Source organism: Cololabis saira, chromosome 7, assembly GCF_033807715.1.
Source record: "Cololabis saira isolate AMF1-May2022 chromosome 7, fColSai1.1, whole genome shotgun sequence".
Taxonomy (NCBI): domain Eukaryota; kingdom Metazoa; phylum Chordata; class Actinopteri; order Beloniformes; family Belonidae; genus Cololabis; species Cololabis saira.
In genome coordinates this window covers 35106915-35179003 of record NC_084593.1, presented here as the reverse complement: position 1 = coordinate 35179003, position 72089 = coordinate 35106915, and the positions used below count along the sequence as shown (strand labels likewise).

Below are 72089 nucleotides of genomic sequence, written 5' to 3'. Positions count from 1 at the left end.
AGAAAATTATATTTGCTAATTATCAGAATCAGAATCAGAATCAGAATCAGCTTTATTGGCCGGGTTCGAACATTGTCCAACAAGGAATTTGACTCCGGTAATTTTGCTCTTTGGTATTAAAAATAAACAATAAACAAATAAACAATAAATAAATGTGGTATTTCTATGTACAGTATAAACATTTTAAAGGTGCAGCAGTTTGAGGTAGTGAGAAGGACAGTTCTGAATAAAAATAAGAATAAGTATAACCTATTTACAATTTTAACAGACAAATTATACAAAAAATACAAGAAAAGAATTATACAAAAGAAATACAAAAGTGAGAGGTGCAGCAGAGTGAGGCAGACATGATTATTCAAGAGGGTACTAGATGATTTTTTTTATTGCACGTGTTTGGTTACTCTGAGACTATAACTGCAAACCTAATCCCCAAAACGTTGGGATGCTGCGTATAATGTAAATAAAAACAGAATGCATGCATTGATGATAGATAGATAGATAGATAGATAGATAGATAGATAGATAGATAGATAGATAGATAGATAGATAGATAGATAGATAGATAGATAGATAGATAGATAGATAGATAGATAGATAGATAGATAGATAGATAGATAGATAGATAGATAGATAGATAGATAGATAGATAGATAGATAGATAGATAGATAGATAGATAGATAGATAGATAGATAGATAGATAGATTGTGAGTGGCATCAGTGCTGACTCTGAAACGGTGCCTGTTTCATATTTATAGATTCATCCCGGGGTGATAAATTTGGAACACGATGCACTAAAGTCAACTTTTATCACTCTTTATTTATGTGCTGTTTGCTTTCACATTCAGAACGGCAACTGTTACCCGAAGCATAAAAAGTCACACACACACACACACACACAGAGGAAACCCAGGGTTTTCCTGACGTGTCTTTCATTGTCCCGAACACAGCGTCAGACGCCGCAGTCTCCAGTGGCAGAGATGGAATTCTTGCATAAAGAGATAAGGACCGACTGTTGAATGTGTCGGAGCATGGGGCCCCCGAAGGTCCTGCAGAATCTGATGTCCATGCACTTTTTTTCTCCTGCACTCTGGACATTTTCTCAGCAGTATGATGTTACATATGAGGAAAAACGACATCTTCATCATCAAGCGCTCTTTTTTTTCTCCCTCTCGTTTGAGAACCAAATGGTATCTCACTTATGTTTGTGGGTACGACGAGGCAAAATGTCAAACACTCTCGACCCACAGCCTGCGAAATCGAGAATTGTCTAAATGAGAATAGACAGGAGCTGGTATTTTTAGATGACCTATACACATCGCTGGCTATTTTTGCTGGCAGCCTCTCTTTGGTACACTGACCTGCGACCTTTTAGGTTCTGACTGAATTTTAGGAAGGGGCAAAGAGCACAAAGTGTACCGAAGTACATCCCTGAAAGTGCAAGTGTTCCAGGGTGAGAGTTTGTAACCTGCAGTGGCTGCAGGCAAGCGGGGTCACAGCCCACCCATGGGGGAGGGAAGAAGGGGTCACAAAGGCTGGCGAGAATGCAGGATCCCAGATAGACCTTCGGGAACTCAAACACAAATCGCAGGAAAACATCAGCAGACATACTGCAGGGATAATTATTTTTCTAGGATTAATACAGCGGTTTGGAGACCCAGTGATTAGATCAAGCTGATTAAATGAAAAGAGCTTTGAATCTAAAATATCTTGAGGGAGCACGAGTAAGATTACAATACAGACAAAGGTGGTAACACAGATGACAATGGACAGACTTAATTGCAAAGACGTACCCCGGGAAGAGAGGGTTATAGGATCTCTGAAAAGACGGCCATTGTTCGTCATCTCCGGTAAAGCGACTTTGAGAGGAAGATGTGATCGCAGTCGATGAAAGTGGAGAGCAGTGATGCATGAGTGAAAAGCGCCTCATGTCAAATATAACTGGCCAACCCTGAAAAACAAGCTAGCAATGTCTGATTTGATTCCCTCCTGTTTGGCTCAGGTTACTTCCTGTCTGCTTTAAGCATGTTTGCTATAACAATGAAGCTCCCAATGATGGGATGTTTGTGCTTTACCTACAAGAGAGCCGAGTTTAATTAATGATCTTTCATTTCCTTTTTTAAGTGAAATGTGTCGATTCATTCAAAGCCCCTGAAGCACAATATTCCAAACAGCTGAAAGTTAGGGAATATGTTTTATCCACTTTCCGGCCAATTCCTCACATACTGCTCATGTTGGGGTTCAGCTGCAGCCGGCAATGACTTCCCTTAGCTTAGCATGAAGGCTGGAAACAGCTGCCTTTGCTTTGGCCCAAAGTAGGGAGGCTCTCTGGATATTGAATGTAAGCCTTCTAGTGGCTCCATGCGTCTACACTTTTGTAGATTTGCCTCCAAAGTGGTCCCCTTATGTCAAATTAACATTGTCTTTAGAAACGTCTACCAAGCTACCGAGTTCCCAATTACAGAATTTAAATAATGAGATACGATGCAGCAAAGACAGGAATCCAAGGTACATTTAATGCAAAAAATAAATAAATGCATATTAAAAGCCTTTATTGCAATGACTAAATGTGACCATCTGACAGGAGGTGAATGAGAAACCAGCAGCAATAAACAGTTTTAGATGAAAATAATTTAACTTTGGAACATTAAAGTGTATACAAGCCACTTCTTGAAGACCCCTAAATTAAATTAAGAACCTGTTAATAAACATCCTTTTTAGGCTCCTTGATTAACAGTCTTGTTCGGCCGTTTTGTGACATTTGAAAAGGACCATGTGCATCCTTTGTGCTGCACTTAAAACTAGTTATAGACAAATATGAGAGTGGCAGTTTCTCCTTTATTAGCACTTTTTGGGTGTGATTTGACTAAGAGTGTCAAACAGTGCCATGGTGTCAGTTTCTCCATGTGAACTCTGCTCGTCTCACAACACGTGCCACAAAAAACAGACATGGAATTGTGATGGCATACAATGTTTTGTTTTTTCTTCAGTTCCAACTTTTGGGGGATGTCGAGTTGTTTAATACAACATTTTTTACCATCAGAATTCTTTGTAGGTCTCTGTTTTATGTGGCATGTGTTCATTTGACTGATATAGTGACAGTGAATCATACATTTACTTGATTTGTACTTCATTACAAAGCTCAGAGAACTAAATCTCTGTACAAGCTTTGCATAAGGCTTCTCTCTTGGAGAGTAAACTTTCAAGTGGCATTTACGAATTTAGTTCTGTATTTTAAAGCTTAACAGGGGTTTCCTAAAGCAATCTGGAGATCTGGCTTCATCACTCTATTTATGAAGGCAGATTTGTGATGCAGAGCTGAGCAGTCAGAGGTTATGGGTGTCCACCTTTGCTCTTAACGGGCTGAAATCCCTCCAGACTCCTTGAATCATTTACTGATAATATGGATTATAGTGGGCAAAATATACAAATTCCTTCCTGTCTTTATCTGAAGAACATTGTTTTTTAAATGCTTCACTTATCTTTTTCAAGCATCTTTGTTTTTCATTTCCCCATCTTTTGCTCCTCAAAGCTCCTTTGATGATACTGATTGGGCTTCGGATGAGTCTGTTGGCCAGTTTTGATGATGTGGAACCCTAGAAATTTAGTCTTGGGAAAACTTTTTTTCTCAATTAGAGATGTTATTGTTTAAGTAGAACATCAAAGAAGGAGTAACTGGAAAATAAGATATTTAATCAAATCAATCATTCCTTTATATCTGCGGTTCCCATGGCTGCAGACTTGCTATTGATGTGGAGGAGGAAGACGTCTCACAGGGACACGCGTCACGCTACGTCCCGTTTCAGTCTGCTGTCCTGAGTTGTTGGCCCTGTGCTGAGATGTCTGCAGTGGCCCTTTTCCTGGCTTTTCCTTTGCCCATTGCTGCCGGTCTGGAAGCATGTCCAGCTGTCCCATCATTCTGTCAGCGCTGCTGTCTCCCTCAGCTCCAGATTAAAAACGCCAAAGGGGCCGCCAGGAAAAGTGACTCGCCCTCGTCTCTCAGGACTTATGTCAAAAATGTTTCAGTCCTCAGGTAATTTGCTACAGTCTGGGATCCTTTCACTATTTACTTCAAAGAACCTTGCAAAAAGGGGAAAAGAGAGAGAAATGAAAGGGAGGGAAAATGATATTTAGTTGTGGGTAGTGACAGATCTACATTCTTGAGTATTGACATGTGATCTGAGTGAGGAATCCTCCTCCACTGGGGATGCTGACTGAGTCTACAGCCGTCTCTGAATCTGGCTGATAAAAAGCACTGAGTCCGTGGGCTGCCCTCCAGAACTGAACTTAGTTAAACAAATTGACTCAACACCAAAAGAATGCACAGTTACTCCTACACAAATACACAGCATAATAGATAGCACACTAGTTAGAGTTCAAGGTTTGCAGAACCACTAACACACACTCTATGCAGCCCTCAGTGTGCGTGCGTGCGTGCGTGCGTGCGTGCGTGCGTGCGTATGTGCGTGCGTGCGTATGTGCGTGCGTGCGTATGTGCGTGCGTATGTGCGTGCGTGCGTGCGTGCGTGCGTGCGTGCGTGCGTGCGTGCGTGCGTGCGTGCGTGCGTGCGTGTGTTTGTGTGCGTGCGTCACATTTGACACATCGGAAGATTAAAAAGGGAAAAAATGCATTTGGAGGAATTTCTTTTTAATTAGGATGAGGAGTAGATGTTTATGACAAATAAGATGAGTTAATCAACATAATTATGAGCATATGCATCTATTTCAGTTGAATTATCTAAGACCTGAGTCAATATATTTCAGCCTATCCCTCTTTTTCCTCTAGATTGTTTCCGTGTTGCTTATTGATTGATGCTATCAGTTGATGATAGATTCAAAGCTGTCACAGACCAGCTAAATATTATGGACTTCGTGAACTTATTCTAATGCAACTTCATATCTCTCTTGAAAACTTTGATTTTTGCCAAAAAGCACTGCTAATAAAGGTCATCAAAAAACTCCAGAATGAGAAAAAAAAAAAAAAAAACGGTTAAGACAGCACAGAAGAACTTTTGCCATTATTAGCACGTTGGGTCTATTAGCGGTGAAGGTTAATACCCATAATACTACAGTTTTTGTTTGGTCACTTACTTACTTGGCCATAAATAAAAATAGAAAGACTGGGTAGTGATTCCCAACCCTGTTCCTTGAGGCACGTTCCCCCTGCATGTTTCCCCTCCTCAAACACACCTGATTGGATCACTGTCAGCTTGTCGTCAAGGTCTACACAAGTCTGTCAATGGCCCACTGATCAGAGCCAGGTACGTTGGAGCAGGACAAAGTCTAAAACATGCAGGACAATGTTCCCCGGTGGCTGGGATGGCTATAGGGCCCTGCCCTGCATCTTCTAGATGTATCCTGCTCCAACACATAATTCAAAAGAGCCGGGTCATTAACAGACTTGTGCAGACCGTGATGACGAGCTGCTTGTATGGGTAGTTATTTGAATTTGTTGTGCTGGAGCAGGGAAATATCATGCAGAGCGCTGGCCTGGAACTGGGTTGGGGAGCACCGGACTGTCTTTACACACAGCTGACAGATGCAGCTGAAACAATTAAGGAAGTAAGGATCCATGAGACACAGGTGGAGGAGCCACACCTCGAAATGGAGTTTGCCCAAACTGGCCATCTCTACTGGCCTTTTGCTGTCACTGCAACAGCTCTACGGAAATCTGAGAAATCAGTTCACTGGATGCAAAACAAGCATCAGGCATCATAATGTTTACTTTTCAAGATTTGCTGCATCTGTATCACGTAAAAATCTGTCTTGCCATCAATACCGTGTGTTTGTGACCACAATGTAAAGTTTTGGGACCAATCATATTCTGTAAGCTGTACTTGCTATAAACAATGGTGGTTGCTGTTTGTTGGGTGGCTCTGCTTGTCCCACTTCTTTGAGTGTTTCGGGTTTCATCACGAAGGTGGTTGATTGATGATCCACCCAGTCATTTGAAAGTGTTAAACAGATTAACAATGACACAACCAGTCAAAGCTCAGAAACCTTCTCCTGATCCAGTCAAGGTCAAAAAGACTGATTTTCACAACTCAAACTGTCTTCCCCACCCAAGAGGGGGAGAAAGTCTTCTGTAGTAAATCTTCCCAAGAACTACTGAACAAGACATGAATAGTTTTCTGAGCCTGGACAGTCAATATAATCACTTGTGCTGCTGAACGAGAAGCCAGCAAGGAACAACATGCATGCCGTGTGCTGTATATACTTACAAGCTGTACAAGTGTGCACGTGTGATGAAAGCAGCTGACACCAGTCCTGTCTCAGCAGTTGGATTTTTGAAATGCACCAACATGCAGGAATTCTCAGACTCCCAGTAGGCCATGACAAACCCCTGACATCTTTACAGCAGCACATCTTTGGATCGGGAATGCAGGCAGGTTAGAAAAAAGGAAAACAATGATTATAGGGTGTAACGGGATTAGCTCTAATCAGAGCTGTCCTGAGAACATTTTTAAACAGCAGGTCAATTCAAAATGTGCTGTATTTCCCTAAAAAAAATTATGAACCATGCCTTAGAAATTGACCAGACTTGTACAGAATGATCAAAACATGCAGTAGATAGTTGCTGAGGAGAATCAAGATCTCTGTGATGGGCCAACCCCATTATTTCTCCAACAAAGAACAATGGCCGTCTCAACAGCGCTCACACAGAAAAAAAGCTTCTTCAGTGCAAAGGGAACCAAACAGGGGAGAAGAAAATAAGAATGATTATCCAAAGACATGTGCTATCATGTGATAAATTATGCTTTTTCAGGCCAAATCCTTTGGCGGTTCCCTGCTGAAAATACTCAGAGCTATTGATGGAGATTCAATCAGTGAATAAAGAGTGAGCTGAACACTGAGTGACAAAAAGAGGGAGGAATGATGATCACGCATCTTGGACTTTGTGTTGATGGAAAACTCGATAACGTCCTCTTTTTAGCCAAATCACGGCCCTTGTTTCTCAAACGCATTGCATTGAGAGAGATTGCTGTGTCAGTGCTGCCCTCTGTTGAGCAGATGTTAAATCCTTAAAATAAATGTGTCCACTTCAACCACATCACTGACTAATCTTATCATTTCCATGATGAAAAAAACTCCCAAAAGATGCATTGCTACAAATAACACATATAATCTGGAAACAATCCCCTCTAATACTGTTCTCGGAGATGCATTGCTGAGACTCTTTTCCAGCAACAATTTGCATGTTAATCTCTAAAATTCAGCTTTAGATCAAAAAGTCAGACTGATCATGTATGGCTTGTGCACGTAGCTGTAAATGTCCTGCTACAATTTATTGTTATCATGCTGTGACGGAGCTCCATTAAACATCTGGTGGATTTTATCGGGATGACATCTAAAACAACTTTTAAATTGATCTTGTCTTGTTTTTCTAAAGACATCAAAAGAAATGTTTTACATTAATTGAAATATTCTGTCAGACGCTTTTCTTTCAACTTAAAAAGTTTCTAAATACAGAGGAACAATAACCTAATATAGAAACTCCCAAAAATAAGCCTTCAGTAGGTGTTAACGTAGATGGCATCATCTGCCAGTGTTAAATCATTTAATCACAGAAGAACGTTACCTTTTAAATATATTAAAGGTATTTCATGAACACGAACCCATTCTGTGTTGAGGTCCAAAATGTATTGCACCTCAACCACCTTTATTTATTTCAATGTGAAAAATCTCCATGGAAACCAGACTGTGACATGTTTTCAGTTTAAGAGAAATCAGTATGTTTTAGTTGTTTGAATGAGTTTACGGAGAAAATTACTTTGTCGGGTTTTATTGTTTGTTTTTTAGCAGATACATGTGTACAATTATATCTCACCGCATTTATTAGACTGGTCTTTGGTGTTTTGGTACTCGTCTGTTCGGAGGACGTTTGGCCATGTACAACGACTTCAACTCTGGGATGTTGGCGGGTTTCCTTGAGTGAACTGCACACTTCCATTCTTTCCACATACTTTCTGCTGAACTGAAGTCAAAACTTTGACTTAACATTTCCAAAATGTAAGGTTTACCTCAGTGTGCTGAAAACTGATGACAAATGCTTTTCTCCTGAGATTCTGCTTATGGAGCAATATCCCAACCTTTTCCTTTAGATTTCACCGTTCCATCAGTGATTGTGGGCCATCCTGGCTCAGATGGGCCAAAACCGAACACCGTACTATGATACTACCACCACTTTGATCAGATGTGAGCCTGGATGAAGTTCTTTTCCAAACATAACAAGTCCTAGTCCGATCCTGCCCACCCAAAACGCATTTTTTTATATATGTAGCTTTTATGTTTGTTTGTTGATTGAATCTCCTCACAACCTATTACATTATCTTTATTCAGTGTTTTATTCTGTGTTCTTGTTATGGTGTGGACTCAGTAAACATTAAATTATAGACAGGCTTGCAGTTGTTCAGGGGTTACATTCAATTGCAATTTGTGCTCAGAGATTAATGGACACTTTTCTCTTGGAGTGCTTTCAAGTGAGAATAACAAAGATCTTGATCTTGAATTGTTCCTTCTGACAGGGGGACTGCCAATGGAAATTAGCCTTTTGGCTACAATTGGGTGCATTTACATTTTTTTTAAATGTTCATTAATGTACATTGTCCCTCTATAACAAATAAAAATAAATGAAAAATGAAATGATCTCCAGATATGAAGGACATGTTATCACCTTTTGTAATGTCCTCGACTGAAAGCACCTGACTCTAATGTCAGGGTTATATACCCTCTCATTTGAAGTTAGAATCATATTTAAATGAAAGCACATACAGGACCATAAAGTAAAAGTTGGAACGAGATGGGAAAAGTACATTTGAAAATGTTAATAAAGTTGCACATCTTCATCTGGCCACTAGAGGCTGTCTATGAGTGAGTGAGTCTCTCCTTTGACTTCCGTGTTAGAATGTCCAGCTTTGCAGCAGAAATAAACATATTTACAGCGTGTTTAAAAAATGTTTTTTATCTCTACAGCTGGATTTTATATCCATGACATTTCCTTTAATTTATCACATCAGGTAGATTGTTATTAAGCAACAAAGTAATGTGTAACAAAGGAATTTGTAATTACAATTAGTGGCCGGCAGGGGTCATCAGTTTGCTTCAAGGGCATGTCCTCACCTAACTTATAAACATTGCTTCTGAGATATGAATAAAGACCTGACAGAGAGTATTTAGTTATATTTTAAAGATGATATATTTTGTGGTGTTGTCACACGATTCCTGAATAAGATGCCATATCTTTAAAAGAAAACAAAAAAATCCTTCTAGTCCCAAAATTGAAGTCACTCAGGCATCTGATCTGATTCTTTTAACATTAAAAATATGGTTAGAGCATGCCACAGACAGTTTAAAGATGTTACGCCCCTTTAAATGAAGGTTAAAAGCTCATTTGCAGCTGCCTTTGACTAAATTATTTAAACCCTTCTGAGCTAAATTTAAACACTGTTAATTTCAGTGCTACAGTGTAACTCTAGCTTAAGTCATTAAACTTTTTTATAGCAGTAATTAAATGCACTCTTGATCATGACATAACTAATGATAAACATATACAACTATACAGATCCAGATAGTTTTTTGCAGAATAATAATTTGTGTTCATGCCAGTCTGGGTGTCGGGTTCGGCACTACTGAGAAACAGCTAAGGTCAGGTTACAAATGACCTTCTCGGTTTCCCTGACATGACGCAAAAGAAACAACATCAGAATCCAGGGTGTCAAATTCAACTTTGGGTTCCGGTTTGTAGATTTAAATCATGTTTATTCTTTACAACATTTAATGATGCAATATTCCTATACTGTAGATACATGCTTTATACATTGCAACAACTAAATAAAAGTGCATCACTGCTTGTGCCAGTAAACCGTCACCATGATAGTAAGTTGAGTGTCCCTACTGAACTCTGCCCCGTGCTGACACCTCCCACCCCTAATCATGTCTCCTCCCCACCTTCTAATTATACAACAGGTTTCTCACCCATCTGTAGGTACATCGTATTTTAATCCTGTTAGTTTATTATATCCAGTCATATCTGTACATTATGTCTGACTCATTCATAGCCATATATCTATATATTTGAACTTGTCTACTGCACCTTATAACACAACCTGTAAAATATATCTATATTTATATCAATTCATTCTGTATATAATCATCTGTATATTGTAATCTGCAATTTATATTTATACATACCTATATTTGTATTTTCTCACCAATTTATATACTCTGTATACTGTAAATGTACAGCACTACTTACAACTACTTATTACATTCATATTACTCTGTATATACTGTTAATTTCAATCCAATCTAAAAAAAAAAAACAGAAAAAAACCTTTATTTGGTAATATTTAAAGTTCATCCTAAATTCAACATTGAATGTTTACCTTAAAAGATTGACATTAATGTTAATACCTTCAATGTTTAATTAAATGTTTAACATAATTGTGTCGTTACAGAAATATAAATTAAAAGTACCAGAAAGTAAATTCATCATGAGTGAGGTTCACACAAAAAACCAGACAAAGTTTCCTTCAATACATGACTTTTTTTAATTTACTCGAGAAATACAAAATATAGGCAATAATAATTATATATAAATATACACAGCACCCATGACCCTGACAGGATCAAGGTGGCTGTAGTGAATGGATGTATATACAGTACATACAGCAGCACATTTAAAGTGTTCCTCTTTGCAGTTGCACTTAAAGCCCACCAGGTGACTCTGCCGTCACATTGTCTGTCTCAGCGTCTCATCAAATCCAGGGCCTCCACCTGGCCGAGGAAGAGTTCGTTGCCACCTCCTCCCTGTCTGCCAGGTCTGAGTGTCGTCTCGACGTGGGAGGGGAGACGTGGAGGCCAAGAGGGCTGGTGTGAGGATGCGTGGGTGACAAACTTAGGAATGAGGTGTTGGAGGATGGAGGTGACAGGCTGGGGGGGAAGGAGAAGTGACAGGCAAAGGATGGGAAAGAAGGAGAGGTGGCATACGTGCTGAAAGAAGGAGAGAACCAGGGGGATGAAGGAGGGGTCACGTAGTCGTGGCGCGGTGTGGAGCAGGAGAGGGGCTGAAAGGGCGAATGTGACGGGAAAAGCAACCAGGGAGAATCTTCTCGACACTCAGATGTGCAAATGCCCTCCGGAGGCTGGGAATCCGACATCTCAGACACATTGCGATTGAAGTCTGGCCTCGACTGCCAGCTCTCCGTGTGATGCGTCAGCCTCTCGATCAGGTTTGTTCTCTGTGCCGGCGTTAACTTGTGGATGTAGCTGGTCAGCTGCGCCACACACTGCTGGAAACCTGCGCTCTCACTGCTGAGTAGAGGAGGAGCACTGGACTCAGCAAGGCCAAGTTTCCTCAGAGGTGCAGGTCGACAAGCAGGGCCTGCTACAAATAAAGACAAAAGCATGAGGGATAAAAACATGGGTGAAATGTCAATATAAGCTTTTATGCGTCAGATTTGGATTTTGAGGTATCAAGATAATAAACTCTTGCTTGACAAACCATTGCTCAAGGTCTTCATGTCTGTCCACTGCTTTATATATTCCACCGCCAGATCCAGAATCTCTGCTTTCTCTATCTTGGGACTCTGCAGTCGCTGGTCATGGGAACAGCCGAAAAGAAGGAGTATAATTCATTATTCTGTTTAAGACTTTTATATGTGCAGGTAGTGTTCAGATGGGACACTTCTGACAGGACTCACGGGATCAGACGTTGAATTCAGAAGCAAGCTTCGCAATTCAGCAAGACTTTTATTTATCCGGTCTCTCCTTTTCTTCTCCACGACCGGCTTCAAGATCTACAGAGAGTCGATTAACATAACAATCATCAGATTATTCATATTTCTAATTCTTTGTGACACAACATAACATGAATATATATAAAACTATAGATATAAACTATAAACACTGCTCAAAAAAAGAAACGGAGCACAAAAATAAGACATCCTAGATGTTAATGGATGAAATATTCTTATTAAATACTTTGGTTTTTACATTGCTGAATGTGCTGACAACAAAATAACAAACATGATCAATGGAAATCAAATTTAAGTCTGGATGTGGAGTCACACTCAAAAATTAAAGTGGAAAAACACACTCTAGGCTGATCCAACTATGATCAGTAGTGTGTGTGGCCTGCATGTATATATATATATATATATATATATATATATATATATATATATATATATATATATATATATATATATATATATACATATACACACACATTTTTTAAGAGAGAGAGGGAGAGAGAGAGACACACATTCTGCCTAATTTAACATGATAAATCATTGCTTCCAGAATTTTTGAATTTCCAGGTTACAGTTCAGCTTGTTAATAATTTTGTTCCCGAAAATGACCTGGTGGTGAATACACATCAAAGTATGTGACATCAGTTCCTTAAAAATGAATCAAACAAACTCTAAATCAAACTCTTACCCTTTTCCTAGTCTTGCCATCATCCAGAGTGGGGCTCTGCGGTTTCCTCGTCATGTTTCTGACTCCAGCTGTCTCAGCAGATGTTGGAAGTGCCTCGTGCTGCCTCGGCAGGCTTATATGGAGTCCGCGCGCAGGGCTCTGATTGGCTGACAGGTGTCAGTGACGACACTCATTAGTTCATGATGGAGACAAAATACATAAATAAATAAATAAATAAATAAATAAAAACAGAATGCAATGATAGATAGATAGATAGATAGATAGATAGATAGATAGATAGATAGATAGATAGATAGATAGATAGATAGATAGATAGATAGATAGATAGATAGATAGATAGATAGATAGATAGATAGATAGATAGATAGATAGATAGATAGATAGATAGATAGATAGATAGATAGATAGATAGATAGATAGATAGATAGATAGATAGATAGATAGATAGATAGATAATTATGACAATTATGTATCAAATGGAAATTACTGCGTGCAATTCTGTTTCTCTATCAAATTAAAAGGACATTTAAAGGACACACTAACATAAATCCCACTCTGGGGTCAGCATCATGTCTAATGGACTGCTAGTCCGTTTGGTTTCTTTTTCCCAGGGGATGCTGCGGTGAAGTGAGACCATGGGAAATCTTTGTCCACTTCGTGGCCCGTGGGAACAGAAATGAAGTGAGAAAGTGAGCAGCTCCGAGCGCTTTTTATGATGTGTGAAGCATCAGCTTTACATAAGAAACATAACCAAATGGGATCATGTCTAAACATTTTCAAACGAACTTTAGGCTCATGCACGTCCATGATTCAGTTATAAGCGTAAATACATTTTTAAAAAGCACAAAAACAAATGAAAAAATGATAAGGTCACCCAGGAGCGCAGGGAAGAGCATGCTTGTGCGTTGCAGTGATGAAGTGTGAGCATGGCCATCACACCTGAGTGTTAAGTGTGCTGACTTCGGGTCAGCTGGAAGTCTCGTGTTTGGACTTCACACACGCTCTCTTTAAAATCAACCCGGTTGTCCGTCTCACCTCGTGTTCCCACCATGTCAGGTCCAGACATTCAGGCCATTTTTGAAACTATTTACCAGTGTTGCTGATGCGCACACGCCGATATTGGAGGCGTAATGTCTAAATTAACAACAGAAGCATCTTAAACCAATGAGTTTCCATCCCTGCAGGGCCATAGTCGGGTTTATAGTCTGGGTCCACGTGGCTGCAGCGCTCAAAAATACACAAAGTGATTTAAGCTGGGGATTTCTTATCCGTGACAAATTGGATATTTCCTACATTCTGATAAATGGTTTCACTTTCCCTCCTCGGTCCCATGGAAACCAGCAGCGGTCTCTGGGCCCACTAATCGCCCTGCCTTTTCATTTCAAACGGAAGTTTTGTGCCTCTGAAAAGCCACTTAATCTCCGCGGGGTGTCTGTGATCGGATCATCCTGGTGTTATCCCCACACTTGAGCCTATTATAGGGATCAGGGAGGACATACATGCAAAAGCGCTCAGCTATACCCCAAACCTCCAAATGCCAGTTTTACTCTGAATCTTCTGAAAGAGGAAGAAAAATACAATGACAATAAGAAACAACATGGCTAAGGGAATCCATATTTTATTCACAGCATATACATGTTTGTAATGAATAAATGTTTCATCTTAAGTGGAAACATATCAGATATGTTTTACTTTGATGGTATTGAAAAGGTTGGGAGAGGTTTAGCAGCACCCCCTCTGCTTTAACAGTTATACCTCTGCACCGATAACATGATGCTTCATTTTGAATATTATTAGGTTTTCCTGCAACCCGTTGCATTCATTTTCATCAAACAACACGGACTGTACTAAAAAAAGTCATTGTGACATACCAAGTTACATACAAGTTTTCCTGAAGAATTGAAGCCTTTATTTTATTTATGTTGGGAGAAATTGGTGCCATCCAGCCTCAGTTCAAATATATCCATACATCCTTGAGATATCACTGCTGCATTTGAAACAGTAATGAGGACCTGAAGGAGCTATCAAGCACAAGGATGACGCTCAATGAGCTGATGCCCGGCTAATACACTGCAGGGTTTGAGTAATCTCATGAGATTTGTTGAGGCAAATAGCTCAGAGCAAAGTTGATCCGCTAGAACCCTCAGAAACCCTCCCCTCGGAGGTAAAGGGGAGCAGAACAGCCTGCAGAGGGTCAGCTGTTCCAGCTGCTGCCAGGGCAGGTACAGGCACCATGGTGCGTTCACTGGTTATAAAGCCTCGTCCTTCCTCAAGGCCAACTCCCACACTGTTTTTAAAATCAACAGTACAACAAAACATACTAGACACATTTGATGCAGGCTGTGATTTTTATTTTCTACAACAAATGTGAACAGTCTACACTGAAAAAAATTAATCTAAGTGCATGTAAATATAACATATTTAAATCTGTGATATTAACAATTAAAAATGAAGTTTGTTGCCTTACATGAATACATCTAGTTTTGAACTTAATCTGCATTTGTTCAAAAAACAAGACATTGTGCATTTTTTCCTTAACAAGCTGTATTTATGTAATCCCAGGCAATTTTTTCATTTACACACAAACAACAAGCAATGGTCTTGTATTTACCTTTCCCTTTAACAATTTTAATCTATTGGTCAGATTGACCAACGTTTAGATGAAACATGCTTTATTTGTTTAAGTAGAACACCACAGTAAAAAAAATATCTTGCTTGATCTACTTTAAAAAAATTAAGGCAACTTTTTTGCATGAGATTTTTATGTAGATCAAGAAAGACTAGTCTTTGTATAAACTACTTAATTTTTAGTATGTACAAAATTCATTTGCAAGTAAAGTCAACTTAATTTTGATAAATAAAGTAAACTTAACACAATTAAGTTGACTATACTTGCAAAATGTATTATTTACATACAAAAAATTAAGTAATTTATACAAAGACTAGTCTTTCTTGATCTACATAATAATCTCATGCAAAAAGTTGACTTATTTTTTTTAAGTAGATCAAGCCCAATATTTGTATCAGTGCAGGCACCATGGTGCGTTCACTTAGACAAAGCCTCGTCTTTCCTCAAGGCCAAATCCCAGACTGTTTTTTTTTTAAATCAACAATACAACAAAAAATACAAGACACATGTGATGCAGGCTGTGATTTTTTTTCTACAACAAATGTGAACAGTCTAGGTGGGGGTGGGGAGTCAGACCTGTTGTTAATGCAGAACCACCTGAGGGCCTAAAGATCATTGGAAACCCCCCACATAGATCCCTCTAGATCTTTTGATGATACCAGATCATTTAAAATGCCCCATGTTCAAAATCGTGCATGTTTTCTATTCTCCTTTGTGACTAAAATATATGTAGCGGATTTCCAAAGTCATTACATTCGAGTTTATCTAGATTTTACACTTGATCTAAACCTTTTCCAGACTGAGCGTGTGGACATGAGCAGTGTCCAGCTGGGTGTTTGAGTCTCCACCCATGAAGGTACGCGAGCTCATTAAGGTGAGTGAATGTGTGAATGAGCCTATTTCTGTGCAACACAAAGGAGAGCTGTCGACGGGAGAGTAACGAGTGGAAGAGAGCACTTAGGCCTCATCATTCGTGCTATTTTAACTCTCAGTTGGAAATGCTCTGACTTGAAAAAACAAATTACGAAATATGTGTTTTAAGCATTGAGCTTGTTTTGAACAGTCCAGAAAAGAAATGAACAGTCCAATAATGAATAAAATAACCCCTTTAAAAACGTCACTGTTTTTTGTTTCGTTTTTTCGATTTTTCTGGTTTATTTGTTTTTAACAAATATGTTCAAAACGAAAACTTTTTCTGTATCATTATTATTTTGGGAAACGTATTTCAAAATTTGAATTCAGCTATTTCTCAATTGGTTAAATAATTTTCATTCATGGTGTTACTTTCCATTTTACTTATTTTAAATCTCCATTTCTTTAGTCATCTTTTGTACTGTATGCAAAATGGGACTGGAATGATGGTCTCTGCACGCCACCAGTAAGATCCAGAGGCGTGGCTGTGAGCAGCAGGTCAACAAAGTGCAAAGAGGACGCAAACACGCTCACATTCATCTGGCCTGGACCCTGAAAAAACCCGCAGAGGCACGAGTCGAGTGAAGTGTAAATATGAAGTAAATATGAAGGCTTTAACTTCATCGGAAACTCCTAAACACAAGTTAGGAAGAAGGGTAAGCTGCATTTCTTTTTTTTTTCTTTTTTTGGAAGAAAATTATTTTAAATCTGCTGGAAGTTTGTCACCAATGTACTTTTCTTTCTATACCTCAAGATGTCAAAGCGTCTGATGGAGAGACGCAGACGGGAGCGCATTAACCACAGTTTGGAGACTCTGCGACTGCTAATGCTGGAAAACAGGCACAGTGAAGTAAGTGTGCCTGGGTTTCCATTATAGATCATTACTAGTCTTCCATTTTTATACGTGAAATAAGTAAATTTTTTGACTTTTTTTTTTCGGCAGAAACTGAACAATCCCAAGGTGGAGAAGGCAGAGATTCTGGAGAGCGTTGTGGAATTCCTTCAAGCGGAGAAGGAGATGGGCAAAGGTCAGGAGGGGCCAAAGAGGGCCCTGCAGGCCAGCAGCGGACAGACGCCGGCGTGCACACGCCAGAACAGCTATCAGGAAGGGATCAGGTCCTGCCTGCTCAAAGTGGGCTGCTTCATAGCCAACAAGAGCCGGGAGCTGGACGAGCCTGCAGGCGCCACCACATCGTCTTTTGCGCTCCCCGAGCCCCGGACGCGGCCTGCAGCCTCCCCGGGGCGCGTCCACCCCCCGCTGGGGTCCAGTCCTGCAGCCCACGCAGGTGCTCCGGCTCCTCAGCACGAACTCAGACGGCAGGCGGACCTCCACTGCGACACCAGGAAGCTGCTCTCCCCCGCAGCAGTCTCCGCGCACAGCAGCGATCCCGTGTGGAGGCCCTGGCCTCAGTGACGCTCAAGCCTCAATTATGGTCCGCGATAAATCGACGCAGAGCTTACGCCGTAGGGTACGGCGTAGGCTACGCGGCGACGCGTGTGTAACGCGGAACCATAAATCAGCCTTTAGTCTGCTTCTCGTTGCACGTTAGATGTTAAGATTGATTGATTGATTGATTTATTGATTGATTGAATACTTTATTACAGACTCAAAAGGTTCCATATAAAATACATAAAAAATTACAGGTAACACATTAAATACATGCAAACATCTGTTCCAATGGTTCCATAGTCCAGATGTGTACCTTGCATACATTAATTTGATGTTAGTGAGTCTGCGCAGTTATTAGACAATTTTCTGACTCATGGAGTCGACACATACATTTAAACATAGAATTCCTCAGCAGAGCATGGAAGGTGGGGGCACAAGAATTAACAAAGTGCTTGCACTTGTCCATCTTGGAAGCTTAAGGAGGATCCTGAAGCATCATTATATGCTACCTGCAACTTCTTTAGCTTGGCTTTGGTGGTATAATTACACCAAAGGTGAGCTGTGTAAATAGGTGTACAATAGGCTCTGAATAGATTTACTTTAACATCAGCTGTGCACATATGGAAGCTTACAGCACTGACACTGGATGTCATCATCATCACATAGATCCTCATTTATGATGTGACCCAAATACCGTACTCTCTTAACAACATCTAAGGGGCGGTCAGACAGTAAGAATGGGGGAAACTTTTGTTTCTGATCCTCCTTAGCTTTAACAATTAGAAGAACACTCTTCTTAGGGTTAAACACAATGTCATATTAAGAAACAGTGTAAATGTGTATTTTCGGAGAGAAAATAATACAGCCTTTTAATTGTAAAATAAAGGCTTTATATGACACCTCGTAAGGGGTTATTCTTCTTGAGATAAAATATCTTGTGTAATGCGCCTTTTGATTTTTGTATAATTATATTTTAAGGCAGATCTGTTTGATTTTTTTTTTACCTAATCTCTTTTTGGTTTGGATTTGTTGATTATTTTCATTTTGTTTTTCTTCGAATTGAGTCGTTATTTGCTGCATTACGTGACTTTCAATAAAAGCACAATTTCCTGTGTTTGGAGACTCATTGATTGGCGTATTTGCTGCGAAGAGAAGAGGACCATGCGAGGACAGTTAGCGCGTACTCCAGCCGGTCTGGACGACAGTTATGACTGCATTGAAATGCTGATCGGGAGTACTTTACCTCTCAGATCTTATGGGCAGTTTTTCAAATGTAGAACAGTCAACGATGGGAGCCATTCGCACGTGTTCAGAGTCCAGACTGGATCAGATGATCCAGCATCCAATCTACAAAACGTTTCCTGCAGGAATGTCCAAATGGTCTTAGTTACAGTCATGTGAGGCTCTCGGTTTTAAATATTTTTGATATATATATGGTCTACTGTAAATGTGAAGTGCAACGGTTTAAAGACGACAATAGAAATGACTCCTGATCAGCAGCATTAGGTCTGAACCAAAGCTGGAGTGAAATAAAACTCACAAATAATTAGTTTTTGATGTCACCTATTTGAAGTTCTGCTACTTCCAAGAGCAAGCCATACTTTTTTTTACTTCAGTGCATTTATGTAATCTTAGTCATTGGGTACTTCACAAATAAAGATATTCTTTCAGTGAATATTGATAAAGGGATGGTGTTATTAAAGACTGGTTCAACACCACAGAACCAAAACGTTTTTTGTTAAATAATCAAGGAAATGCATCAGACAAGACAAAGTGAGACAAAGTGTTGAAAGGGCACTAAGGGCACTAGCTATTTTGATAAAAAAAAAAGTGTTTAAATCATTAGCATGCAGAAATGTTTTGAACCCAAAAGTTTATTTTAACAAAGTCTGATAATTTAGGTGTTTGGGCACAGAAGAATTTATTTATCAAATCATAATTGTGGCTTTTCAGAGAGTAGTAGTTCATGTTGTCAATAACAAAAAGTGCAGCTCTATTGCTGTAAATACTGCTGCTGTTTAATATAGTCAAAATAATGGGTTATTATAAATAACAGCATGTCAGAGAGCCAAGAGCAACTCAGGTAGCCTTTAATTTTACTTTGATTGCTGGAAGGAGCTACTTTCACATTTGCACTTCTGATTCAGCAGCATCTTGATATGACAAGAGCATCATTTTAAATGGAAATCTAGCAACATTTCTCATGACCTGCTGGTGAAAGCTCTGTTTAGTGTTTTTTTCCCTCTCGTTTTTTCTAAGAAAATAAGAAGTAATAATTTTTGTTTAACTTTAGAAGACTCACTGTGTGTGTAACAGTTATCAGCCCCTTTTTAAATGTTCACTAAATCCCATACTTCATTGTTTTACAGTAAATCAAGTGTGCAAAAATTATGTTGGATTATTTTTCTTCATTTGGACAATGCCAGCAGGGGATATTCCAGTGGACATTTGCACTGAATAAAGTTCCAATTAGTCTGTTTTAGAACATCAAGCTATAACATGATATGGTTATTAATAATTTGAACTTTGCTCAGGTAGAATGACTGAAATGTTGGGTTTTGGTTTGGGACTATTCGTTAAGAATTGGAAATTATGTTTATGTGCATATATCACTGCAATGAAATGCAAATCATTCGTATCTAACTCCAAACATATTACAGGAAAAGCTTGTTCTCATATCTCATTCATCATATTGGCCGTTTGGTTGCTCTTGCGGATACGTGAATCCCTTCAAAGCATCGTGAAAACATCTTGAATCAAAGGAGGTATTAGTCGCACCGGGCTGCTCGCTGGACAGGCCGCTCCTTTGTGCGTCTCCAGGATTTAACCCCCTGAAGAAAAGCCCACACTGGGTTCAGTAAATCAATTTAAAGGGGAATCAGATCAGGGGTTTCATTAAAGCAGCGTGTGTCTAAATGCATTTTGAACAGGTCCAGCAGAGTAGTTGTATGAATGCGTAATAAGGCATAAAGGAACGAGTGCATGCATTTTAGGAGGATGAGAGGAGTGCGTTCAAAATGTAAAATCAAAGAGCAAAGAAAAAGTGGAAAAAATGCATTTTAGCCTCATTTTCAAATCTCACTTGATGCCTCAACTTCCCAAAGAAAAACAATAAAAAAAAACGTCCCCACCAAACCTCTGTCTTTAATAAAATGTTTGTTTTGGGGATTAAAATATGCGTCTGGCCTACCGATGTAACAAATAGATTGTTTTTTTTTTTTTATCTATTTTTTGTTTTTTTTTTATGTTTGAGCCAAATGGAGCAATGGTGCCACGTGTCGAGCCGCAAGTAAAAGTGGAGCTGGGAAAACACGCAACACCTCAGGGTGTTAATGGGCGCGCTGCCTGCACGCCCCAACAGCAATGTGTGAGGTCTGGTTTTAAAAAATAAAATCATCATTATTTCAGAATACCCCAGTGCGACATTAAAGCTGAGGTGCCCAGTTTCAACTCTCTGTAAATACATAATTCTTTAAGTGGACGGGTTTGAGGTCTTGAGCCTGTCGCTCCTTTTGATTATTCAAGCGTCCAAAAGCCCCCGCGGCGCGCACAGCGGGCCCAAACAAAGCTGCAGGGATGCGCTTTTTCACTGACAAAGACTGGACAACATCTGCTGCAGAGGCAGCCGGCCTGCCCAGGCAATTAAAGTAAAAGCTCATACGTGCAAGCGCACAATTGCTGCATATGGGCCTTCAGGAAGGAGTAGCCTGAAAAAACAGAAGTCAATTGCTGATGCAGATATTAACTTTATTGAGGTGAATGCATTTTTTTTCCTGTGGGGAAACATCAGTTATGAATCAATATAGGTCCAATCCAGAGACAGCGTTTGATTTCTCTCTTCTTGAATTTGAGGGCAGGTATCGGTGTGCAGAAAAGCTAAGCAGCTTTTTCAACATTCTCGGCCCTTTGGCCTCATGTCGCTCTGCTGTCAGGAATCGGGTGTGATTTTTGACAGTGCTCCCAAGTTGGACAAACAGATTATTGCTGTGGTAAAATCAAGCTTTTTCCACCTACGGGTCATTGCTAAGGTCAACCCTATCTCTTGTAAAATTCAAAGTGGGCTTTCAACTCGGAGTAGAGGATGACACACAGACAAGAATGTACTGCTGTTTTGGAGTTTATTGTTTCTTTAATGTTTTATATATATATATATATATATATATATATATATATATATATATATATATATATATATATATATATATATATATATATATATATATATATATATATATATATATATATATATACTGTACACACGCACGTATACAAACACATACGCACACACACACACACACACACACACACACACACATAATCACATACATACACGCATACACACACATAGATACACTGGCTTGTTCACCTGCATGCTTGCTCTGTAGTTTTTGGGGTTAGTTAGCGGTAGCTTAGCTTAGACTGTGTTCGGATCTCGAGATTTGGGTCAATTGCTGCTCGTGTTTTGGTTGGCTCCGTGTCGGTTTTGTGTTTCGTTTGTGGTTTTGTGTTGTGTTGCAGATTTCCAGTGCTTGACGTGTGCCTCCGTGTGTTCTTGCTTCCTGGATTGGCAGTGGATGATTCAGTCTGAACTAAACTTGTGGATGAGCATCAACATATAGAGTCCCGCTTCTGCTGAGGCTGACGGCATCCAGATGTGAAGAGAGACGTGTGAAGAGCATCATGTGACATCAAACTCCATGTTTGACGTGTCTGTCCTCAACACTTTTGGTAGTTTTACAATCAGATAAGTCAGCTGTGTTTAAAGATCACTTTAATGAGCTACATTTTATCTAAATAAACATTTTACTTTCTGACTATTTTCTCAACCCAACAGCCTTTGTGTTTCCAGGAATGTCGTTTGGTCTAAAATGTTCTGAAGTCTCCAGAAACAATCTGCTGGTTTTCATTCAGAGTTAAAGCGACACTACGTAACTTTTCCACCTTAATATCATATTTCCAGAGTCATTGTGATGGTACATCAACTTCCAACAGGTTTAATGACACCACCGTCATGATCTGAGGGGGTCTGTATCGCCTTCACTGGCACTATGTAACTTTGAGGAGCATGGTAGGAACCCTGCCACACTAAAAAACTACAAATCTTTACGGCTTTGACTGCTTTACGGCATACGTCACTTCCCCCTCCTTCCCGATTCGCAGTCGAGACGAAAATCGGCGGGGCGTGGAGCGCAGAGTAGGAGAAGCTGGTAACCCGTTGCTGTGTTGCGGCTGCAGCAGCTCCACACAACAGACATGGGAAAAAGATCGCTAATGGTTTAACTTTTCACCGCTTTCCTGCTCGGAGGCAGAACCACGCAGGCCAAGTATCTGATATAACAGAGTAAAAGAGTGAAAGAGTGTCGGCTCGCTTGGATCGCGGCTGTAATGACCAAACCTTCCACACAGTAAAGCCTGAATTTTGGTTCTGCGTTAAATCGTCGCAGACCTACGGCGTAGGGTACGTGGCGACGCGCAACGTACGGTGCGTGTCGCCGCGTACCCTACGCTGTAGGCTCTGCGTCGATTTAACGCAGAACCATAAATCAGCCTTAAACCACAAACACTCACACAGACCGGGGTCGGATCAAAACACAGGTTTTATTCCCCACTTCTCCAGCTAAACGCAGTGGCTGGCCAGCTCTCTGCGGTGCAATTAACCCCAATCTTCAGATAAAACTAGTTCGTTGAGGAAAAAATATTAACTCTTATTTGTAGCTGCAGAGGAAAAAAATAATCTCACGAGGAAAACAAAAATATTGCTCATGCCTCGAGCCTCTTCAACATAATATAGCAGTCAAAAAAAAAGAAAAGAGAAGCAAGAGGGATACAAAACATGTACTGTATGTTGTACTATTATACTAATTTATTGAAACACATGGCGAGTCAAACATTTACCAAAGCAGCTGCCAAACACTCCTAAACAAGGTAGCCGGAGACGGTGGTTCTGCAGAGCTGCGGCAGTAAATACTTCTAAAGAGTGCAGCTCCGACGAGGAGCTCCATTCTTCAGTAGGGATTTCATATGGATCCAGACTGTTAATAATCATTATTTTCTCCATATACCGCTCTCTGGCTTCCTTGTTTAAGGTATCCCTGTAAATTCCAGTTCCTTTCCAGCAGTTTAACATCTATTTTTTTGCGTTCCGTCTGTTCACTTGGTGAAACAGAAAAGCGTCCCGTCTTCTCTCAAAACAAATGCACGCGACGGGACAAGAGTTTTCCGGCAGTACGCGCTGGTGCTCATGGGAAACGTGTTCTTTCTGGTAAAGCACTACCGCTTTTTTCCAAAAGATGCCGCCAAACTCAGAAAAGCTGAAAGTTACGTTGTGCTGCTTTAAAGTTTGGTGTTTTCTTATTTCTTCAGTGTAAATTGTGAGCAAGAGAGCGCTGCTCTTTTCCAGTTTCTCTCTCTGAGAATCTGGTATTAATGATTAATGATTCCTTGTTCTTATTCTGGTGGTGATACTGAATGCTCCGTCGATGCGCCATCAACTTCATTCTGCATGTTTTTCAGAGAAAGTCCACGTTCATTAAAAGCCACGTGTCCACTTCTACCTTTCACTCAGCTGCACCACAGCGATCCAGCAAGACTTCATGGATGATGTCAGATTCTTCAAGAGGAAAGTAAGTTCTCATCGCTGCTGGTTTGAATCAAAACTCTCTCATCAAAAGTCCTTAAATAAAAACCACAGGTATAACTGTCAACAGTTGAACACTTGGTGGATTCTGACCTAAGAGACTCCAGTTTACAGTGTGGACTCTCCAGTCCAGGACACAGCTTCTTCAGTCCTGAATCCTGCAGGTTGTTGTTACTCAGGTCCAGTTCTGTCAGACTGGAGGACTGAGAGCTGAGGACTGAGGACAGATCTGCACAGATGTCCTCTGAGAGGTTAGGAAAAAAATAATGTAATTGAAACATTGATTATTTAATTCAACAAATGAATGAATCATAGAATTTTAATGATTAATTCAACTATTATTCAATAAGTGTTGTTGCATCACAGTCTTGATCAAAATGAAAGCTGCATTTCTCCTCTCTTCATGTAAAGTTTCCTGAGATGAATCATTTATGAGAATTGGTCCCACATGAACCTGAACTTAGTTACAGTGAATTTAACTGATTTCCTCCATGAACACATGTGATTGTAATTGAAACAGATGTGTCCGTGTTCGTCCTTACACAACTTTCTGGGAGGCTTTGACCACCGGCAGCAGCCTCCGTAGAACCTCCTCTGAAGCTGAGTATTCCTTCAGGTCAAACACCTCCAGATCTTCTGATGACAGTAAGATGAAGACCAGAGCCGACGACTGAGCAGGAGACAGTTCATCTGTGGAGAGACGTCCTAACCTCAGGGACCGTTGGATCCCCTCCACCGGAGAACCATCCTTCAGTTCATTCAGACAGTGTAACAGGTTGATGCTTTTCTCTGCAGACAGATCCTCACTGATCCTCTTCTCGATGTATTTAACCATTTCCTGATTATTCTGTGAACTTCTTTGTTTTGGTTTCGTAAGACCTCGTAGGAGAGTCAGATTGGTCTCCAGTGAGAAACCCAGGAGGAAGCGGAGGAACAAGTCCAGGTGTCCGTTTGGACTCTGTAAGGCCTTGTCCACAGCACTCTGATAGAGGTGAGTCTCTGCTCTTGTTTTAAACCACCTGAAGGTGTTTCTCTGTTCCTCCAGCAGGTTGACTCCAGAGTTGATGAAGGTCTGATGGACATGAAGAGCAGCCAGAAACTCCTGAACACTCAGATGGATGAAGCAGAAGACCTGGTCCTGGTACAGGCTGCTCTCCTCTCTAAAGATCTGGGTGAACACTCCTGAGTACACTGAGGCTTCTCTGATATCAATGCCACACTCTCTCAGGTCTGATTCATAGAAGATCAGGTTTCCTTTCTGCAACTGCTCAAAAGCCAGTTTTCCCAGAGACTCCGTCATTTTCCTGCTCTCTGGACTCCAGTGTGGATCCGTCTCAGCTCCTCCATCATACTTGACCTTCTTCAGTTTGGCCTGGACCACCATTTTCTCTGGTTTCAGTGAAGAAGTGATGGACAAGTTCCACCAAGCTGAACTTTCTCTCTTTCAGCACATTCAGCTCTCTGAAGGTGAATGGAAATATGAACTGGATGTCCTGGTTGGTTCTGCCTTCAGCCCAGTCCAGAGTGAACTTCTCTGTTAGGACTGTTTTCCCGATACCGGCCACTCCCTTTGTCATCACTGTTCTGATTGGTTCATCCTTTCCAGGAGGGAGTTTAAAGATGTCTTCCTGTCTGATGGTTGTTTCTGCTCTGTCTGGTTTCCTGGATGCTGCTTCAATCTGTCTGACTTCATGTTCATCGTTGACCTCTGCAGTCCCTCCCTCTGTGATGTAGAGCTCTGTGTAGATCTGCTTCAGAAGGGTTGGGTTTCCTGCTTTAATAATCCCCTCAAACACACACTGGTACTTCTTTTTCAGCTTAGACTTCAGCTGCTTTTGACAAACTGGAGCACAAACATCTGAATACACATGGACAAAATAAACCAATTAGTATTTTTTAAAAGTTCAACTTACTTGTCCTTAAGAATCAGGATGTGAACCGACACTGATCAACTCTAACGTTACGATGAGCTGTCCAAAATTGAGTAGAATCACTTTTACCACCAAAACACCTCTGAACATTCAGGATGTGGAAGTGACCAGAACATCTGGGGGTCCCGGAGTTTCTAGTACCAGGATGTTACAGTAGAGCAGGGATGAGAATCAGCACCTCCAAGACCGAGGCCATGGTTCTGCACCGGGAAAGGGTGGCGTGACTTCTCCGGGTGGGTGGAGAAGTCCTGCCACAGGTGGAGGAGTTCAAGTATCTCGGGATCTTATTCACGAGTGAGGGAACAATGGAGCGTGAGATTGACAGGCGGATCGGTGCAGCGTCCGCAGTTATGCGGTCGGTTTACTGGACCGTCGTGGTGAAGAGGGAGCTGAGTCGAAAGATGAAGCTCTCGATTTACCGGTCAATCTACGCACCTACCCTCACCTATGGTCATGAACTTTGGGTAGTGACTGAAAGGATAAGGTCGCAGATACAAGCGGCCGAGATGAGTTTCCTCCGCAGGGTGGCTGGACGCTCCCTTATGGCGCTTTTCCACTAGTACCTACTCAGCGCGCCCCGGCTCGGGACGGCTCGTCACGCCTCGTACCGCCTCTACCCGCTTTGTCCTCGTTTGTTTTTCCACACCCAGGTGAGAAGTGGGCGGGTTGGGGTGAAGCAGATGGATGGACATGTGCTTTCACTTTTGTGTTTTCATTTAGGCTCTATTATAGGAATTACACACATACTGAGAGTAAAACAGAGCGACTGTGGATCTGATCGTTCCTTATCGCCCGTCTACATCCCTTCTCTCGTCAGCCACCAGGTTTATGAACATCTGCACCTCAGAGTTGGATCACCAAACAGACGTTTGCGCTGTATAATAAAAATCGCCGCAAGCCGTGAGACGCTCTCACGCTGATTCCCGCTTCCTGATTCAAACGTCTGGCGGCTCCGCCCCCCGACCAATCGGTGGCGTGGAGGGTGGTGACGTCAGATATAGTGCCGGCTCAGCCCGGTTAGAACCTCGGCAGAATGGTTACAGAAAAAGTATCTGCTTGGCACGGCTCTACCCGCCTCGGCCCGCGTGGCGGGTAGAAGCGCGCTGAGTAGGTACTAGTGGAAAAGGGCCACTAGGCTGGCCTGGGAACATCTCGGACTCCCCTGGAAGAGCTGGAGGAAGAGCTGGAGGAAGAGCTGGAGGAAGAGCTGGAGGAAGTGTCTGGCGTGAAGGACGTGTGGGCATCTCTTGGGGCTGCTGCCCCCGCGACCCGGGAACGGATAAGCGGCGGAAAATGGATGGATGGACATGTGCTTTCACTTTTGTGTTTTCATTTAGGCTCTATTATAGGAATTACACACATAGGAATGTCCACAGCATTTCAGTATTGTGGCAGGGTGGAGGAGCAGCCACTCAGCTGATTGGGCACAGGTGTGCCCAATCAACCTCTCCACCCTGCCTGGCTTCATAAAGAGCGGCTGCACACCAGCAAGAGGTCTCTGCTGAAGGTTCTGCTGGTGTACGTGTGTCTGGGTGGAAGAATAAAGGAGTTCCTGCACTAAACCCTGTGGCCTCTGTCCTGTCGGGTGACCCCCGTAGCCCTAGCTCTTGCTACAAGTATCAACAAAGGTAGACTTATCAGATTCTGAACACATAATTGTAATTTTTATGTGGTTGACAGGTAGATATTCTACATTTATTGTAAACCTGTCTTAAAATGTAAGATACTGAACCTCAGTTGGGCTGGTGGGACAGCGGGTGGCGGAACATCTCCCTTATTTTTAAATCCAAAACTTGACTTAACAGGGTTAAAATCAAACTGACCAATAAAAAGTAATAACAGAATGACAGACTAAATGCATTAAACCTCTCATAATATTATTTAAACTAAATAATATAAACTTTGAACGTCCTATTTTAAATATTTCATTGACTAAATGAATCGCTATTTATTTATTAACTTTTAGTCATGCATTGTAACACTGTATTTTAATCATTAGAAAATCATGTGTCACTTATTTATTTATTTATTTATTTATTCATTCAAAATAAATTAACGTTTACTTTTATTAAGTTTACCATGTAACCTCTATTAGCAGGTAATACCCAAATTTACCACCGGACTACATAACATTTGCTAAACAAAATGATGTTATTGAAAAAATAATGTTTCAGTCAGGTTTCTGTACAAGCTCCAGCAGCTTGTTTTTACAGTCGAGGGTCTTCTCTCTCTCAGCCACACCCACACTCCTTAGCTCCACCACCTTCACGTTCTCATAGGACACGACATTGATAGAATAACATGAACATTGAAATTGAAGTTATTACATGATGTATATTTTTGCATGAATGCATTTTAATATAACTTAAAAGAACAATAAAATGATCACTATCCCAGTTTAATAATCACCTTTTTTTTCTCCCGTTTCCTGTTTAGACACTCATTACTGTCAAAAAAAGGCTAATTTTGGATGATATTACAAGAGTTATGGTGTCCACTTAATAATTATACAATCATGACTCCTGTATCATGTCCTGAAGGCAGCACTGTGTCCATATCTGAGAACCATTCATAATTGATCTGAAACTTTCATAAAAAATTGCTCTAGTCAAAGTGAAAAGAAAATATATATATATATATATATATATATATATATATATATATATATATATATATATTTTTTTTTTTTTTTTTTTGTAAGTCAGGGTCCCTTTCCAGGGCCCTTGGCAGCCTCTGCTTGGAGCAAATTTGATGAAAGATTATAGAAAAAAAACATTGTAAAGAAGATCCCTGCTGATTTTTATTTAATTTATTTACTCTATCTTTCGTCTCCATCATATTTATCTGTTTAAAGTAAGTCTATTCAGAACAAGCTTCATTGTCTTTACTGTCCATTGTCTAGTTGAAACCTGCTGATTTGTAAACTTTAGCATGTTGAGGTTAATTCCATTCGTGGTGTTAGGTTGCCATCTAGTGGCAGTTTCACGTTATTGCTAACTGAATTACTTTAGGTGGTAAACACATCTGTAGACTGTATGAGTTGTGTACAGTAATTAACAAACACCTTTATTTGAATATAAATATGAAGTACAATATCCCTACTCAGTAGGAAAACATCCCAGAGGAGGGTTTTCATCCTCTGCGGTCTGCGTGTCACCTGGAGCGGGTGAGACCTGCTCTGCTTTCGTTTCCAGTGTCCAGCGCGGGTGAGGAGGGGGGCTGCTGCTCAGGAACCAGGAACCAGGAACCGGGTCTGGCTCGACCCTGACTAGGTTCCCAGGACCCAGGTTCAAGCCCCTGGATTGCAACTAAGTTCAACCGCTTTGGCCCCTGAGCAAGGCCCCTGAGAATAGATTTCCCCATTGTGGGAGTAATAAAATAAATTATTATTATTTGACAGGCCAGGTCAGACTGTGTTCACATGGTTTATTTTGATTTACTAGTTTCCAGATTCATTGAACGCATCACCATCCTATAATAGTTTTCCATACAGGGATTTCTTTAACTTGTACACAAACTTCTGTTAGATTAGAACCTGTTAGATTTGCAGCTTCGGTATCCATGGCAGGTATGGCATTGTCAGCTTTGTTAGCCATAGGATGAATTACAGGGAGGAAACGGTCTCAAATGTGTTTATTTAACTTCTTCATAGCACTGGTAAAACACTTCAGTAGCCATGGCATGTCATGAAAAAGGGGGGAGGACTGCCGCTCTTTAACGTCATTCCCGTAAAGTGAACTGAATTAACGTAAAGTGTCAACATATAAAATAGAATCACGACAGTAATAACATCCCAGGAAGCTGGCTGTATGGTTTACAATACAATCTCATACAAAAAACAAACTGGTCGTAAACCATGTAATATGTGAGCATATCAGAAAGGAATTTTGTGACATATTTTTTTGTCTCTTGTTAAACCATTAAGTTACATAGTAAATCTTATGATTGCAATTGGTACATTTCATATACACAAAGCAAAATTCTCAAAAGCACTCTCAAATTTCAATGCTTTCCTTGGAGATTTTAATTTATATATAGACTCCCTTAAACTTATGTCAAACCAAAAGAGCGAACACACATTGTCATATTATAGAGACCCTTTTTCTGTCTTGCTTGATTGAGCTAAATTAATTTTAGAGATATTTTTATTTGATTCATTTATACATATATCATTTTATATTGTATACTGTATTGCACAAGTTTTTGTGTATAAATGTTTGGCTGAATGTCTGTCTATTCTAAATCTCTAAAATGCTCAATAAAAAAATAAAAAATAAAAAAAAGAATTCTCCTCAAGTCCAGCAGATGGCAGCAGAGCATCAGAAACGTTTCATAATCGGAAACGTTTATATTTCTTCCTTTTTCTTCCTTCGATGAAATTATTTAATCCAAGTTAGAGAAACTTGTGTGACATATTTTTTGTCTCTTGTATTTCTGACTTAGCCTGGATTAAATTGGCTTTTTAGAGTTAAAAATACAGTGAAATATCTATTCAGGCTTCAGTGAAAGCGGAAGCTTCCTGTCCGGCACTTTTATAATACATCCATGGTCCGGCATCTTCAGGTACAAAGACGTGTGCCTTTAGTAATAAAACGACTAGCCATGGCAAAAACCACACAAAATACGCGTCATCACATGTGGACAGTTGAAAAGACCGAAATACACTCCGTTGATTCCGACGGGGGATTAGCTCAGATGGTAGAGCGCTCGCTTAGCATGCGAGAGGTAGCGGGATCGATGCCCGCATCCTCCAAACATTCTTTATGAATTTTGCAGTAAGATTATTTCCAAATATTCTTCTTCCATCTGTTTATATCACAAGTTTCATATTTCATTATCTCTTATAAAGAAAAATAATCTAAATCGCCAGGGTTGCAGGGTTACAAACTACAAATAGTAACCGCAGCATTGTTGTTTATACTGCAGTCTTCAGAAGAAGAGGAAGCGCTTAAAAAAACACTTATAACAAAAATAAGACTTTACACAATATACTTTTGACATCTGCTGGACTTGAGGAGAAGTTAAAAACGGTCAGCAGTGATCTTCAGCGTCGTATCTTGTGACATGGTGGATGGAGAGAAGTCTGAGAACGGAGCTCCGAAAAGTAAGCCAGAGAGGGAGGAACGTCATTGGTCAAAAGTAAGCCCAAAGGGGAACGTGGTTGGCTAATGTGGGCTTACTTTGGGTTTACTTTGGTCAAGTTGACGGGAGCCAGTAGGTGCAAAACGAGAGGTCGCGGGTTCGAAACCAGCATCCTCCAAATGTTTTTTTTATGAATCTCATAAGTAAGATTGTAGAGATATTCTTCTTCCTTCTTTTTATATCAGAAGTTTGACTTTTCATTACATGTTATGAAGACAGTGAAACTCAAATGCACTTCCTCTTCTGGTCTAGCCCTTCCAGACCCTGGCTGACTGGCAGCGAAATACTGGATAGGCATACATTTTCTGAATGAAAACAAGAAAAAGTTACTTTTGGTGATCTGAAAGGTACCTGTATATATCAAGTGTATACATTCAACTGTAACAGATGCTGTCTCCCCTCATTTAAAAAAATAGAAAATTATTTGCGTCAGCTAATTAACATTTTACTGTAATGACAAAGTCGTATCTAATTTAATAGGCATATCAGAAAAAAACATTGTATATTATGCAAGCATAGTTATCAAAATGCATCTATTACGTTTTTATATTTTTTTCCCATCATTTTTATTTCATAGCTGTAACACTCCTCTTCTATCCTCAGACATATTTTTAAGATATTTAAGTCCAGCTCCTGCAAATGTTGGGCCATCAACAGATATCACAACTTCTGGGGTATTCCTATTGTATTAAAGATTTTTTTCAAATGTATTTTTAATGGGTTAAGCATGCAAACTGGGTAACATGTTAACTTATGAATCAAAGATGATGGTAAAAACAATACTATTCCATTTCTTTTGTAATCGTGTTTAAATCCGTGATGGGGGGGCCGCGGGCGGCGCCACGATATTCTTTATATTAACCGGTGCTCTAATGGACATTTATTTGGGTTTTATGATAATCTATTACGCATGAAGTAGCCTGGGCTACTGCAACAGCACTTCCAAGTAATCACATTATTAAAAACAAAAACATGAATTGAAATGATTTGGACATCATCTGCAGGCACTACCCCCAGCTAAAAGCAGTGCTTCGCTCGAAATTCACACGATTATTCCAAGATCCGAGATCTTTATATAAATATATTTTAAATTTTATATTAACTTTAGTGACACCCTTTCCTCTTTATTTATCGTAGACAATCTTAGATTTTTACATTCAAAAAGAATAAAACACGACTTACCCTGCTGCGGATGAATGGTGACAAGTCTGACAACAAAGCAGCGAAAAGTTAGACAGAGAGGAGAAACGTGATTGGTCAAAAGTAAGCCCCAGGTCGAAAGTAAGCCCAAAGTAAGCCCAAGAGGGAGAACGTGATTGGCTAATGTGGGTTTACTTTGGGCTTACTTTGGCGAAATTGACGGGAGCCAGTAGGCGCAAAGCAAGAGGTCGAGGGATCGAAACCCGCATCCTCCAAATGGAAGAGGGAGCACTTAAAAAAATACTTATAACACAAATAAGACTTTACACAATATTCTTTTGACATCTGCTGGACTTGAGGAGAAGTTAAAAACTGTCAGCAGTGATCTTCTGCGTCGTATCTTGTGACATGGTGGATGGAGAGAAGTCTGAGAACGGAGCTCCGAAAAGTAAGCAAGAGAGGGAGGAACGTCATTGGTCAAAAGTAAGCCCAAAGGGGAACGTGATTGGCTAATGTGGGCTTACTTTGGGCTTACTTTGGCGAAGTTGACGGGAGCCAGTCGGTGCAAAGCGAGAGGTCGCGGGTTCGAAACCAGCATCCTCCAAATGTTTTTTTATGAATCTCACAAGTAAGATTGTGTATAGAGCTATTCTTCTTCCTTCTTTTTATATCAGAAGTTTGACTTTTCATTACATGTTATGAAGACAGGGAAACTCAAATGTAACACTAATATCAGTGGCGGCTGGTGTAGTTTTCTCTAGGGGGGGCTATACCAAACTCCAAAATGGACATATACCAAAAAGCAGACAAATACAGTAATTACTAAAATATCACATCTGTATTTGAATAAATGAAATGAAAAATATCAACATTATAAAGACATGCAGTGTTTTCTATGAATCTCACAAGTAAGATTGTGTAGAGCTATTCTTCTTCCTTCCTTTTATATCAAAGGTTTAACTTTTCATTACATCTTATGAACACAACAAACTCAAACGTAACACTAAGTACAGTTACTTTGGGCTTACTTTGGCGAATTTGACGGGAGCCAGTAGCTGCTGAAGTACAGGAAACCAGACTACTGAGTGTTCAGTTAAGGAAACTGTACATTATTTTAAGATGTTCAATTTTAATTATGAATAAAATATTAAAAGATGCAACAATAAATGTTGTTCCATATATAACATTGTTAACGGTAGCCAAGGGTGTGTGTGTGTGTGTGTGTGTGTGTGTGTGTGTGTGTGTGTGTGTGTGTGTGTGTGTGTGTGTGTGTGTGTGTGTGTGTGTGTGTGTGTGTGTGTGTGTGTGTGTGTGAGCATGCACATGGCAGGGTTCCCACAGTGTCCCCTCATTTTCTCCTCCCCTCCTTGTACTCTCTCGCTCCTCTTCTCTTCCTCCTGCTCCTCTGCTCCTCTTCTTGTCTTCCCCCCGTCTCCTCATCCTCCTCCTCTCCCCATCACTCCTTCTCCTCTTCTCTTCCTGCTCCTCTCCCCCTCTTCCTCCCCTCCCCGTCTCCTCCTCCTCCTGGAGTAAGAACCTCTTTATTGTGACCTATGATCTATATATTGTTCTGCTTATTTTAAACTACTATTAAAGTCATGGAAATGGGGTCAAATATTATGGAAAAGTTTGGAAAATTCATTGCTAAAACTGTGGGAACCTTTTCTGTTTCTGTTTCGGTTTCTTCTTAAACTTTCTCTTCAGATTTCTGACATAAAAACTAAACATTTGAATGTATCAGATTTGAAGAACCAACTGAAGAACTAGAGATGTGTCTGAACCTGGAATAAAACATCTGAACAATCTAGAATTAACTGGGAAATAACAAATATACATTTCTTACAACATTTAAATAGGCAATAGAGTAATTATGTAATTAATTATTAGTATTACATTTTAAAAAAATAATAATTTTATATGAGTTCAAAAGCATATTTCAGAAGAAAGTATGAATAAATCCCAGATTGATCCACGATTACATATTGTATTCCAGATTTCATCTCCAGCTCCTTTCTCTGCAGCTTTTACAAATGTTTTCCACGGTTGAATTAGTTTCATGGTTGATCATCTTGATGTAGTTTTTCTGGGACAGTTGGGAGGTTTTTTTTCTTGAAAGTAGAAAGAAGAAGTCCAGGATGTGTGAGAAAGGCTTGACATATCCTCCTGAGTTCATCCTGGATGATTCCGCTGCAGGAAGACGATCCAGGATGAGGAGGTGCAGCTGTGTCAAGCCAGGTTGAACTAATCCTGGTACGTGCACGTTGACGTTTGTTTAAGCAGACCGTGAGGTCGGTCCCAGATGTCCTGATTCATAAATGGAGAGGACGAGTCTCGCTGATGTTTCACCGAGTGAACAACAGCTTCTAATGGAAACGTACGAGGAGCTTAAACAGCTGAGACGTTCAAAAATGTCCTCCAGACGCTGTTAATAAACTCAGAGGGTCTGACAGACAACAGTGGGCAGACTGAATGTGTAGCAGTCCAACGTATGACCTGTAGAGCTCCTTTACTGAATAACTTGTTACTGTGGCTGAAATCAGTTAAACCAATGTTGACTTCCTTTGACTACCGTTACATTTCATTTCAACAAATACAAGTTTACCAAATATAAAACTCTCACCATGGAAACATCTCTTTCTAGGTTTTTAATATCATGTGTTAATAAGTCTGTTAAGATCATTCATCCAGGTTACAGCAAGACGTACTGTAAGGTGCAACAAATAATGTCTTTTTATGGTTTTCAGAGTGTAAAACTAAATATTACATTAACGCACATCCTACTGTAGGTCAACTTTGCACAGACTCATATCCGGCACTTTAAAACCTCATGTTGTACATTTTCTCTTTTCATTATATATTTGTTCTTTGTATTGCACCAATCACCACAACAAATTCCTTGAGTGTGTTTAACAAACTTGGCATTAAACTTATTTCTGATTCTGATTCTAAATACACGTGTGTTGAAGTAAGAAAAGTGAAATAAAGCTGCCATCACCTTTCTAATTCTCATCTGTATGAAACTAGTTTTACTACATGAAATATTACACATCAGTTCATCATGTTGTTGTGTCTCTCACATTCAAACAAATGTTTCATTTTCTCTTCATACAAATGAATGAGTTGACATTTGTCCCAGAACTCCTCCTGACATGTTTGTTTGTGTGGAAACTTGAATCATTTGGATGGATGGATCCACTGGTGGAGCTGTAGAGCTGCAGAGCTGAAGTCACTACGTCTTTGTTGGAGCAGCAGCACGATGTTATGAATATTGATGAAGCTCTTTTTCACTGGTTCTGTTGGACTGTTGGAACCTGCATCCTGGTGGCTTCAGCTCACATCTTTTATTCTTCATTCAGGTTGGAGCGCTGCTGGTTGTCAGAGATCAGCTGTTCTTCTCTGGTCTCAGCTCTGAAGTCCAACCCCTCCCATCTGAAAGTTTCAACAAGAAGCTGCAGGATTCAGGAGTGAAACATCTGTGTTTCCTGGAGAGTCCAGACTGCAGACGGGAGACTGAGGTCAGACATGTTTTAGTTGTGTGTTCAGATGAATCTGGTGTGAAAGTCGTATTGACACTAACCTGCTGACATCAGGCTGATCTGCTGCTGATCCACACTGACCATCTTACTGCTCTGGTTTCTTCTTCTCCGGTGTCTTAAATAATAGACAGTCATTGTCAACCTTTTTTTATGATAGAAACAAACACATGAGTATGTTATTTAATTGATTTACTTGTCAACTGCATAGCTCACTTCTCCAACTTTCCCCATGCCTTGTCTCCATATTTTATCTATAAGTCTCTCATGTGTCTGTCCACAGGGAAGTCTAGGTGCCAGTTAGTTCGGTTGTGCATCAGCCTCTCTGCTACCTGAGGGCCACCCCCCTGAAGACCTCCCTTGTGTACACATAATTTGTTTGGAAAATTCAATAAAACAATTTTCTTCTTAAAAATCAGGATCATGTCCTAGTATTTAAATATATCACTTAATCATCTGCTGTGACCCACCGCCTAATTTACCTGACATCAGTTGAATAAGGGGAGTACCGGTGTGGGTACCAGATTGTATCGGGCTGCAATATTTTCCCCGGAAGTGTGCATTTTTTTCCCCGCGATGGTATTTTAGTCAGAAGCAGCAGATCATAGTGGAGGTAAAAGGGAGAAGAAACATATACAAGAAATTATCAGTGATCTTACTGACATAGGCTAAAAAAAGTATTAGAGTTAAAATATTTATTAGGGACTATTTTCACTATTTCCTCTCTTCATTAGGAGATTCATCAGTGAGCTGAGAACAATAATAGCCTACTATATACAGTATAGGGTAAACAATGTTTTGCTTGCTGCATAGCAGTAAGCAGTTAAATATTTTGATCTTAATAGACATTTTAAATGATCGATTTGCTTTATTACATTTAATAATCATCAGTTTTCACAAGACGGAACGTCATCACGTACGGTCATAAGCCAATCACAAGACGGAACGTCATCACGTACGGGGAGCCGGGAAAAAAAAGCAGGTGGGAAAAAAAAGCACCGACACCGGCACGTATTTTTGTCCACTTAAAGCACTGTTTACAAACACCAGGAAACTGGACCACATTACACCGGTCATGAAATCACTACACTGGCTTCCAGTGTTTAAAATCTTACTGCTGGACTACAAAGCACTGAATGGTCTTGGACCAAAATACATGCTGGATCTGTTAGTTCCTATGAAGCTCCCAGACCCCTGAGGTTCATCTGGATCTGGTTTGTTGTGGTTCCCAAGAACCAGAACCAAGCAAGGTGAGGCAGTTCAGTTATTCTGCTCCTCACCGGTGGAACAAACTTCCTGTAGACCTGAGGTCTGCTCAAACTGTAGATCCTTTAAATCAGGCCTAAAAACATTACTGTTTACTGAAGCATACTCCTAAATTAAATACTTACCTGCTGGACTCTACTGCCCTTACCTTTTAACAGCTTGTGCTTTTTATTATTTTACCTCATCATTTTATTGGTTATTTATTGTTTAATCGTGTGTTGCTGCTTTTAATGTTGATGTAAAGCACTTTGAATTACCTTGTGTTGAATTGTGCTGTACAAATAAACTTGCCTTGCCTATATTCGATTAGGAATAAAATGTGTTAACGAGATCAGCAAATCATTGCCTTCTGTTTTTGTTTCATTTCAAACGGCCCACCAACGGCGTCCTGCGACGCGCTGTCTGACTGATTGCAAACTTTAACTTAAACAAAACTAGTTATTCAACGAGAATCAACAAAAAACAGAATGGCAACAACAACACCAGGAAAAGGACAAAAGACTATGGAGAACGACATCGAGGATATTAAGAATTCACTCAACTTTGTGACGGAGGAGCTGAGCAAGGTAGTCAAACAACAAGCTACCCTCCTCGACCTGATGAATGAAGTCAGGATGTTGAAGAACACTGTCAGAGAGAAAGATAAGAAGATTGAAGAATTGGAACAAAGGCTAAATGATGTGGAACAATGTACGAGGATGGAGGATGTGGTCATAAGTGGTCTCCAGGTGAAGCCGAGAACGTATGCCAGAGCAGCGGCTGAAGGCAGGAACGTAAGCGAGGATGCGACGCCTGAGGATCAACTTTCCCTGGAAACGCAAGTGATAAACTTCTTCAAATCTAAAAGCATCAGGATCGACCCAAACAACATCGTGGCTTGTCATACACTCCCAAGAAAGGATCGCAATGCCAAATCCAACATCATCATCCGTTTTTGGAACAGAAAACACAAAGTGGAATTAATGATGCAGAGTTTCCTCCCCTGCATCATGCAGGGGAGGAAACTCAAAGGGTCCGATGTGTACATAAACGAGCACCTTACAAGAAAAAATGCAGAGATCGCCAGAGAAGCAAGGATCCTGAGGAGACAAACCAAAATAAAATCTACCTGGACCAGGAACTGCAGGGTGATGATCAAGCTGAACGGGGACACACCAGAAACGGCCAAGGTACTAACAGTAAGAGACGTCAAAGAACTAGACACATACAAATGAAGTGCTTTGGCGGGTGTGCTGGCACAATAGTGCTAGTTATGTATAACTGATGAAGTTCACTCCTACACCAAATGGAGCATAATCTCTTTATTTTTTCCCTTCTGAATATCTTTTTTGACTCTATTATGCGCTTGCTAAAGTTAAGAATTTTTCTTGCTGGATGGAGGACCTATTTTTTTCCTCCTGCAAAGTTTTTTTGCTGCTTATCTGACATCTTGCATGAAGCTGGTATGGACATCATGACTTTTCTATCCCTTATACATACTATCCTGCATACCGCCGCCCCCCCCTGTTTTTTCCTGCATGGACATAGGCAACTTCATCCCCTGGATTATTTTTTGTTTGATAGATACCTTCTCTGCTTGCATGGTTTACTGCATTATTTCACTGCATGACTCTTGGTGACTTTTGTTGGATTAATTGCCTGCTGGCTTGGATTTATAACTCTCTGCAAGATTGGAAAATGTTACTTTTTTTTGTGGGGATCAATGCGGCATGTATATACTAGTGAATGTGCAAGGACTATGTATGGGCCTGTGGGAGAGAGGTTATGGGAGGGTATCAGCATTGTGCATGGGTGAGGGTGAGAAATGTCATGTTAGTGTGAAAGGAGTATGTTTGTGTTTAAGGCCCTGTGAAGGGCCTTATGTAAAACATAACACAACCACATGTCAACAAATACAATTCACATTCACCCTAGTCAGAATTATTTAACTCACATCTCTACAGATCACGAAGGAACCATGCTAAACACATTTCAACATAATGACCATCACCAACTTGACATTGAAAATGACATTGACCCTGTAAACAACTTCTTTTACAATACCGATATCGACTGCCGATATTACACTGAGGACCAATTCAATAAGGACGTCAGCTCTCAAGATAAAATATCAATAATCCATTTCAACAGTAGAAGCATGTATGCCAATTTCCTTTAATATAATTGCAATATCTGAAACTTGGTTTAACAGTGACAAGGGTACCGACTTTGAAATGGAGGGCTACGAAATGACATATAAAAACAGAGTAAATAAGATCGGAGGGGGTGTGGCTTTATATGTGGACAAAAACTTACAGTAAATTATAAGGTGGTGGAAAAACTGACAACAGTGGTGGATAATGTGCTAGAATGTGTCACAATAGAAATCCTAATGGAAAAAACTAAAAATATCAGAGTGAGTTGCATATATAGATCACCAAGCTCCAATATAGACATATTCAAGGATTGGATAGAAGAAAACTTCACAAATGCAAATCATAAAATTACGTATATCTGTGGAGACATCAACATTGATCTACTAAATCCAAATAAACACAAAAATACTGAAGCATTTATCAATACCCTGTACAGTCTCTGCCTATATCCCAAAATCACCAGACCCACCCGAATTACTGCTCAAGGCGCAACACTAATTGATAACATTTTCACAAATGTAATAACTAACAATTCTGAGAGCGGGGTATTGATAAATGATATTAGTGACCACTTGCCAATTTTTACAATTCACCACTGTATCATTAAAAAAAAAACCCATCAGGACAATAAACCACACTACAGACGGATCAAAACTGAAGAGTCTATGGAGGCATTTAAAAATGACCTCATATCATATAACTGGGAAACAGTCTATAAAGAAAAGGATGTGGATAAAGCATATGATGAATTTATACGAATATTTAAATTATTATATGATAAAAATTGCCCAACTAAACTAATTAATATGAATCACAAATATAATAATAACCAATGGATCACAATAGGCTTACTGAATGCCTGCAAGAAGAAAAAAACATTATATAGAGAATTTATTAAACGGAGAACGAGAGAAGCTGAAGATAAATACAAGAAATATAAAAATAAATTAACTAATATTATTAGAACATGTAAAAAAGAATACTATGATAAAATACTAGAGAATAACAAAAATAACATTAAAGGGATATGGAAGATATTTTTTTTTTTTTTTTTTTTTTTTACCTTGTCTGCACACATATTATTGATTGATACCATGACGGTAGAAACCAAAAGTGTATATATGTGCATTATTACTATATGTAATATATACATATATATACGCACACATATGCGTACACATACATAAATATACACATACAAACCCAGTGTTTTTTTTTTGTTTTTTTTTGGGGGGGGGGGGGGGGGGGTGACGACATCCACTGCCAATCCAGGAAGCAGGAACACACGGAGACACACGTCAAGCACTGGAAATCTGCAACAAAAAAACCACAAACAAAGCACGAAACCGGCACGGAGCCATCCAAAACACGAACAGCAATCGACCTAAATCTTGAGATCTGATCGCAGTCTGAGCTAAGCTATCGCTACCGCTACCTAAACCCAAAAACTAGAGAGCCAGCATGCAGGTGAACAAGCCAGTGTGTATGTCTATGTGTGTGTGTGTGTATGTATATGATCATGCGTGTGTGTGTGTGTGTGTGTGTGTGTGTGTGTGTGTGTGTGTGTGTGTGTATGCATGTGACTAAATGACTATATGTGTGTGTGTGTGTGTGTGTGTGTGTGTGTGTGTGTGTGTGTGTGTGTGTGTGTGTGTGTGTGTGTGTGTGTGTGTGTGTGTGTGTGTGTGTGTGTGTGTGTGTAATAAACCAAACAAAGCTCCACCTGAAGTGTATCTGTAGTGGGGGAGGGGGGGGAGCAACCCCGCCACCCGCGAGACCAGAGGCCGACAAGGAAGAGCCCGGAACCCAGGCCACCGGCAACCCCACAGAGGGGAGAAGTAGGAGGGAGGCAACCCACCGCCTGCGAGGCCCCCCCCCCACCCGGCGGCGGCCGAGGGGGCCCGCGGGCGGGGCCCCCACGGCGCGGAAAGAAGCAGCCAGGGATCCCGCGGCGGCGGACCGCGACCCAGGCAATCCCCGGCCACCCGGTCCGGGCCGGACACGCGGCCAGGAGGCCCTCACCCTTCAGGCCAACGACCCCCACCCGGCAGGGGGCCAGCCTGCCCGGAGAGACAGAGCCGCCCCGGCCGCCGACGCGGGCAGGCGCACCCGTCCCCCACGAAAGTGGCCCTCCAAGACCAGAGGGGCGCCCCGCCGTAGAGGCAGCGGGGGGGACCGGAGACGGGCCCGGAGAGAGGGAACCCCCCAACAAGGCGACACCAGCGCAGGCCCGACAACGGAGGGCCCCAGACCCAGGCATCCCATTCATTCATCCATTCACCTATCCGATACCTATACTAATAATAATATAATATACTATACATAATAATAATAATAATACTAATAATAATAATAATAATAATAACCATCTTTGTATAATATAATATTGATAAATTATTAAGTTTTTGATGTCCTGCCAATGGAGGCTCAAATCCTCCATGGCAGGACCCTTCCATACCGCATTCTCACCGACACAGACATACAATCACGCACCGTTTCCCCCTCCCCGGGGGGATCCAGCACCGCCAGAAGGCACCCCAGGCTGCACGGCGGGCCCCGCCAGGCCCGGGTAACCCGACCCACCCGTCCCAGGCCCAGGCCGGTGAGGGAACGCGGGTGATGTGGGACCCCCTCCCGCCCCTTGTGTTGAGTGCATGTGATTAATGCCATAAAAACAGGGAGGAGGGAGGGCCAAGTATCGATTGACACCGACCCCCCCCCCTCCCGAACTACGTGTCCTTGTCAAGTGTATTTATAAAGTGTTGAATGTGCAGTGTCTATTTTGCTGTTAAAACCGTGAGGCGGGGAGTGCCAGGCCCCGCGGGACAGTGCCCCCCACGACCCGGACCCCCCGCCTTTCGCCTATGTGCGTATGAATCGTGTAGGGGGGGCAAGAGGGGGAGCGGAGGCCGAAGCCAGGAAGCAGGACCAGCAAAGCCGGCCCTGATAAGACACCCGCGTCCCCCCACCGGCCGTCCAGTAGACGGGGGCCGGCCCCCCGAGCCGGGCAAGGGCCCCACCGTACCTCCAAGGGCGCCCCCGGCGCCGCCGGAGCCCCCAGACGGAGGGGGAAACGGTCCAACATCCTCCCATTCATACTGACAACATAAGACATAGATACCTGGGAATGGTGCCACCCCGCCGTCGCGCCCGCCCGTGCACCCCCCGGTCATGGGAGGCCCGCTCCCCGGACCCGGCCCCACCCCCCCCCGAGGCCACCCCGGCGGACACCCCAAGGGTCCCGGAGTCCCCACATCCGCAGGGGCACTTGGCCCCCGCCCAGCGACGGAGGACCAAGGCAGCAATGCCCCCCCAGCGCAGACAGCCACCCCCCACCCAGGCAGGGCCGGGCCCTCCGGGTGGGACCCCCACGTCCACGGCCCCGCCCCCCCCGGGAGGCCCGGAGACGCCCCAGCCAGGGATATGGAAGATATTAAATACTGTAGTTAGGAACAACCCCCGACACAAAGAGTATCCACAGGAAGATAAATAATATGGACAAAGTAGTAAATAAATGTAATAATTACCGTACTTTGCAAAGGTTGGACCAAAACTTGCAGCAGAAATACCCGAAACATTATCAGCAAACACAGCCGAGATTTATGTAGACAATAATCCCACTTCAATGTTTTTAAATCCCATAGATGAAGATGAAATTATTGACACTGTCAATAAATGTAAAAACAAAACATTGATGGATTCAGAAAAAATTGACATGAAGATAGTGAAAAGGGTAATAAGGGGGATATCTAAACCATTCACATACATCTGCAATCTGTCATTCGAAAACGGTCAAGTCCCACACAGAATGAAAATAGCAAAAATCATACCTATGTTCAAAGATGGTGAAAAATCCCACTTCACAAACTACAGACCTGTCTCTCTTCTACCACAATTCTCAAAAATCCTGGAAAAAGTATTCAATAATAGATTATGCAACTTCATAGACAAGCACAAATTACTATCCGATAATCAGTACGGTTTCCGTTCAAGCAGATCAACTTCATTAGCTCTAATAGAACTAATTGAAAAAATAACTAATTCCATGGATAAAAAGAAATTTGCGGTCGGTGTATTCATAGATTTAAAAAAAGCCTTTGACACAATTAATCACGAAATTCTAATAAAAAAACTGGAACGATACGGGATACGGGGGTTAGTGTTGAATTGGGTGGAAAGTTATTTGAAGAGCAGGAAACAATTTGTGCAGATGGGTGAATATAAATCAAAATGTGCTGACACTGTGTGTGGTGTCCCGCAAGGGTCAGTATTAGGGCCAATATTATTTAATTTATACATAAATGACATAAGCAAGGTATCTGATGTATTGAAAAGTGTATTATTTGCGGACGATACTAATCTCTTGGGAACAGGTGAGAACTTGCCGCTACTTTTAGACGTGATCACCTCCGAAATGTACAAAATGAAAAAATGGTTTGACCAAAATAAATTATCATTAAACATAAGTAAGACCAAATTCATGGTCTTTGGAAATTACAAATCAAATAGCCAAATTCAAATTCACATAGATGGAATACAAATAGAAAGAGTTAAAAAGATAAAATTCCTGGGTGTGATCATAGAAGAAAAAATTAGCTGGAAGCCACACATCAAACATGTTCAAAACAAACTGTCGAAAAGTATTTCATTATTAGCAAAGGCGAAACATTTCTTGAACTATAAATCACTACTCATCCTCTATAACTCATTGATCTTACCCTATTTAAATTACTGTTCGGAGGTTTGGGGGAACACATACAGAAGCTCACTTCACTCCTTGTGCATATTACAGAAAAGAGCTGTGAGAATAATATACAATGCAGGTTACCGGGACCACACAAATAAATTATTTTTACAATCTAAATTACTAAAATTTCTAGATCTAGTCAATTACAATACAGCAAAATTAATGTTTAGAGACAAGAATAATTTATTACCAGGACATATACAGGGGATATTCTTTGAAAGGGAGGGAGGTTATAACCTCAGGGGCCAACTTAATTTCAAAGTTATCAATAGACGCACAACACTGAAGAGCTTCTGTATGTCTACCTATGGGGTAAAACTTTGGAACAGCCTGAGCATAGATCTAAAACAAAGTAAAAACATATCACAATTTAAAAAAAGATATAAAGAAACTTTTTTCGCAAAATACAGTGGCGAATAAAAATGTAGATATATATAGATTTATTTAATATGTGTAGATATATAGATTAATATTATGGAAACATGTTATATATATGTATGTATATGGACATATAGTGATATATTATACATACAGTATTTATGTATGGGTATATCTCTGTTAATATATATGGAAATATAGTTATATATAGATATATTGATAAATGGATGTATATTCATGTTGATATATAGACTTATATTGTGTTTTTTTGTGTTCCATAAGTAAGCTCATTGATTCTCTTGCTATTTGGAAAAATGAATATAAGATTTAGGGGTAGGACCTGATAAGTATATACTTCAATCCTACTCCCTTTCGAATATGCTGGTGGATCTGCGAGGTCTGCCTTGTCTTTTGTTTACAGACACGTATGTATGTACGTATGTGTGTATGTGTATGTGTATGTGTATATATATATATATATATATATTTGTACTTTATTTTTTTTACTTTTTAATATTGTTTTTTTTTAATTTGCATATTTGAAATAAAGCTCAATAATAATAATATATATGTATGTCTATGCCACCAACTCTTTTGGGTTTTCTGGGTGTTTGTGCGCACGCGCTGCCATCTGCATCACGTGGTGCTGCTAACGTTTGCTAGGGGGAGCTAGAGTCCAACCACTAACGGTTGCTAGGGGGAGCTAGAGTCCAACCACTAACGGTTGCTAGGGGGAGCTAGAGTCCAACCACTAACGGTTGCTAGGGGGAGCTAGAGTCCAACCACTAACGGTTGCTAGGGGGAGCTAGAGTCCAACCACTAACGGTTGCTAGGGGGAGCTAGAGTCCAACCACTAACGGTTGCTAGGGGGAGCTAGAGTCCAACCGACACTAACGACTGAGAAGTTTACTTTGAGCGACAAACACTTCTGTTTTCACCAACCATATCGCTATTTTCGGTAAGTAGGCATTGTAAATGTTTGTAAGTAGTTTGTATGGTCCAAGAGAGACATTGTGAATGAGAGACGGAGCAGAGTTTATTCTACAACTGGTAAAGGGCGCACACGGTAAACAGCTTTAGTCTGTTCTGTAATAGCTTTCTGTTTAATGTTAATAAGACCGAGTGGTTGTGTGAACCGTTAATTTGCATGACAGCGGTTCGGTTGCAGAAAGTAAAGTTTAGAGGTTAATGTAGCCTAATTAAGTTTTATTGTAGCTATATATTGTTTTATTTTATTATATACAGCATACCATCTAGATGTAGTGCTTACAACATAAATTTGGGATATAGATTCTAGGAAATTAAAAGAAAGTAAAGGAAAAAGTCTTGACGTTGGCGGGAGTTATGACCGTTAGTCGCACCAGCGCCATTTTGTGTCTGAGAGGAAACGGTTAATTTAATCTGTTTCGATCAATAACTTCATTTTCACCAAACACATATTTCATCGCAGTAAATTTATGTATCTAATTTTTTGGTTTATCGCCCAGGCCTACACCAAATCAAAGAAACTGCTTTAAAATGTTGTAATTCCTCACGTGTGCAAATGTTTGGTTATTTTCTCCAGAACCTTAGATTGTTGTTATTTTCTGATATGCTTATGATGATAAGTTGAGTTTTATGTGAACAGCAAAGGCACTTTTTATAGTATTATTGACCCAGGAATGTGGGGGGACCTGGGGGGGGCGGTGGCCAGGAGTGCGAGGGCCCGATCAACGCTGCTGGCAGCGTTAATATTATATTATATATTGATACATATTGATATATTTCTATAAAATACTTCACAGGTAAAGAATGAAGAGGCATGTGACGGTCCCGCAGCAGCCGGTCATGGAGGTTCCCCAGGTGAGTCCTGATCACACACACGAATGAACAGACCGAGTTTGTGATTTACAGACATGTGCAAAGGTTAGTCGGCCTCCATTTTTCAGGAATCACAAACTTTAAGAGTTTGTATGTTTTTGAAAAGGGGCGGTTATACGTGACGGGGACGAGCTGTCGAGCTGCAGCAGCCAGTTACAAGCTTGGAACGTGCAAGCGCATGTCGTCAGGAGATTAATTAACTGAAACATCTGTCGGTTGAGCGATGACTGAAAAACCTCTGAATCCAGCTCACACGTTTGATCGGTGGATTAAACCCCCACCAGCAGCATCAGCACTGCCCCTTCCCACAAGCACCGACACAACTAGGGTTGCCACCTTTCAGAAATACAAATAAGGGACGGCCCGAATTCAGCAGGGCAGGCGCCAAAAAAAATGCATAGAAATGTATTTATTTTATATGAAAAAACAAAAAGCTTTGATTTAAAGTTTAAAGTGCTTTAATAGCATTGAACTTGCGTGACTGTACAGACAGCCAACCATACTAGCAACTGAAATAACCTCCTATGCTCTGTATGTCCACATCAGCCCAGATGTACTGTATGCAGGTAAATATAAATATAGCCTATGAAGGTCGGAAAATTAGAATATGATGTAAAAAGTTAATTTATTTCAATAATTCATCTTAAAAGGTGAAACTAATATATTACATAGTCTCATTACATGCAAAGCAAAGTACAGTATTTTGATGATTGAATTGTTTATCGATTTCATAAAATATTCAATTTTTTTTAGATTTTTTGTTTGGGGTTTTCATAAACTGTGAGCCGTAATCATCAAAATTATAACAAATAAAGGCTTAAAATATCTCACTTTGAATGTAGTGGGAAATAATATCTATTTGTTTCATCTTTAGTTGAATTTACTATGAATGAAGTTTTGCAATATATTCTATTTTTCTGACCTTCACCTGTATATTATGACATCAATAATTAAGACCATAATATATGTCCCGTATCAAACCATGTCAAGCTCAGGGGATGTTTCAGGTATGAAGAACTGAGCAACAGATGCCTGGCTCCTCCGGGATGTTATATTATGTGAAATACGGAATAAACTGCATTCCGTATTGGTTCAATACAGAACGCAACTTTTAATTTCCAATTACGTAACAATTCCGTATTTCAAGGGACGGTTGGCAACCCTAGTACCACGTCCACGATTCGATTTTTGGGATAACTTGATATCCAGTTTTATCTGGGCAGGAGCCAGGCCGAGGATAAGACTGAGGACCCTTCAAATAGAAAAGGAAAATGAGGGACCAGCGCTGCCAAATTTTAAAGAATATTATGCGGTCCAATTGAGACCATTGTTTACTGGGGCTCCTCCCCCCACTATCAATCTAGATGAAAGGACATTGAGTGTGTTCACATGGGAAGTTTAATTCCTCTTTAATTCAGAATTAAAATGAAATCCAATTTAAAATGAGTAAAAATTACCAAGTAAACACCTAATTCTGAATGAAAATGGCCGAAGTAAGTGGCTGGTTTATTCCGATTTTAAATCCGAATAGAATAATTCTGCGATCATGTATACACTCATTCCGCTTTAAATTAATCCCGGTCTTTCTGCGCTGCTCGTTTCCTCGCCCGTCTGTCGCCATGACGCTTATTTTCCGCGTTGGACTTGTTTTCCAAACAAGGTTTCAAGATGGCAGCACGTAGTAAACGGTGGTCAAGAGCAGAGACGATTTATTTAATAAACAGCTTGGAGGACCTAGAAATAATTAAAGGGGACCTATTATGGCATTTAATGTATATTTTAAACAGGCCTTGAATGTCTTAAAAACAATCAAAAGCTTATTTTTTTCTACATAAATTAGAAATTCAGCCTCTGGGCCATGTCTTTATTTTTACCGCTTCTAACCTCCTTCTCTATGGGGGATTCTGAGGGGCGGGGAGGCTATGATAATGAGGCTCTGCGCTGATTGGCTGCCTAAATGTGTTGCAGGGGAGGGAACAAAGCTTCGCTCTGGCAGAAGAGCAGTGGCTGCGTACACTATTAAAGCGTGTCCCATGCGAGGGAGCTTCAGCGACAAAATAAATTCCATTGCTTTATTTTCTATTGGACTGTCCTAACTGGCCGCAAATTTAACGGTTTCAGTGTGGACAGAGGGCGTCCGATGTCACGCAGCTCGACGCAACAGTCGAACGCTCGCATGCAGTTATGACACGGTGTAAACGGCTCCCTGGGATCTTAAAGCCTGAATTACGGTCCTGCGTTAAATCAACGCGTACCCTACGCCGTAGGCTCTGCGTTGGTGTAACGCGGAACCATAAATCAGCCTTTAGTTCCCTGACCGGGTCACCCCGTCTTCACACTAATTCACACAGGAAGATTGAATTGAATTCTAAACAGTTACCCCACAGTTATTTACTCAGATTCCTCATCATTTCATATGTTACAAGAAATCACAACACTGAATTTCCACAAATAAGCAACTTTATTGTTAAAAAAATAACATAAGTTGTATATAAATAACATGTATGCACTATTGTTGGCTCAAGGAAGGACCTTCTGAAGGTGTCTGAACAGCTTCAGGTACTTGGAAGATCTGAAACCATGAACAGAAGAAAAATGTATTACGGTATTAATAGAGCCACCGGGGCTCCTCACCGGTCCGGTCCGTGAGCAGCTCCGGCAGCACCGTATGCAGCCCCGGTGCTCCGGAGCTAAGCTAAATACTTAGCCCATGCAAAGATCATACTTGTAGACAAATATAAATAACATTAAAAAAATAACGTCACTTACCGCTGACTTGTGTGCAGTTGGCGGGTCCGTGCTGTTGGAACTGATCCTTTTATGAGGGTAAATGTCGATGCAAAACCTCATTTTAACTGTCCCTCGCTGTGGAAACAGCCACCGCTTCTGAACAATGGCGGAGCTCCAGCCGGCGGAGAGAGCTGGTTGTGGGCGTGGTTTCAGCAGCGGAGGCCGACCTATGGAAATCTGCTCCCGTCGTGACTCACGACGGGAGCAGATTCTGAACGGCTCGTAGTCACATGACACTGGAAGATTCAGCAGGGCGGGGGGTACAGACCAGTCTGGCAGTCAGAAGGCGCGCCGATTTTTTCCAGTGGCCAGCCGCGGTACTGCAACAAAAAATCCCATGTGGCCCAAAAAGCTTTTTTCCCATAGACCGCAATAGTAAAAGAGAAGCCTCTAAACTGTTCACAGGAACCTCCAGCTGTAATCACCGGCAATTACTAATCTTTGTATTCTATATTTTTAAGTCATGGACTTTATATACGTCAAAAATGTTTTATAACGGCCAGAAAAGTCAAAGAAAAGTCTCTTTCTGGGCGTGACGTCACGGCTGACGTGACAGCCGTGTCCGTGCATTCCACGGATGTTTATATTAATATATATTATGTAATTATATTATATTAATACATTAATAATATATGTAATACTATACATGTTATAATATACATTAATTAAGATATTATATTAATACATATTATATTAATACTCGCGTCATTGCCCCGGGGCATGATGGGAGGCCCCAGAGCATCATGGGAGGTGACTCAACTGCGCATGCTCTATGGGCCGCATAACGCGGAAGTAAACCCGGAAGTCAGAGATTTTTTCGGCTTATGCGCTGGCTGAGCAGAATGCATTGAAATGAATGGGCGGCCATTTTTGACGTCCCATCCAGTTCTATAATACATCCATGGTACAGACCTTGCAGAATTTCATGGGATTTCATCTTTCCTGTGTTGGCAGGGTGAGGGGAGACCACTTTATATATGTTAAAACAAGAAAAAACGCGTTTTTCATAATAGGTCCTCTTTAACTGTAAAGAAATCACAACACTGAATGTTCACAAATGGCAACTTTATTGTTAAAAAAGATAAAATAACATTTATGCGCTATTGCTGGCTCAAGGAAGGACCGTGCGTCTTCTGAGGGTCGTACATAAACAACTTCAGATGCATTGCTTGGAAGATCTGAAACCATAAACAGAAAAAAATGTATTATTAATAGAGCTCCGTGTCCTTATGCACTTTTAAGTGCGCGCCGTTTTAGTTTTTAGCCTAGCGTCCTTATCTTTTAGTGTTTAAGGTTTTTGGGTGTTTTTATTGTTTTTATTGCTTGCTTTGAGCCAGTGGCAACGAAATTTCGTTCCACTTGTACTTGGACTTTTGGAATGACAATAAAGTGAACCTTGAACCTTGATGTGTTTGTCTCCTGTCCAGGTTCCTGAGTCCTCGAGCCAGGGAGAACTGGGAGCCACCGGAGGAAGAGGAGGAGGAGGAGGAGGAGGAGGAGGAGGGGGTGACCAAGGGACTGCTGTTCCCCCCCAGGTGGGAGCAGGGCGCCGCCCCCTGGGAGGCGGAGCACGAGCGGGGCGCCGCCTCCTGTGGGGTAGAGGAGACGTAGAACGCTACGCCCTAGTAAGCATCCCCCTCCTCCTCCTCATAGCATTCCCTTACCTCAGGTCTCTCCTCTGGTCTCTCCGGTGGACTTTCCTCCTCCTTCTCCTCACCATGCTGTACCAGCATTACCCCAAGACGTTCTTCCTCCTCGGCCACCTCCTCGTCCTCCTCCCCCTCTCCTTCTTAATCCTCGTCGTAATCGTCGGCTTCTTCCACTAGAAGAGGCTTCTGGGTGTCCTACAGGTTCTCTGGGTGTCCAGATGTTCTGATGTTCTTGTCCTCACATGAGATGGTTATTGTTTTCAAACTCTGAGAAAAAACAGTTGCATTTTGCATTTTCTTGTTTATTATATATATATAAAAGGTTATTTTAAAAGCTGTGTCCTGTTGGTTTTAATAAACGTCTGATTGTCAGATGTCGGCGGTCCGTGTTCTGGTTTAGGAAGTTTCATCACCACTGGTTTCCTGTGGTTGGTCACATGACCTCGATGCTGTCGGTCGGTAAATTCTGATGCTAAACTACACATAAAAAACAACTAACTAAACATTAAACAAACTTCAGGTTATCTACGTGTGTATCAGTGTGTGTGTGTGTGTGTGTGTGTGTGTGTGTGTGTGTGTGTGTGTGTGTGTGTGTGTGTGAGTGAGTGAGTGAGTGAGAGTGTGTGTCACGATGGCTGTTCAGACACGTGAAAAGAAAGATGGCTGACAAATTCACGTGGTGACTGACGGTGCATCCGAAATGCCATACTAAACAGTATATACTCAAGATGCATACTTAAGTTCGACACACTTTTGAGTAAATATCAGTAGTATGCATTAATTCGGACGTACTACTCAGAGCCACACGGCACTTCCTGCCGTTGGGAGGGGGAGTTGTTACCATGGTAACAACTCCTGTCACAGCAGCAGTAGCAGCCCACCGCTCCGCTCTTTATATATATATATATATATATATATATATATATATATATATATATATATATATATATATGTTGATGAAACACCCACTAAATCAGCCAGGCATTTGGGGCTTAGCCCAGTGTGTAACACAGCATTTTTAGAGAATTAACTTTTGACCTCTGGAGAAATTTCTGGTAACTAATGAGCAAACTGAGATTTTAGAAAATTACTTAACACATTCAACACAGTGAATCTCTCAGATAAATTACTTTGTCTAACTGCATTGTGGTATTTTTTAATGTTAGAAGTGGTGTTAAATTAGGCTCATTATATGTTAGTTGTGTTCAATTTTTTATTATAATAATTAGTAATAGGATTATAAACTGGTCTAAAACAAAAGATAGCAGCTTCTATAAAGATTCTAAAAAGTACCATAGTTACTGCAGAAATTTATGTTCATCAAAAAGAGGAAGCACTGAGACTGGAAATATCCACCACAAATCTCCAAGAGTGCAAAAGGAGCACAGCACATCAAGGATTGATCACACAAATAGTTGAAGGAGCAGTCCCTTCATTACAGTTTTATAAGTTCAGTTGTTACAGACACTTTAGGCCTCACCCTCATGTTCTTGTACAGTCACCACTTCTCAGTTCAGAACATTGTTATTACTCTTGCCTGTGACTGTGTGGGGGATATCAAGTTATGAAAAACAACTCTTTGTATGACGAGGCAAAGGTACATTTTCTCACATTAAGCATAACATTAAGCATATCAACCTGAGTCCAGCAGCAAATTTATACCTATCTGTATTGTTATCATGCACACGTCTGAAAAATATCAGAATCAGACTTTTTTCTCAAAATACTGTAAATCTCTCTGAACTGTTTTTCACTTCCCAACCCTCCCTTTGCTTGAAAATGACTTATCTGAATATACAGGACTGTCTCAGAAAATTAGAATATTGTGATAAAGTTCTTTATTTTCTGTAATGCAATTAAAAAAGCAAATATGTCATACATTCTGGATTCATTACAAATCAACTGAAATATTGCAAGCCTTTTATTATTTTAATATTGGTGATTATGGCTTACAGCTTAAGAAAACTCAAATATCCTATCTCAAAATATTAGAATATTTCCTCAGACCAAGTAAAAAAAAAGATTTATAACAGCAAAACAAAATCAAACATTTGAAAATGTCCATTAATGCACTCAGTACTTGGTTGGGAATCCTTTTGCACGGATTACTGCATCAATGCGGCGTGGCATGGAGGCAATCAGCCTGTGGCATTGCTGAGGTGTTATGGATGCGCAGGATGCTTCAATAGCGGCCTTTAGCTCATTTGCATTGTTGGGTCTGGTGTCTTTCAGCTTCTTCTTCAGAATACCCCACAAATTCTCTATGGGGTTCAGGTCAGGGGAATTGGCAGGCCAATCGAGGACAGTAAAGCCATGGTCAGTACACCATTTACTGGTGGTTTTGGCACTGTGGGCAGGTGCCAGATCATGCTGGAAAATGAAATCATCACCTCCATAGAGCTTTTCAGCAGACGGAAGCATGTAGTGCTCTAAAATCTCTTGGTACACAGCTGCATTTACTCTGGACTTGATGAAACACAGTGGACCAACACCAGCAGCTGACATGGCTCCCCAAACCATCGTTGACTGTGACTGGAACTTCACACTGGATTTCAAGCAACTTGGACTTTGCTCCTCTCCAGCCTTTCTCCAGACTCTGGCGCCTTGACTTCCAAATGAAATACAAAACTTGCTTTCGTCTGAAACGAGGACTTTGGACCACTCTGCAACTGTCCAGTGCTTCTTTTCCATAGCCCAAGTCAGACGCTTCTTCCGTTGTCTTGAGTTCAGAAGTGGCTTGAACATGGGAATACAGCTATTGTAGCCCATTTCCCGGACACGTCTGTGAACAGTGGCTTTTGATACCTGGACTCCAGCTTCAGTCCACTGTCTTTGAAGCTCCCCAAATTCTGGAAGTGACTCTTCTTCACAATGCTGTTAAGGCTGCGGTCATCTCTCTTGGTTGTGCAGCATTTCCTGCCACATTTCCACCTTCCAACAGACTTTTTGTGGATATGCTTTGAAACTGCACTCTGTGAACAGCTTGCTCTTTGAGAAACGTCTTTTTGTGTCTTCCCCTCCTGATGGAGGGTGTCAATGATGGTCCTCTGGACAGCAGTCAGATCAGCAGTCTTCCCCATACTTGTGATTTAGTTTACTGAACCAAGCTGAGTGTTTTTCAAGGCTCAGGAAACCCTTGCAGGTGTTTCGAGTTAATTAGACGATTCAAGTGATTAGTTGAATACCCTACTAGTATACTTTTCATGATATTCTAATATTTTGAGATAGGATATTTGAGTTTTCCTAAGCTGTAAGCCATAATCAGCAATATTAAAATAATAAAAGGCTTGCAATATTTCAGTTGATTTGTAAAGAATCCAGAATGTATGACATTTTTGTTTTTTTAATTGCATTGCAGAAAATAAAGAACTTTATCACAATATTCTAATTTTCATCTGAGCATTCTTAATTTTTTATTTTATATTTTTTAAATATTTTTTAAATCATGATTTATATATTTTTTGTGATATTCTCCAATGTAAGAACATTGGACTTGTTACGGTACAGAGAGGAGGGCAGGGGAGGTATGGTGTGGTATGGAGGTTTGTGTGTGTGTATGTGTGTGTGTGTGTGTGTGTGTGTGTGTGTGTGTGTGTGTGTGTGTGTGTGTGTGTGTGTGTGTGTGTGTGTGTGTGTGTGTGTGTTATTTTGCTTCTCTTTATAAATAATTTACAAATAAAATCTGAGTGCCAATATTACCATTGCTCACTGACAGTAACTATTATTTCCATCAAGCGACACGCTTTTCATCAATGAAATACATTTCTGTATAGTTGGCGTCTCCATGGACACAGACAAAACTAAGTAGTACTTCATCTTAGCATTCAGCACATTTTGTTGATGGGTTTCAGCTCTAATTACAACCAGAACCAGTCACTCAGCATGAAAAAAAAAGAAGTCAATCACATTAGTATAAATGTTATGGAGGTGTAACCGGAGCAGAGAGACACGGATCTTGTTGCGTACGCCTACACTGACACTTTATTCCTGATGGAGGTTTTTAGGGCCCGAGCACTGACCTACTGACCACTGCCCTATTGTATCTGTAGGAATTTTTTTTTTTTGTTCTCGTTTTTATTTTTCCGACGAAATGAGGGCCTTTTTGCCCCCCTAAACGTGCCCCAAAAGTCACCAAATTTTGCACGCAAGCCAGGCCTGACGATAAATTTGATATTTCATGGTTTGCATTAAAGCAGCACACTGTAACTTTCAGCTTTTGTTGAGTTTGCCGGCTCCTTTGGACAGAGGCGGGAGTGCTTTACCAGAAAGAACACTACATTTCCCATGAGCACCAGCGCGTACTGCCGGAAAGATCCTGTCCCCGTCGCGTGCATTTGTTTTGATAGTGAATGAAGACGGGACAGACTTTCAAAACTACTTTTCTGTTTCACCAAGCGAACAGACGGAACGCAAAAAAAAATGTTAAACTGCTGGAAAGGAACTGGAATTTACCGGGATACCTTAAACAAGGAAGCCAGGGACCGGTATATGGAGAAAATAATGATTATTAACGGTTTGGATCCATATGAAATCCCTACTAAAGAGTGGAGCTCCTCGTCGGAGCTCCACTCTTTAGTAAGGACCATTGCATCTATAATATTAACTGGATGGAACATCGAAAATGGCTGCCATTCATTTCAATGCAATTTGCTCACTCAGCGCATACGCCGAAATGAGTTCCTGACTTCCGGGTTTACTTCCGCGTTAAGGGGCCCATAGAGCATGCGCAGTTGAGTCACCTCCCATGATGCTCTGGGGCCTCCCATCATGCCCCGGGGCAACATCAATGGCACCGACACAGCCGTGACGTCACGCCCAGAAAGAGACTTTTCTTTGACTTTTCTGGCCGTTATAAAACATTTTTGACGGATATAAAGTCCATGACTTAAAAATATAGAATACAAAGATTAGTAATTGCCGGTGATTACAGCTGGAGGTGTCCTGTGAACAGTTTTAGAGGCTTCTCTTTTACTATTGCGGTCTATGGGAAAAAAGCTTCCTGGGCCCCATGGGATTTTTTGTTGCAGTACCGCGGCTGGACACTGGAAAAAATCGGCGTGCCTTCTGAGTGCGAGATTGGGGGGCTGGTAAGGATTTACTGCCGCAGGACTGCACCACCAACGTCTTAGGCTACCTCAGGGCTTAATTTGTGCCGGATCCTGCCGGAACAAGATCCGGTACCTATTCGATTGGATCTGGCACCTCCTTTTATCCATATTATCTCAGTGTTTTATTTCTCATTGAAGTTACTCATAGATCGCCACGTTTGTCTATTTCGGATGCATTTAATCAGAAAAAAGAGAAGAGGGCCATTTTCTCTATGCTCCCTATCTCCTGCGCCCGTGCGTCCCGTGACCGTCTCCATCACCAAGCGCTTTCCCAAATCCAACTCAGCCTGGATCATTTCTCGTGTCCTCTGCTTTTTCCCCACATCCAAGTAATGATCTGACATGCTGACATGTTTGCTGCATTAAACACCACACACCGCTCACTCCACGCTGGTCGCTGTTTGATTGCGTCACCACACGCCGTTATTAATTGTTCGGTTTTTTCCCCACTTATTCCACCGAACACCGAAAGTGTTTTTTTGCTATTTTTGGCAGAACAATTTTGGTTACCGAACATTCGGTGCATCACTAATGCTACGCTTTGTTGTGTGTAGTGAGGGTATACGTGTGTGTAGTTCAGCCTACAGGTGCTGCGCGCTCCATATAGTTAGAGAACACATCAATCAGTTTAAGTTTGCTTTTTCTGATTGTAAATAAAATTATCAGCCCTAATTCAAATTTCCCTCCATTGAAGGGAAACGACGTGAGTGAGGAGAGGAGAGACAGAGAGAGCCAAGCAACTGATTGACGCACATTACATGTTCAGCCTATGCATGTTCATGATAATAACTGTGAATAACTGCGAGAAAAGATTACATTGTACAGTATATGGGATGTGAATATTTTAACAGAAACTTAGAAACGTAGCACATAGAAAAGGTATCCTGCTTTCTGTATATATATATATATATATATATATATATATATATATATATATATATATATATATATATATACTGTATATAGACACGAGAATTCAAAAAAGGACAATAAGACTCAGAAAATGTAGTTTCTTCCATTTTCTTCCATCCAGTTATTTCAGTATATTAACATACCCAATTATATTTTCTTCTCCTATATGTTCATTCACCTATAATATTCAGTAATAGTTTATAAACAATGAAACTGTCACTGGTCCAATTTCACAAATACTTTACGCTGCTGAGCTCTGCGCTCCAAGCCCCACCCAGCTTTCGTCTCGACTACGAATCGGGAAGGAGGGGGAAGTGAGGTATGCCGTAAAGCAGTCAAAGCCGTAAAAATTTGTAGTTTTTTAGTGTCGAAGGGTTCCTACCATGCTCCTAACCAGCGTCAGAGTCACGCACAGTACACAATCTATGATGTTAGAGAGCCACCTTGTGGTCAATTTAAGCAACCGCATCGCCAGCTGCTAGACAGTGGCTCAACTCATTAGTTTACTGTTTTTGTTGTTAATAATGGCCGGGTTTCCCAGATCAGTTAAGTAGTTCTTAACAGCGAAAGACTTCTTTCAAACCTTCTTAAGGAGCCTGTGAAAGAAAATCGCGTTTCCCAGAGTTGCTCTTAGCTTAAGTATCTCTTTCATTAAGAAGGAAATGAAAGATGCTGCTGACCCAGTCTTTACAACCATCTTAGTGAACAAAGACTCACAGATCCAGCCGCGTCAGGCAAATCAATATCACACCAAGCAATGAGATATTAAAACAATGCACCCCGCACAAGTTTTGATCTATTTTATACTTTAGATTTATATTGTTTAGCATTTATTGGTGACAGCAAAGGGGGGAAAAAAAAGAAAAATAAGGAATAACAAGTGTGTTCCTGTATATGCTTTATGCATTACGCACAAATAAAACGATCATCATGAATATCATTTATTTGATGATTTGGCTGCTATACAGCATGTTCTCGCTGCAAATCAACCGCGTCACCGTGCGCGAAGCAGAACTGTTTTTATGAACGCATTCGTGCGTCAGCACTTCAGTCCCCTGGACGTGCTGTCGGACCGCGCTGTCCAGGCAGCCGGGAAACCGATCCTCCTGCCCGAGCCCGAGCGCATCTATGTGATGACAGGGAAGCAGCAGCTGATCAACGGGATCCTTTGATGAATCGTTCATTACAGTCTCAAATATAATCAATGGTGTCGGTTGTATTACTTGTTACTGTATTTCTTTTTTTATTGTGAACTTTCAAGGGACTGCAGATGCAAATTAGCTTAAAGCTATAATCTGGTACAGTGCATCAGATGGCAACATTTATGTTTTAACTGTACACTGTCCCTTTTTAAATAAAATTGAATTGAGAATTTATATTAAAGAATCTTTTTGCCCAGAAGAAAAAAGAGCGAAGACAACGACCCATAACTATTTTCTTCTCTTGAAAAAACCCACCTGCGGGATGCAGCAGCATCAGAAGAGCAGGAATACGTGCGTGGCGGGGATGATCTCTGCAATCTGAAGCCCTCTATAATTGTAAAAAGAATTTCACTTATCACGGGTTCTTTTTGGAACATAACCCCTGCGAAAAACCAGGGATTGCTGTAATTCCATGTTGCGATTTGCGAAACTCGCCTTCTCTTGGCTCATGTTTTTGAACGCACACACAAGCCCACCACGTTTCCTCCCGGTCTCTGCGTGTGGGGAAAAAAAGCCTCACTGTAGCCAGAAATAACGGAGTAACGCACCGTTTGGATGAAAAAGGGTCATTGAATTATATTTATCATCTTAATTTTTCATTATAACGCACAGGCAGCAGTGAATTAGTGCGTTAGGTAGCAGTGCTGCGTGTGAAAATGCGCTGATAGTGATCGGTGATCGATTTGCCTGGCATCGATTCATTTGGTTTCAGAACCGGACAGCTGCTCCAAAGAGCTTCTGAAAGAGCGAAACTAAAGAACAGTGTTAAGAAGTCATCTGGGAAACACCCGTATCTTAGGGTTCTCTCTTAGTTCAAACCTTCTTTGAACCTCTCTTAAATCCTTAAGAGAGGTTGGATCTGGGAAACCCGGCCAATGTCATTGCAATTTTATCTATGCAATTGTGAAAAAAAATGGCCTTAGTGGAAAGCCCTGTTTGAAGTAAAAAGATATGACTGATTTTAAGAAAAAAAAATTTAAAAATCAACAAACAGTTTGTTGGTTTTTAAAAATCTGATCTCAGTTTGAAACTGTGATCAATTTTTTTCCGGTGTTAACACTGTTACTCTGCTTAGTTCTCTGTTCCATTTTTCTATAATATTTAATGTAGCCTACATTTCAACTCATTTGTCTGAGATTTCAATTTTCCACTTTTTAATTTTTGATTTATGGTAATTAACATTTTGTTACAATATAAACTCATAAATTAGCCTAAAAACCCCAACAGAGCTGAATCATATTCATAATAGTTAATATGCAAATATATGTCAGTGTTATATCCTCTGGTGATTCATGTTACTTTTTGCCCAATTCCAGAGCAAGAAGGTATTCCCCATCTTTGGGTTATGCAGACCAAAAGCTCATGAAGCGTCAACATCCGAGACACCACAACCAGAGCCTGTGAAGCCAATTGTCCCCATATCTGACAGAACTGCTAACTTGGAAGTAAGTATCATTATGATCAAATATATATATATAACACCCCCTCCCCCTTTTTATTTTTAAATGCTACTACTGCTCCTGCTGCGACTACTACTTCTACTACAACTACGACTACTGCGGCAACGACAATAATGATAATAATATAGATCGGCAATGACGATAATAATGATAATGTAGATCAAGCTGGGGAACCAAAATCTGTGCCGCACACTGAAGCCCGTGATTTCCAGGTGTTTCTCCCCATGCCTGCAAGTCAATTAATTACATGAGAGAGCGATTACGAATCTGACCTAAACGGTCACTCCTTAAACTTTAAACCCGTTGACTATTTTTTGACTAAATTTCATGAGCATCGGTCGTCTAATAAAGTCTGTACGCTTGGTACGAGTTATTTTATGATATTAGATTTACATTAAGTTCCTTACAGTTGTCAATTGAATATGAATCAGAAATCAAAATTTAAGATGGTGTCTATTTCCCGCAGGCTTTGGTGTTGGGTACTCTTGCAGAACACTCCCTGCCATTCACTACTGCAGACATCATCGTGCGAGTGGCCAAGGAACTGGCAAAAGACCCCAAGGCATTGGAGAATGTGCACCTTGAAGCAAGCACAGCTTCCTACAAAATGCGTTTCGGATTGCAGAAGACCTTCACCGAGAAAACTGTGGAGGCCATCCAGTCGTCTCCATTTTCTCTCAATTTGGATGAAGCGACGACAGCCAGCAACAAAAAGGTCGTGACCTTCCTAGTGAGTTACTTCTCACAGGAGCAGCAGGAAGTCGTTGTTGAACACCTGGACACCGTGGAGCTGAAGAGAGCCACGTCTCAATCATTGTTTGATGCTCTGGGTGATGAATTTGAGCGTATGAACATTCCATGGAGGAACCTAGTGTCTGTCTTAATGGATTCCTGTAGTGTCATGCGTGGATCGAAGAATGGCTTGGAGGCGAAGATCAGAGAGAAGATTCCACATCTCCTGAACATCGATGGCGACAGCTGTCACCACATCCACAACTGTGCCAAAGAATTCTGTAAGCCGTTTGGGATGTGGTTAGAAGTTTTCTTCAATGATCTTCACACCGATTTCATCTGGACACCAGAGTTTAAAGATTGTCTACGAGAGACCCCTGCGATGTTCAACCAGACCTTCACAGCTCCAGAGAGATTCATCCCTCACAGGTGGCTAAGCGCATATGATGTTGCTCTGAGCACAGCCCGACTTCTCAAACCAATGCAGGTACTTACATTTTAAAATATCATATATAATCTCTTTCTACGAAAGATAAACTTTTTACAGAATTAGTCTCAAATCTTTATGCATACAAGTAGATAGGTTCATGGTTGTAATTTGTTGCATTCTATTTTGTGAAAGTTTGCAGTTATATTTGAAAACTCATTTTCTGTGAAATACTGTGGCCGAAGAGCAGCATGATACATGATTTATCCCTGAGCATTACCTTTTTTCTGTTGATGTGGTTTGATATAGAAATATGGCACTATTCTTTTCAGGTCTTCTACTACAGCTTCTTGAAGCCTGACAACAAGGAGCTGTATGAGGAACCCATGGAGGCCATACTGAACGACAATGAAATATGCCCAATTGACAGGAACAGGATTCGGGAGATACAAAGGCGCCTAGCTTCCAAAACAGGCATGACAGAAAATGGAAAAAACAGAAAGAAAAGAATAGTGAACTGTCTTTTCTTCAAGCAAAAGAAAACTGTCCTTCAGCTGAATTTGTACTTGTCAGTTCTTCCCCTTCTGAAGGAGTACGTCATGGTATTTCAGACGCAAAGCCCCATGATACACAAGTTGCATGACCGTCAGGAAGCAGTCTTCAGAAAGTTCCTCGCATGTTATGTCCGCCCTGAGAAGTTTGCTTCATTGCATGGCAGAGAACTGAAAGAGATGGATATCTCAACTGACAAGGGACAGTTCCTGCCAACGAACAAAGTCTTCGTGAATGAAACCATCCGCACCATCGTGAGAGCATCCTCTGATGTCATCAGCGAAGAATTTCTTCACCAGATGGCAACAGCATACAAAATGTGTGGCAAGAAGATGCAGGAGAAGTTGCCTCTCCACAACAAAGTGCTCCGTACTTTCTCTGCAACAGATCCTGAGTGTTGTCCTTCAACTGCTGTGATTACATGCCTGAAGCACCTCTGCAGCTGCTTGAAGGATGTGAGCCCATCGCAGTATGAGGCAGCATGTCAGCAGTGCCACCATTTTGTTGCTGATAAAGATCTGCCACCATTCGCTGCTGATGATCGAGCTGACATATGGTGGGGCTTGGTTACAAAAAAATACCCTGACTTAGGACACTTTGTTCTGGCAGCCTACACCTGTTTCCATGGCCCCCAGGTGGAGAGCTCGTTCAGCTCTATGAAAGGCATCATGAACGAGAGGACAGGGCAAATGAACGTTAAAACCTTTAGCGTGTACCAGACTCTGAGGTACGGACTGAAGGCACACAAGGCCAGTGCCATAAGCATGTTTGGGCGAAAAAACATCCTCCATGAGCCCATTCCAGTCCAACTGTGCAGGAACATCAGAAATGCAGCAGCTGCCTACAGAGCAGAGAAGGAGGAGAAAAGACAGACATCACAGGCTCAAACCACCATCTTGCTGACTAAAGCCAAGGCGAGGGAACTAAGAGAGAAAGCCATGAAAACGGCAAGAAAAAAGCATGCTAAAAAACGCTTGGCAGAATCAGAACGCAGTCATCATTCTCCTGCCAGTCTGAGAACGGAGCTCCGAAAAGTAAGCCAGAGAGGGAGGAACGTGATTGGTTAAAAGTAAGCCCAAAGGGGAACGTGGTTGGCTAATGTGGGCTTACTTTGGGTTTACTTTGGCGAAGTTGACGGGAGCCAGTAGGTACAAAGCGAGAGGTCGCGGGTCGAAACCAGCATCCTCCAAATGTTTTTTATGAATCTCACAAGTAAGATTGTGTGTAGAGCTATTCTTCTTCCTTCTTTTTATATCAGAAGTTTGACTTTTCATTAAAGGTTATGAAGACAGTGAAACTCAAATGCACTTCCTCTTCTGGTCTAGCCCTTCCAGACCCGAGTTTTTGCAATCTCTTTGCTTCCTCAGATGGTGCCATTAGAAGTGGAGTTGACCTGGCTGACTGGCAGTGAAATACTGGATAGGCATACATTTTCTGAATGAAAACAAGAAAAAGTTACTTTTGGTGATCTGAAAGGTACCTGTATATATCAAGTGTATACATTCAACTGTAACAGAGGCTGTCTCCCCTCATTTAAAAAAATAGAAAATTATTTGCGTCAGCTAATTAACATTTCACTGTAATGACAAAGTCATATCTAATTTAATAGGCATATCAGAAAAAAAACCATTGTATATTATGCAAGCATAGTTATCAAAATGCATCTATTACGTTTTTATATATTTTTTCCATCATTTTTATTTCATAGCTGTAACACTCCTCTTCTATCCTCAGAGATATTTTTAAGATATTTAAGTCCAGCTCCTGCAAATGTTAGGCCATCAACAGATATCACAACTTCTGGGGTATTCATATTGTATTACAGATTTTTTTCAAATGTATTTTTAATGTGTTAAGCATGCAAACTGGGTAACATGTTAACTTATGAATCAAAGATGGTGGTAAAAACAATACTATTCCATCTCTTTTGTAATCGTGTTTAAATCCGTGATGGGGGGGCCGCGGGCGGCGCCACGATATTCTTTATATTAACCGGTGCTCTAATGGACATTTATTTGGGTTTTATGATAATCTATTACGCATGAAGTAGCCTAGGCTACTGCAACAGCACTTCCAACTAATCACATTATTAAAAACAAAAACATGAATTGAAATGATTTGGACATCATCTGCAGGCACTGCCCCAGCTAAAAGCAGTGCTTCGCTCGAAATTCACACGATTATTCCAAGATCCGAGATCTTTATATGAATATATTTTAAATTTTATATTAACTTTAGTGACACCCTTTCCTCTTTATTTATCGTAGACAATCTTAGATTTTTACATTCAAAAAGAATAAAACACGACTTCCCGTGCTGCGGATGAATGGTGACAAGTCTGACAACAGAGCAGCGAAAAGTTGAGGAGAAACGTGATTGGTCAAAAGTAAGCCCCAGGTCGAAAGTAAGCCCAAAGTAAGCCCAAGAGGGAGAACGTGATTGGCTAATGTGGGCTTACTTTGGGCTTACTTTGGCGAAATTGACGGGAGCCAGTAGGTGCAAAGTGAGAGGTCGTGGGATCGAAACCCGCATCCGCCAAATGGAAGAGGGGGCACTTAAAAAAACACTTATAACACAAATAAGACTTTACACAATATTCTTTTGACATCTGCTGGACTTGAGGAGAAGTTAAAAACTGTCAGCAGTGATCTTCTGCGTCGTATCTTGTGACATGGTGGATGGAGAGAAGTCTGAGAACGGAGCTCCGAAAAGTAAGCCAGAGAGGGAGGAACGTGATTGGTCAAAAGCAAGCCCAAAGGGGAACGTGGTTGGCTAATGTGGGTTTACTTTGGGTTTACTTTGGCGAAGTTGACGGGAGCCAGTAGGTGCAAAGCGAGAGGTCGCGGGTTCGAAACCAGCATCCTCCAAATGTTTTTTATGAATCTCACAAGTAAGATTGTGTGTAGAGCTATTCTTCTTCCTTCTTTTTATATCAGAAGTTTGACTTTTCATTACATGTTATGAAGACAGTGAAACTCAAATGTAACACTAATATCAGTGGCGGCTGGTGTAGTTTTCTCTAGGGGGGGCTATACCAAACTCCAAAATGGACATATACCAAAAAGCAGACAAATACAGTAATTACTAAAATATCACATCTGTATTTGAATAAATGAAATGAAAAATATCAACATTATAAAGACATGCAGTGTTTTCTATGAATCTCACAAGTAAGATTGTGTAGAGCTATTCTTCTTCCTTCCTTTTATCAAAGATTTAACTTTTCATTACATCTTATGAACACAACAAACTCAAACGTAACACTAAGTACAGTTACTTTGGGCTTACTTTGGCGAATTTGACGGGAGCCAGTAGCTGCTGAAGTACAGGAAACCAGACTACTGAGTGTTCAGTTAAGGAAACTGTACATTATTTTAAATGTTCAATTTTAATTATGAATAAAATATTAAAAGATGCAACAATAAATGTTGTTCTATATATAACAAAAAAACTAAAACTAATAATAATAACTAAAAACTAAACATTTGAATGTATCAGAGTTGAAGAACCAACTGAAGAACTAGAGATGTGTCTGAACCTGGAATAAAACATCTGAACAATCTAGAATTACAGTAACTGGGAAATAACAAATATACATTTCTTACAACATTTAAATAGGCAATAGAGTAATTATGTAATTAATTATTAGTATTACATTTAAAAAAATAATAATTTTATATGAGTTCAAAATCATATTTCAGAAGAAAGTATGAATAAATCCCAGATTGATCCACGATTACATATTGTATTCCAGATTTCATCTCCAGCTCCTTTTCTCTTCAGCTTTTACAAATGTTTTCCACGGTTGAATTAGTTTCATGGTTGATCATCTTGATGTAGTTTTTCTGGGACAGTTGGGAGGTTTTTTTCTTGAAAGTAGAAAGAAGAAGTCCAGGATGTGTGAGAAAGACTTGACATATCCTCCTGAGTTCATCCTGGATGATTCCGCTGCAGGAAGACGATCCAGGATGAGGAGGTGCAGCTATGTCAAGCCAGGTTGAACTAATCCTGGTACGTGCACGTTGACGTTTGTTTAAGCAGTGAGGTCGGTCCCAGATGTCCTGATTCAGAAATGGAGAGGACGAGTGTCGCTGATGTTTCACCGAGTGAACAACAGCTTCTAATGGAAACGTACGAGGAGCTTAAACAGCTGAGACGTTCAAAAATGTCCTCCAGACGCTGTTAATAAACTCAGAGGGTCTGACAGACAACAGTGGGCAGACTGAATGTGTAGCAGTCCAACGTATGACCTGTAGAGCTCATTTACTGAATAACTTGTTACTGTGGCTGAAATCAGTTAAACCAATGTTGACTTCCTTTGACTACCGTTACATTTCATTTCAACAAATACAAGTTTACCAAATATAAAACTCTCACCATGGAAAACATCTCTTTCTAGGTCTTTAATATCATGTGTTAAGATCATTCATCCAGGTTACAGCAAGACATACTGTAAGGTGCAACAAATAATGTCTTTTTATGGTTTTCAGAGTGTAAAACTAAATATTACATTAACGCACATCCTAGGTCAATACATTTTCTATTTTCATTATATTGGTTCTTTATATTGCACCAATCACCACAACAAATTCCTTGAGTGTGTTTAACAAACTTGGCATTAAACTTATTTCTGATTCTGATTCTAAATACACGTGTGTTGAAGTAAGAAAAGTGAAATAAAGCTGCCATCACCTTTCTAATTCTCATCTGTATGAAACTAGTTTTACTACATAAAATATTAGACATCAGTTCATCATGTTTTTGTGTCTCTCACATTCAAACAAATGTTTCATTTTCTCTTCATACAAATGAATGAGTTGACATTTGTCCCAGAATTCCTCCTGACATGTTTGTTTGTGTGGAAACTTGAATCATTTGGATGGATGGATCCACTGGTGGAGCTGCAGAGCTGCAGAGCTGAAGTCACTACGTCTTTATTGGAGCAGCAGCACGACGTTATGAATAATGATGAAGCTCTTTTTCACTGGTTCTGTTGGACTGTTGGAACCTGCATCCTGGTGGCTTCAGCTCACATCTTTTATTCTTCATTCAGGTTGGAGCGCTGCTGGTTGTCAGAGATCAGCTGTTCTTCTCTGGTCTCAGCTCTGAAGTCCAACCCCTCCCATCTGAAAGTTTCAACAAGAAGCTGCAGGATTCAAGAGTGAAACATCTGTGTGTTTCCTGGAGAGTCCAGACTGCAGACTGGAGACTCTGAGGTCAGACATGTTTTAGTTGTGTGTTCAGATGAATCTGGTGTGAAAGCACTTTTTATTTTTATATGTTTATATGTCTATATGTCTATACGTTTATATGTTCATATGTTTACATGTTCACCGTGGGAGGTGGGAAACGTCCCTCTCGATCTCTGTATGTCTTGACATACAGTATTGACAATAAAGCTACTTTGACTTTGACTTTGACTTTGAAAGTTGTATTGACACTAGCCTGCTGACATCAGGCTTCTTCTCTGGTGTCTTAAATAATAGACAGTCATTGTCAACCTTTTTTTTATGATAGAAACAAACACATGAGTATGTTATTTAATTGATTTACTTGTCAACTGCATAGCTCACTTCTCCAATTTTCCCCATGCCTTGTCTCCATATTTTATCTATGTAAGTCTCTCATGTGTCTGTCCACAGGGAACTCTAGGTGCCAGTTAGTTGGGTTGTGCATCAGCCTCTCTGCTACCTGAGGGCCGCCCCCCTGAAGACCTCCCTTGTGTACAAATAATTTGTTTGGAAAATTCAATAAAACAATTTTCTTTTTAAAAATCAGGATCATGTCCTAGTATTTAAATATATCACTTAATCATCTGCTGTGACCCAACGCCTAATTTACCTGACATCAGTTGAATAAGGGGAGTACCGGCACTTATTTTTGTCCACTTAAAGCACTGTTTACAAACACAAGGAAACTGGACCATATTACACCGGTCATGAAATCACTACACTGGCTTCCAGTGTTTAAAATCTTACTGCTGGTCTACAAAGCACTGAATGGTCTTGGACCAAAATACATGGTTGATCTGTTAGTTCCTATGAAGCTCCCAGACCCCTGAGGTTCATCTGGATCTGGTTTGTTGTGGTTCCCAAGAACCAGAACCAAGCAAGGTGAGGCAGCGTTCAGTTATTCTGCTCTTCACCGGTGGAACAAACTTCCTGTAGACCTGAGGTCTGCTCCAACTGTCAGCTCCTTTAAATCAGGATAAAAACATTACTGTTTACTGAAGCGTACTCTTAAATTAAACCTGCTGTACTCTACTGCCCTTACCTTTTAACAACTTTTGCTTTTTATTATTTTACCTCATCATTTTATTGGTTATTTACTGTTTAATCGTGTGTTGCTGCTTTTAAATTTGATGTAAAGCACTTTGAATTACCTTGTGTTGAATTGTGCTACAAATAAACTTGCCTTGCCGATATTCGATTAGGAATAAAATGTGTTAACGAGATCAGCAAATCATTGCCTTCTGTTTTTGTTTCATTTCAAACGGCCCACCAACGGCGTCCTGCGACGCGCTGTCTGACTGATTGAAAACTTTAACTTAAACAAAACTAGTTATTCAACGAGAATCAACAAAAAACAGAATGGCAACAACAACACGAGGAAAAGGACAAAAGACCATGGAGAACGACATCGAGGATATTAAGAATTCACTCAACTATGTGACGGAGGAGCTGAGCAAGGTAGTCAAACAACAAGCTACCCTCCTCGACCTGATGAATGAAGTCAGGATGTTGAAGAACACTGTCAGAGAGAAAGATAAGAAGATTGAAGAATCGGAACAAAGGCTAAATGATGTGGAACAATGTACGAGGATGGAGGATGTGGTCATAAGTGGTCTCCAGGTGAAGCCGAGAACGTATGCCAGAGCAGCGGCTGAAGGCAGGAACGTAAGCGAGGATGCGCCGCCTGAGGATCAACTTTCCCTGGAAACGCAAGTGATAAACTTCTTCAAATCTAAAAGCATCAGGATCGACCCAAACAACATTGTGGCTTGTTATACACTCCCAAGAAAGGATTGCAATGCCAAATCCAACATCATCATCCGTTTTTGGAACAGAAAACACAAAGTGGAATTAATGATGCAGGGGAGGAAACTCAAAGGATCCGATGTTTACATAAACGAGCACCTTACAAGAAAAAATGCCGAGATCGCCAGAGAAGCAAGGATCCTGAGGAGACAAAACAAAATAAAATCCACCTGGACCAGGAACTGCAGGGTGATGATCAAGCTGAACGGGGACACACCAGAAACGGCCAAGGTACTAACGGTAAGAGACGTCAAAGAACTAGACACATACAAATGAAGTGCTTTGGCGGGTGTGCTGGCACAATAGTGCTAGTTATGTATAACTGATTAAGTTCACTCCTACACCAAATGGAGCATAATCTCTTTATTTTTTCCCTTCTGAATATCTTTTTTGACTCTATTATGCGCTTGCTAAAGTTAAGATTTTTTCTTGCTGGATGGAGGACCTATTTTTTTCCTCCTGCAAAGTTTTTTTGCTGCTTATCTGACATCTTGCATGAAGCTGGTATGGACATCATGACTTTTCTATCCCTTTTACATACTATCCTGCATACCGCCCCCCCCCCTCTCTCTCTACGGCCCTCTTCTTTTTTGCCTCTACCTCGGTCTGTTTTTTCCTGCATGCAACTGCATCCCCTGGATTATTTTTTGTTTGATAGATACTGCATGGCTCCCTTCTTACGGAAGAGTATTAAAGAGTATTTAAGAGTATTTAAATTTTTTCACTTAAAAAAAATAAAAAGAATTCTGAGAAAAAAGTCAGAATTCTGACTTTAATCTCAGAATTCTGAGAAAAAAGTCAGAATTCTGAGAAAAAAGTCAACAGTGAACAAAAGTTAACAAAAATAACATTAAAGGGATATGGAAGATATTAAATACTGTAGTTAGAAACAACCCTAGACATAAAGAGTATCCACAGGACTTTATTGAAAATGAAAAAAAGATAAATAATATGGACAAAGTAGTAAATAAATGTAATAATTACTTTGCAAAGGTTGGACCAAAACTTGCAGCAGAAATACCCGAAACATTATCAGCAAACACAGCCGAGATTTATGTAGACAATAATCCCACTTCAATGTTTTTAAATCCCATAGATGAAGATGAAATTATTGACACTGTCAATAAATGTAAAAACAAAACATCGATGGATTCAGAAGAAATTGACATGAAGATAGTGAAAAGGGTAATAAGGGGGATATCTAAACCATTCACATACATCTGCAATCTGTCATTTGAAAACGGTCAAGTCCCACAGAGAATGAAAATAGCAAAAATCATACCTATGTTCAAAGATGGTGAAAAATCCCACTTCACAAACTACAGACCTGTCTCTCTTCTACCACAATTCTCAAAAATCCAAGAAAAAGTATTCAATAATAGATTATGCAACTTCATAGACAAGCACAAATTACTATCCGATAATCAGTACGGTTTCCGTTCAAGCAGATCGACTTCATTAGCTCTAATAGAACTCATTGAAAAAATAACTAATTCCATGGATAAAAAGAAATTTGCGGTCGGTGTATTCATAGATTTAAAAAAAGCCTTTGACACAATTAATCACAACATTCTAATAAAAAAACTGGAACGATACGGGATACGGGGGTTAGTGTTGAATTGGGTGGAAAGTTATTTGAAGAGCAGGAAACAATTTGTGCAGATGGGTGAATATAAATCAAAATGTGCTGACACTGTGTGTGGTGTCCCCCAAGGGTCAGTATTAGGGCCAATATTATTTAATTTATACATAAATGACATAAGCAAGGTATCTGATGTATTGAAAAGTGTTTTATTTGCGGACGATACTAATCTCTTGGGAACAGGTGAGAACTTGCAGCTACTTTTAGACGTGATCACCTCAGAAATGAACAAAATGAAAAAATGGTTTGACCAAAATAAATTATCATTAAACATAAGTAAGACCAAATTCATGGTCTTTGGAAATTACAAATCAAATAGCCAAATTCAAATTCACATAGATGGAATACAAATAGAAAGAGTTAAAAAGATAAAATTCCTGGGTGTGATCATAGAAGAAAAAATTAGCTGGAAGCCACACATCAAACATGTTCAAAACAAACTGTCAAAAAGTATTTAATTATTAGCAAAGGCGAAACATTTCTTGAACTATAAATCACTACTCATCCTCTATAACTCATTGATCCTACCCTATTTAAATTACTGTTCGGAGGTTTGGGGGAACACATACAGAAGCTCACTTCACTCCTTGTGCATATTACAGAAAAGAGCTGTGAGAATAATATACAATACAGGTTACCGGGACCACACAAATACATTATTTTTACAATCTAAATTACTAAAATTTCTAGATCTAGTCAATTACAATACAGCAAAATTAATGTTTAGAGCCAAGAATAATTTATTACCAGGACATATACAGGGGATATTCTTTGAAAGGGAGGGAGGTTATAACCTAAGGGGCCAACTTAATTTCAAAGTTATCAATAGACGCACAACACTGAAGAGCTTCTGTATGTCTACCTATGGTGTAAAACTTTGGAACAGCCTGAGCATAGATCTAAAACAAAGTCAAAACATATCACAATTTAAAAAAAGATATAAAGAAACTTTTTTCACAAAATACAGTGGCGAATAAAAATGTAGATATATATAGATTTATTTAATATGTGTAGATATATAGATTAATATTATGGAAACATGTTATATATATGTATGTATATGGACATATAGTGATATATTATACATACAGTATTTATGCATGGGTATATCTCTGTTAATATATATGGAAATATAGTTATATGTAGATATATTGATAAATGGATGTATATTCATGTTGATATATAGACTTATATTATGTTTTTTTGTGTTTCATAAGTAAGCTCATTGATTCTCTTGCTATTTGGAAAAATGAATATAAGATTTAGGGGTAGGACCTGATAAGTATATACTTCAATCCTACTCCCTTTCGAATATGCTGGTGGATCTGCGAGGTCTGCCTTGTCTTTTGTTTACAGACACGTATGTATGTACGTATGTGTGTATGTGTATGTGTATGTGTATGTGTATATATATATATTTGTACTTTATTTTTTTTACTTTTTAATATTGTTCTTTTTTAATTTGCATATTTGAAATAAAGCTCAATAATAATAATATATATGTATGTCTATGCCACCAACTCTTCTGGGTTTTCTGGGTGTTTGTGCGCACGCGCTGCCATCTGCATCACGTGGTGCTGCTAACGGTTGCTAGGGGGAGCTAGTGTCCAACCACTAACGGTTGCTAGGGGGAGCTAGAGTCCAACCACTAACGGTTGCTAGGGAGAGCTAGAGTCCAACCACTAACGGTTGCTAGGGGGAGCTAGAGTCCAACCACTAACGGTTGCTAGGGGGAGCTAGAGTCCAACCACTAACGGTTGCTAGGGGGAGCTAGAGTCCAACCACTAACGGTTGCTAGGGGGAGCTAGAGTCCAACCACTAACGGTTGCTAGGGGGAGCTAGAGTCCAACCACTAACGGTTGCTAGGGGGAGCTAGAGTCCAACCACTAACGGTTGCTAGGGGGAGCTAGAGTCCAACCGACACTAACGACTGAGAAGTTTACTTTGAGCAACGAACACTTCTGTTTTCACCAACCATATCGCTATTTTCGGTAAGTAGGCATTGTAAATGTTTGTATGTAGTTTGTATGGTCCAAGAGAGACATTGTGAATGAGAGACAGAGCAGAGTTTATTCTACAACTGGTAAAGGGCGCACACGGTAAACAGCTTTCGTCTGTTCTGTAATAGCTTTCTGTTTAATGTTAATAAGACCGAGTGGTTGTGTGAACCGTTAATTTCCATGAGAGCGGTTCGGTTGCAGAAAGTAAAGTTTAGAGGTTAATGTAGCCTAATTAAGTTCTATTGTAGCTATATATTGTTTTATTTTATTATATACAGAATACCATCTAGATGTAGTGCTTACAACATAAATTTGGGATATAGATTCTAGGAAATTAAAAGAAAGTAAAGGAAAAAGTCTTGACATTGGCGGGAGTTACGACCGTTAGTCGCACCAGCGCCATTTTGTGTCTTAGAGGAAACGGTTAATTTAATCTGTT

General features: G+C 40.4%; 2 protein-coding genes, 2 long non-coding RNA genes and 1 other non-coding gene across 5 annotated transcripts in view; 4 read left to right on the top strand and 1 right to left on the bottom strand.

Annotated features, from left to right (window-relative positions):
• Positions 1-10755: 10755 nt before the first annotated feature.
• On the bottom strand, positions 10756-12493 carry her11 (hairy-related 11). Its single transcript, XM_061726061.1, has 4 exons — positions 12440-12493; positions 11701-11796; positions 11498-11595; positions 10756-11353 (listed from the first exon to the last, which is right to left on the bottom strand). Exons 1-4 carry the CDS (start codon positions 12491-12493, stop codon positions 10756-10758), a joined length of 846 nt encoding a protein of 281 aa, XP_061582045.1.
• A 4092-nt stretch (positions 12494-16585) lies between these two features.
• her5 (hairy-related 5) lies at positions 16586-17394 on the top strand. Its single transcript, XM_061726363.1, has 3 exons — positions 16586-16636; positions 16735-16830; positions 16924-17394. The coding sequence occupies exons 1-3, from the start codon at positions 16586-16588 to the stop codon at positions 17392-17394; spliced, it is 618 nt and encodes a 205-aa protein (XP_061582347.1).
• Positions 17395-30618: 13224 nt separating this feature from the next.
• Positions 30619-30691, top strand: trnaa-agc (transfer RNA alanine (anticodon AGC)). Its single transcript has one exon. It is a non-coding gene; the product is annotated as a tRNA-Ala (tRNA).
• Positions 30692-45200: 14509 nt separating this feature from the next.
• Positions 45201-50401, top strand: LOC133447774 (uncharacterized). The gene is made up of 3 exons (XR_009782938.1): positions 45201-45237; positions 46064-46121; positions 50357-50401. It is a non-coding gene; the product is annotated as an uncharacterized LOC133447774 (long non-coding RNA).
• Positions 50402-71602: 21201 nt separating this feature from the next.
• LOC133447773 (uncharacterized) overlaps positions 71603-72089 on the top strand; it is a 7506-nt gene continuing 7019 nt past the window's right edge. Inside the window, exon 1 of the long non-coding RNA XR_009782937.1 lies at positions 71603-71641. This is a non-coding gene — a long non-coding RNA (uncharacterized LOC133447773). The remainder of the gene's footprint in view (positions 71642-72089) is intronic.

Excerpts from the sequence above, each read along its gene's own strand:
- her11 (XM_061726061.1), bottom strand. The coding sequence starts at position 12,493 with ATGACGAGGAAACCGCAGAGCCCCACTCTGGATGATGGCAAGACTAGG. Across the intron at positions 11,797-12,439 it reads ATGGCAAGACTAGGAAAAGG|ATCTTGAAGCCGGTCGTGGA; the intron begins GTAAGAGTTTGA and ends GACTCTCTGTAG. Across the intron at positions 11,596-11,700 it reads TGAATTCAACGTCTGATCCC|CGACTGCAGAGTCCCAAGAT; the intron begins GTGAGTCCTGTC and ends TCCCATGACCAG.
- her5 (XM_061726363.1), top strand. The coding sequence starts at position 16,586 with ATGAAGGCTTTAACTTCATCGGAAACTCCTAAACACAAGTTAGGAAGA. Across the intron at positions 16,637-16,734 it reads AACACAAGTTAGGAAGAAGG|ATGTCAAAGCGTCTGATGGA; the intron begins GTAAGCTGCATT and ends CTATACCTCAAG. Across the intron at positions 16,831-16,923 it reads TGGAAAACAGGCACAGTGAA|AAACTGAACAATCCCAAGGT; the intron begins GTAAGTGTGCCT and ends TTTTTTCGGCAG.